The sequence below is a fragment of the Anolis carolinensis genome, chromosome 1, assembly GCF_035594765.1.
Source record: "Anolis carolinensis isolate JA03-04 chromosome 1, rAnoCar3.1.pri, whole genome shotgun sequence".
Taxonomy (NCBI): Eukaryota; Metazoa; Chordata; class Lepidosauria; order Squamata; family Dactyloidae; genus Anolis; species Anolis carolinensis.
The window spans coordinates 261,250,695-261,303,047 of record NC_085841.1 but is presented as its reverse complement, the minus strand read 5'-3'; the positions used below and the strand labels follow the sequence as shown (position 1 = coordinate 261,303,047).

Sequence of the window (52,353 nt, the reverse complement as noted above, 5' to 3'; positions counted from 1 at the left end):
AACATTAACAATCTTAGGTATGCAGATGATACCACTCTGATGGCTGAAAGTGAGGAGGAGCTGAGGAGCCTTATGACTAAGGGGAAAGAGGAAAATGCAAAAGCTGGGCTGCAGTTAAACATCAAGAAAACCAAGATGATGACAACCAGACTGATTGATAATCGGCAAATAGAGGGAGAAAATGTGGAGGCAGTGACAGGCTTTGTATTTCTGGGAGGGAAGATTACTGCAGACGCAGACTGAAACCAGGATATCAGAAGACGTTTACTTCTTGGGAGGAGATCAATGACCAACCTCAATAAAATAGTGAAGAGTAGAGACATCACACTGGCAACAAAGGTCCGCATAGTGAAAGCGAAGTGATAGGAAGATAGATGCATTTGAACTGTGGTGTTGGAGGAAGATTCTGAGAGTGCCTTGGACTGCAAGAGGATCAAACCAGCCCATACTCTAGGAAATAATGCCCGGCTGCTCACTGGAGGGAAGGATAGTAGAGGCAAAGATGAAGTACTTTGGCCACATAATGAGAAGACAGAAAAGCTTGGAGAAGATAATGATGCTGGGGAAAATGGAAAGGAAAAAGGAAGAGGGGCTAACCAAGGGCAAGATGGATGGATGGTATCCTTGAAGTGACTGATTTGACCTTGAAAGAGTTAGGGGTGGGGACGGCCAACAGGGAGTTCCGGCGTGGGCTGGTCCCTGAGACGGAAGCAACTGAATTAATAAACAACAACCTGCCACTTTGCTCGCTTGCATTGAGCATCGTCCCTCAAACAACAATATGAAGACAAAACCAGGTATGGACATGTTCCAGAAGCCTCAGGCAGACAAGAGCTCTTTCTCCCACCCTGGACATTCCACAGGTATATAAACCCTGTCACAGCGCGCGGTTTGGATAAACACACATGCAGGAAGATCAACGAAGAATCACTGGCACCAATAAATAGGCTGAAGCCTGGTTGGCTTTCTACAAAAGATTTACTGACAAACGGAAAACTCTCAAGACGACATATACACACAGAGTGCAAATAGGCAGAGAGCAGAGGGCAGAGGGAACAGAGGGTAGAGAGATAACACAAGGAGCTATTTATAACCACCCCTGCTATCTGATGCAATACACAGTTAACTCTTTACACACCAGCATAGTGGACAGCAGACAGTGCATGATGCAATCTCCAGCTCACATTGCATCACTATAACTCAATTACATTTAAACAACTCTATATACAATCATTCCCACTTCAACAAACCCCACTTGTCTAGTTTCCAACAGACATCACAACCTCTGAGGATGCCTGCTATAGATGTGGGCGAAACGTCAAGAGAGAATGCTTCTGGAACATGGCCACACAGCCCAGAAAACTCACAGCAACCCAGGAAACATTATCTTTTAGCATTATTACTATAAAGCACATAGCAAAAATTTCATATCTTTCCATTGACCTCCACCCAAAAGGAAAACAACTGGGTAAAATGCTTACATTCTGGAGTTTTCAGCTATAGAGGATCAAAAAGTAATGGAATGTGGATGTATTTTTCTTTAAGCTATCATATTTATTAGGTTCCATCCTTCTTTGCAACTAAATTGAAGATTAAAACAATGAATAAATAATAATTCCAGTGTTTTATAGGTCAAAAAGAATTTGTCTCTAACAAATTATTGTGATAATTTCACAAACCTATTTTTTAAAGGACAGCATTTAGATTTAACTCTATTTTTAGAGTGATAATATATTTAACGTATGATACTGAAAGCTTCTTTTCATTCACCCATTCAAAACGGTTGAAATAAAGAGTATACTGTACACAAAATAACAGCCTGGCTCTCATATAAATGCAAAGTTCCATTTAGTAATGGGACTTCATTGCAATTCTGAATCATGACCCGTCTCTAAAGTCTTTCTGTGCAGCTGAAGAAATTTCAATTTAATTATGATGATATAGCTTTTAAATACTGTACTTTTCAATCCTTGCAATATAGTATGATGGAAGGATATGGGAAAGAACAATGTGTAAGAGCCTGCAAGATGGACGGGAAACTGGAGCTTTCCAAATGTTTTTGGCAATGCAAAAAACGTCTCCCACTTTATTTTCAATTAACTTATACCGGGAGAAACACACTGCAAAAATCCCTTAAATATCTAGAGATGGAAAATAAATAACCGTGTTAGGAAATGGTTGGCCTAACTTTATTCCATCAATCTATGTTCTTGTTGTGAAGGACCATGCGGACCCAGAATAGGCTTTCACAGTCACTTACGGACCCACCACCAAGACTCTACTTGGCCTATGATGACAATGATAACTTTATGCAGTCAATCTGGATTTTCTCACAACATAGTGGTTTTTACGTTTGGAAGTACAGGCAGTTCCCGACAAATGACCCATAGTTTGGATCGGGGGTGAGACAACAGTAAGTGAGAGAAATCTACTCCTAGGAAGGGAAAATCACTCCCGAAAGATGTTCAATGTGTCATTGAAGGCTTTCATGACCAGAATCACTGGGGGACTGTGATTTTTTTCAGGCTATATGACTATGTTCCAGTAGCATTCTCTCCTGATGTTTTGCTTGCATCTGTAGCAGGCATTCTCAGAGGTTTATACACACCTCTGAGGATGCCTGCCACAGATGCAGACAAAGCATGCTACTGGAACATGGTCATACAGCCCGAAAAACTCACACCAGCCCAATCTTGAAAAAGTTATCATAGGGAAAAGGTGTCTCCACTGAAGCTTTATCACCAATTCTTGTTACCACAAAAAGCCAAAATTTTCAAAATCCAATTATCACAGGGACAGATCTTCTGAACAGGGACACAGACAGCAAAACAAACTCCACAAGGTGTTAACTCTAGGTGTTCCCTATTCTATCCAAAGCACACACACACACACACACACACACACACACACATATATATATATATATATATATTACTCTTATAAAATGAAAATGTACATTTGTATGTTCCGACTTACATACAAATTCAACTTAAGAACAAACCTACATAATGTATCTTGTTTTTAAGTTGGGGACTGCCTATATGCTAATTAGGAGCCCTGGTGATGAAGTGCATTAAAGCACTGAACTGCTGAACTTGCAGACCGAAAGGTCCCAGGTTCAAATCCTGGGAGTGGAGTGAGCGCCCACTGTTGCTCCAGCTTCTGCCAACCTAGCAGTTCGAAAACATGCCAATGTGAGTAGATCAATAGGTACTGCTCCACCGGGAAGGTAACGGCGCTCCATGCAGTCATGCCGGCCACATGACCTTGGAGGTGTCTACAGACAACGCCGGCTCTTTAGTTTAGAAATGGAGATGAGCACCAGCCCCCAGAGTCAGACATGACTGGACTTAACGTCAGGGGAAACCTTTACCTTTACCTATATGCTAATTAAGATGTTTATTGAAGTCATAATACTTAGGACGCAAAGTTGAGGGATTGCCTGCAAGATCACTAATAATAATAATAATAATAATAATAATAATAATAATAATAATAATAATAATAACTTTATTCTTATACCCTGCCCCATCTCCCCAAAGGGACCCGGGGCGGCTTACATGGGGCCATGCCCGGACATAACAGCACAAAATCAAAATCGCAGCAATCTAGCTTAAAGGAAGCGTATCCTCTGACCAAAGTAACCCTATGTCTCCATCTCAAATCAGGCTGTATGTACAGTTTGGTTGTATTAGATTTTGAGAAATGTATTCAAGTTTCCATTGCAAACAATCCACGTTATAAATTCACCTTCATTTTTGTCCTTTAAAGTAAATGCAATTTTGTTGCATTTACTTTCCAAAGCTTGTACTACTTTAAGGTCAAGTTCTTATTTATTAGTAAATTACAGGCATAAAACATACAATTTAGTAAAATACAGCAATCAAAGTATTGTCTGATGCAAAATAGATTTTCAGAGTACTTGGAAATTATTAAAAATAGTTATATAACCAGCAAGAGAAAATAGTCTTTGACTCAATAGGTATTTTAATATTTAGCTCAGTTTGACACTATGTTGCATATACAACATGGGCAGATGATTCATTGATCTGAGGCTGTCCACATTTTTCCAAGCTGTAACAGACAAGAATAAGAAGATTGGATAATGAGAAAACAATGACAAAAGCTACAGGAAGATGAAGAAAATGAGTCTTCCATTATTATCATCCATTTTCATGTTTTTCCATCAATTTTCTCTCTGCTTGGCTGATTAAAAATGACAATTTCCCCCACAAATGTGCCCAAATGAAAAAAAAGATGAAGGCAACTTCTATAGCTGTAGCAGTTGATATATGGAATAAACATCACACATAATAACACATTCCGGTTGTTAGAAGATTGCTGATGGTGGGTCCAAGAGGTACAACTGTGCTCTTTCCAAAATGGGTAATTCCTTGACTGAAATATCTAAATTGGTGGATGATAATAAGTTGAAGCAAAAGACCAGTGAAATCTTAGTAATGTGAATGAAAGGGGCTTCAAAGGAGTTCAAAGGAAAGCAAGAACTTGCCGTAGCTGTTACATCAAGAACATGATGTTACAGACATGACAAATTTTTGCTTTTCTTTGAAGTTCTTGTGTATCTGAGTGCTCGAGTCATTAAAATAACCTAGCCATCATTTGTGGTCTTTTGGTCATTTGTGGTCATCTGGTTGTGGGAGCCATGTGCAGGCCTTCTCTTAAAAATCATATACAGAATGCGTGCCTCCAGGATAAGGACATAGAATTTATACAAGTCAATTCTTTTTGCAAAGCACAAGAATGCAAGTGTTTTAAAAGATTACAGTACTGTAGAGAATTTAAAAGAAATTTGTTCAAAATAAGAAAAAAAGTAAAAGTTAAAAAAGAGAGAGTCCTCAACTTCAGCAACATGGAGTGGACGAAGGATTAGGGGAAATCCAACCCCAAATAGGGAAACAAGTCATCCAGGAATACCTGACCGCTCTAAATGAATTCAGGTCCCCAGGGCCAGATCAACTACATCCAAGAGTATTGAAGGAACTAGCAGAAGTTATTTTAGAATACTGGCAATCATCTTTGAGAGTTCATGGAGAACAGAAGTCCCAGCAGATTGGAGCAGGGCAAATGTGGTCCCTGTCTTCCAGAAGGGAAAAAAGGACGACCCAAACCATTACCGTCCGGTCAGCTTCACATCAATACCAGGCAAGATTCTGGAAAAGATCGTTAAGGAAGTGGTCTGCAAACACTTAGAAAGAAATGTGGTCATCGCTAATAGTCAACACGGATTAATCAAAAACAAGTCATGCCAGACTAATCTGATCTCTTTTTTCGATAGAGTTATAAGCTAGGTCGATACAGGGAACGCTATGAATGTAGCGTACCTGGATTTCAGTAAGGCCTTCGACAAAGCCCCCCATGACCTTCTGGCAAACAAACTAGTCAAATGTTGGCTAGACAAAACTAAAGTTAGGCGGATCTGTAATTGGATAAGTGAATGAACCCAAAGGGTGCTCACCAATGCGACTTCTTCATCCTAGAAAGAAGTGACGAGCGGAGTGCCGCAGGGTTCTGTCCTGGGCCCGGTTCTGTTCAACATATTTATTAATGACTTAGATGAAGGGTTAGAAGGCACGATCATCAAGCTTGCAGACAACACCAAACTGGGAGGGATAGCTAACACTCCAGAAGACAAGAGCAGCGTTCAAAATGATCTTAACAGACTAGAGAGATGGAACTAGAGGAACAAACAAAATGCAAGATACTCCACTTCGGCAGAAAAAAATTAAATGCAAAGATACAGAATGGGGGACGCCTGGCTCAACAGCAGTATGTGTGAAAAAGATCTTGGAGTCCTTGTGGACAACAAGTTAAACATGAGCCAACAATGTGATGCGGCAGCTAAAAAAAGCCAATGGGATTTTGGCCTGCATAAATAGTAGGAGTATAGCATCTAGATCCAGGGAAGTCATGCTACCTCTCTATTCTGCCTTGGTCAGACCACACCTGGAATACTGTGTCCAGTTCTAAGCATCGCAATTGAAGGGAGATGTTGACAAGCTGGAATGTGTCCAGAGGAGGGCGACTAAAATGATCAAGATTCTGTAGAACAAGCCCTATGAGGAACAGCTGAAAGAACTGGGCAGGTTTAGCCTGCAGAAGAGAAGGCTGAGAGGAGACATGATAGCCATGTATAAATATGTGAGAGGAAGTGATAGGGAAGAGGGAGAAAGCTTGTTTTCTGCTGCCCTGGAGACTAGGACACAGAACAATGGCTTTAAACTACAGGAAAGGAGATTCCACCTGAACATTAGGAAGAACTTCTTTGGAGGCTTTTAAGCAGAGGCTGAATGGGCCATCTGTCAGGTGTGCTTTGAATGCAATTTCCTGCTTCTTGGCAGGGGGTTAGACTGGATGGCCCATGAGGTGCCTTCCAACTCTATGATTCTATGAGTTACATCATGATTAACATTTAAAGACATAGTTGTATTAGGTTGGATTGGTATGCAAATGTTATTGTATCTTTTTTGAGAATAACAGAAAAGTAAGGGTGCATCTACACAATAGAATTAATGTGGTTTCACAACAGTTTAACTGCTTTGCCTCAATGCTGTGGGATCCTTTGATTTGTAATTGGGTGAAACACCAGCTCTCATTGGCAGAGAAGGCTAAAGACCTTGTAAAATGATACTTTCCAGGATTCCTTATCATTGCGCCAAGGCAGTTAAGGTGCTGTCAAACTGCATTAATAATTCTACAGTATAGATGCACCCCTAGTCTAGTTCATGCTATCAACGTTTTCACTCATGATTAACACAGATTATTGAGAGAACATAGCACTTCCTTTTACTTCATTTCGAATAAGTGAAATCTATTGGCAATTTGGGATGTACTATATATTCTCTGAAGCAAGAGGGAGCACTAAGTCTTGGACTATAGTTCTAGAAACCAAGGTTTGAGCCTCTGCCCAGCCATAGAAACTCATTGATGATCTTGAGCAAGTCACATTATCTCAGCCTCAGAGAAAGGCAAAATGAGACCCACTCTGAATAAATCTTACCAAGAACATCCCTTAATAATTTCATCTTAGAGTCACCATAAGTCTGAATTTTATTTATCATGTCAGAAGCGAATTGAGAATACAGTTATAATCTGTAAAAACCATAAACAAAGTTTTAAAACTTGACGTTATACTCAATTTCCTTTGATCAGAAGCTGTCACCATTGTTCATAGTGGCAGGGCACAGACTGCATTGTAGTAGATGGTTTGTGGTGTGTTCTTCTCCACACTCGCAGTCTGAAATGACTTGAAGGCACACAACAACAATATATTTTATTATAATAATCTGTATATGACCTGATTTCCATTTAACGAAGATAGATTTTGCTAAATATTACTGCACGTGCTCCTATTTAGTGCATAAAATGAAATTGCCCGTCCTGTGCCAAAGAAAATCAGGTATTTTAGTTCAGACAATTTAAGTCAACATCCCAATAGTTTGTGCCTTGGTTATTCCTCAAAGCTTGCTATATCAAGAATGCAAGCTACTTTGTCAGCTTTCATAATCTTGAACACTACGGACCCCTTTGATATGAATCTTACATTGAAATTATTCACCCATAATGGTGTGACGAGTATAGCTTGACCTAAATCTTGTGCCATTTCTACCAATATTTCATTAGATGATTGGTATATAAGACTATTATCAACTTTACAGTTTCTCCAACATTGCCTTTGATTGTGTTTCCTACCCTTTTCAAACATATCAGTATAATATCCCATCAGTGCATCAGTTTGCCAATAGGTTTTGAATTCTGTTCTATTTCACAGAGAACAGTGTGAATGATATAATCATCTCATACCGTTTGTTCTGCAGGCCAAATTTTACTGCATCAGTTTTGATTTGTGGATGAACAGCAGAAGTGGACCTAATGGTGGAATATATGGATGTCTACTTATTTTAGACTCATTTGACCATGATCCAGGTTAAGCAATCCAGAGGGCTTGATTACTTTTAAAAAATGATGGTGATGATTGCTTCTTTATTTATAGTGTTCCTTTGCTTTTAGTACAGCAACAGTGTTAAGGTTTGGATAGACACAGAGGGGGCAGTGGGAAACAAAGGAGGCATTTTATGAAGATAGAACTATTTTCTGTGGTTGCTTTGTGTGTTTGGAGTCCATATATGAGTGAATTGAGTTAGTGATTTTTGTGTGCCCAAGTGGTGTGTGTGAGAGAAAGTAACAATGGATGGCACTATGTATGGTTATGAACAGAGTGCTGTTGTTTAGAACTGCATAGGTATTGTAAGTTTCATTAAATCAGTGCATATTTAAAACCATTATTTTGGGGCATTTCCTCCTTTCTACTTTGGATCCATGATCTAGTATGGAACCTGTACGGAACAGGAACATGGGACTTCAAAGAGTTGTTTTTGTGTTGGGAAAAGGGAATAGGAGGGGGAGATTTTATGGACTGTTCTTTGATTGATTTAATTCTTCTTCTTCTTCTTCTTCTTCTTCTTCTTCTTCTTATTATTATTATTATTATTATTATTATTATTATTATGTCATATTGGTTGATTATTATTTTATGGATTGCTCTTGTGTTGCTCTGTGGACTGGCTGCTGTTGCTTCTTCATTTATAATGACCCCTTAGCTTTGACTGTGGTGATGTGCCTTATACTTACAATCCCCATCTTCAGTGGCACCAGTTGTAAGATTTTACTTCTAGATAAAACTGATCAGGATCTATAGGCAGAAAGATAGAGGGCTTTTATGAAAATAGACTATCTGACCAAATTCATCATCATCATAGGCTATCACTTGCATCTGAATATGATTGCCATCCAAGTGTAGGGTCTTGGTGGTGGGTCTGTAGGTGACTGTAAAGTCCTATTCTTGATCTGCGTGTACTTTCGCAGTGAAGGCATCAGTTTCCAAATGAAGGTGATCCTGACCAGGGTTGGCTTGACATGCCTTCCTCTTCTCATGCTTCTCTCTTTCACCCTCCATTTGTGCCTCTTTAAATTCCATAGCACTGTTGGTAACAGCTGACTTCCAGTTAGAACGCTCGAAGGCCAGGGATTTCCAGTTCTCAGTGTTTATTCCATCGTTTTTAAGCTTAGCTTTAAGGCCATCTTTAAATAACTTTTCCTGTCCACCAACATTCTGTTTTCCATTCTTGAGTTGAGTGTATAGTAACTGCTTTGGGAGATGGTGATTGGGCATTCAGACCATGTGGCCATTCCAGCAAAGTTGATGGTGAAGGATCATTGCTTCAGTGCTGGTGGTCTTTGCTTCTTCCAGCATGTTGACATTTATTCGCCTGTCTTCCCAAGAGATTTGCAGGATTTTTCAGAGGCAACGCTGATGACCTTGAGTGTGATGTCTGTAGACGGTCCACGTTTTGCAGGTGTATTACAGGGTTGGGAGGTCAACAGCTTTATAAACAAGCATCTTGGTATCCCTATGAATGTTTTGATCCTCAAACACTCTCTGCTTCATTCGAAAAAATGCTGCTCGCCAAATTATTCAATCTCTGGCCTAGACACATCTGTTGGGCCCATTTCAATGAGACAACTAAGATTTAGTTTCACGCACATTTCTACTTTTTTATCTACCAATACACTTGTCTGTTTCACCAAAAGATTGATATGGTTTCAAGCTATAACTGGGTTTTAAATTTTTCAAAAACTGAATTTCTGACTGAATTTCTGTTGGTTAGTTGATTGATTTGATGGTCTGTTTATTCCAGGATCCTTGGGGAAAGTTCTTGTGCAACTATTTCAGCACCTCAGAGAGCCTTCTTTGAATGACTGTAGCATCTTCCTCCTTCATTCTGTCCTTAGAAGAGAATGCAGACTGTATGGCCTGAACATTGGCTCACGGAATGCTTGTGAAAATTACCCAAAATGAGGCTGTGGCTGGCAGGTGTATATTTACTTTTTTAAGAACAAGAATAAATCTCATCTGCATCCAAAGAAGCTGCAAGATGGACCTTCTCATCTGACAAACAATCCGATATAATAACAGTCTTTCTACCATGCCTAGCTGTAGTCCCCTAATGCAACAGCGGCATATGTTCCACTGACATAATTTCAGCTAAGCTAGAGATCCCTAAGTCAACTTGTAATGGAAATGCATCCCAGAGAGCTGCTGTAGCGTCATGGCAACATGCTTCTATACAGAAATAGGTTCAGGCATAATTATTATTCTTTTTCATTGTGGATGCGGACACAATGTCCTTGTGATTTCAAAAATTGTGGCTTTTGCCATATGACACTCCTTTTTCCATATATGGTCACTTGAGAAGCCAAGAAACAAATTAAACCACTAGTGCCTTCCTCTGTTAACAGCTTAGCTAATGCTGCATATCTCGATATAATCAACAACTACCAGAATCAGGTTCTAATTGAGAACACTGCATGCTTCAGAACTCTGTACAGACCTATGGATGCCTAGAAAAGAGTTCTCTTTAGGCCTCCAGTGTTATTCTATGAGCAGCTTCCAGCAGAATGTCCAGCAGACATTGGTTATAGAATTGCACTGGAGGCCTAGAAAGAACCCTTCTGTGGTATTCAGAGCTTGTTATGTATAACTCAATCTATGTTCAGTGACCTCACAAAATACTGTAGTCACCCTTCTGAAAACTGAAGACAGGTCCTGGAGTGTAGTAGTTATGCAGAAGAAGGAATTTCAGCAGCCAGAGAAAAAGCAATAGATATTGAAATCCCCTCTCAATATAAACATCAAAGGTAAAAGGACTTTGGTAACTCTAATTAGCATAGAATTGTTCATCTGTTTATGTGAACATGATTGTAGGTGAAAAGGCTTCAACTTGAAATGCGCATTTTACAGTGATGTTTAATGATAAAAAATATACTGCCAGGGTTGAACAGATCGTTAGGATGGTGAAGTTCACCTATGCCGCCATGCTGAGGGTTTTGCCACCCTATCTTTCAAGAAGAAGAGAAGGGTTGGCTTGTGTTGATTTTTTAAAATCGTGTCAGAAGTGACTTGAGAACATACTGCATGTCGCTTCTGGTGTGAGAGATTCGGCTGTCTACAGAGACATGGCCCAGGAGATACCAAGATGTGTTGCCATCCTGCTGGAAGGCTTCTCCCATGTCCCCGCAGACTAGAGTTGATAGATGGGAGCTCACCCAGTCTCGCAGATTCGAACCAACAACCTTCAGGTCAGCAACCCAACCTTTAGGTCAGCAGTCCAGCCAGCACAAGGGTTTAACCCATTGCACCACTGCGGCTTGTGTTGATGAGGGTATTGGTAATCAGAAGCAGGGAAGGATTGTACACAATTAAGGAAATTAAGGAAGTGTCCAGAGAACTTGAGACAACAGTCTGAACAGAAAACAGAGCATGACACAGAATGAAGAAGTATGAACTCAATTAATAGGAATAGCAACGTGAAGCAAAAGGGACTTCTGAGTTTTTTCAGCATCTCAGGTCAAACTAAAAAGAACTGAAAGAAGGATATTTGCAGAAAAACAATTAGAAAAGTTTTTTTTGAGGGATAGGGATTCATCTGGAATAGATCAGCCACCCCCAACAAAAGCCAGCACTCCAGGAAGATGCAATTTCAACAGAAAATCTTGAAGTTATTTTTCATGGTGAAGAACTATAAGAAGTGAATCTATTTGGAAGTCTGCCGAATTACTAAACTTCAATTTTATCTGGAGAAATGGCTCATTTCAATGGTAATACTACAAATGCAAGTATTAGACTGCATTCTTCTCCCTGCACAACTAGGCAGATTATTGTATGTGATAAAAAGGACTAATGATGTTCTTGACAAGCAGCAACACCTAGTATAAAAGTAGATCTAACTGACAACATAGCTTGAGATTAAAATTAGGGGAATCCATAAAATGATGTCTAGAAATGCAGCACTGAGTGCCTCATAGTAGACAAGACTTTCATCACCTACTCACTCAACAAAGATGAAATTTTTGCACCAAAGATTTGATGAAGAATAATCAGGTTTCAAATTAAAGGATTAAGAACATAGTTCAGATTTTGGAAGAGATCTGGAAAGTGAAGACACAGCTAATAGCAACAGGTACATTCCTGAGCTGTTCATAGAGTTATGTATTTATTAGCTCCAGTGCTCTTTTTAAAAAAATAAAAATAAAAATGTAAACAGACTAGCAGATATTAAAAAAACCAGAATTCTATAGGAAAATAAATAGCTTTCATTATGAAATGTAACCAATATACAGTGATATGCTCCTATTTATGTGTCTTTATATTTGATAGCTAGTGGTATTTGGACAATTACAGTGCTGGACTGTTTAGATTTCATATTATTGCTATTTTTCTTATATGGCTCTTTAGAAAAATGTATGCATGAAAACTTTATTATCTCATTCTGTTTTCCTGAGCATTGCCCTCATTTGTTATGTAATGGTATACAGTAGTAGTAATGGAAACCTTAACTTGGACATTTAGTAGCTTTCATTAATCTCATTATCAGACTGTAAATTAGAGGCGTGCTTGAATTCCTAAATTAATATACAATTCTAGCCTTGCTGTTCAGAAAACAGAACCACCAGAAATGAAGGCAAAGATTAGTTTTTGACCAAGCAGTATCCATGTCTTGCATCCTAGTACAAAGTTCACATAGCCTTCAAATGTGGCATCTTGATAGACAACCTTTATTTTCAGATCATGAATATTGTATTTTTTTAAAAATTGCACATTTTGGCTTACTGCTCATTTTGGCACCAAGTATGTTAGACTTTCAGATCCACATATCTATATATATAAAAGGATTTTTAAAAAATTGCCCTAGGGCAAAACAACAAAACCACACCTCCCAGAAACACTAAACTTGGCAACACAACCCCTCATCCATGCCTCTACGTTCATACAACAAAAAGAAAAGAAAAGGTCCTAATTAGACGGAGAGGAATAATTGTTTTTATCCAATTGCTGCCAGTTAGAAGTCTAAGCTCTGCCAACTTGGTCTCCTAGCAACCTACTCAGCCCAGGGGACAGGCACAGTTAGGCCTCAGGCTTCTTCCACACTGCCTACAAGATACAGATTATCTGATTTTAACTGGATTATATGGTGTAGACTCAAGGCCCTTCCACACAGCTATATTACCCATTTATAATCTTATATTATCTGCTTTGAACTGGGTTATCTTGAGTCCACACTGCCAGATAATTCACTTCAGTGTGCATTTTATACAGCTGTGTAGAAGGGGCCTCATATAATCCAGTTCTAAGCAGATAATATAAAATTATAAATATACAGTAGAGTCTTACTTATCCAACAAACAGGCTGGCAGAACGTTGGATAAGTGAATATGTTGGATAATAAGAAGGGATTCAGGAAAAGCCGATTAAACATCAAATTAGGTAATGATTATACAAATTAAGCACCAAACATCATGTTATACAACAAATTTGACAGAAAAAGTAGTTCAATGCTCAGTAATGCTATGTTGTAATTACTGTATTTACAAATTTAGCACCAAAATATCACAATGAATTTAAAATATTGACTACAAAAACATTGACTACTAAAAGGCAGACTGCATTTGATAATCCAGAACACTGGATAAGCGAATGTTGGATAAGTGAGATTCTACTGTAATATGAAATAATTACTGTGGTAATCCAGTCCAACCCAATTCTGCCATGGAGGACACAATCCAAGCACGCCCAACAGATGGCCACCCAGCCTCTCAATAATAATAATAATAATAATAATAATAATAATAATAATAATAATAATAATAATAATAATATCATACAATCATAAGGTTAGGAGACACTCCTAAGGATCATCCAGTTCAACTTCCTTCTACCATGCAGGACGACACAAACCAAGCACTCCTGACAGATGGCCATCCAAGATCTGCACAGTAATAATACAAATCGAATAATAGAATCAGACAGTTAGAAGAGATCCCTAAAGGCCATCCAGTCCAACCCAACTCTGCCATTGCACGATACAATCCAAGCACTCCCAACAGATGGCCAGCCAGACTCTCAATAATAGTAATAATAAGAATAAGAATATCATACAATCCTAAGGTTAGCAGATACCCCTAAGGATCATCCAGTTCAACTTCCTTATATCATGCAGGAGGACACAATCCAACCACTCCTGACAGATGGCCATCTAATATCTGCACAATAATAATACACATCGAATCATAGCATCAGACTTAGGAGACACCCCTAAAGGCCATCCAGTCCAACCCAATTCTGCCATGCAGGACACAGTCCAAGCACTCCCAACAGATGGCCACCCAGCCTCTCAATACTACTACTACTACTAATAAAAATAATAACAACATCATCATACAATCCTAAGGTTTGGAGTGAACCCTAAGGATCATCTAGATCAACTTCCTTCTACCATGCAGGAGGACACAATCCAAGCACTCCTGACAGATGGCCATCCAGCCAATGATGATGAAGATGATGATGATGATGATGATAATAATAATAATAATAATAATAATAATAATAATAATAATAATAGAAACATAGAATCCAAGAGTTTGGAGAGACCCCTAAGGGTCATCCAGCCCAACCCTTTCTACTATGCAGCAGGACACAATCCAAGCATTCACAACACATGGACAACATATAAATACTATACAATACTACACAGGGACATAGACTCCCTCTACCAAAGATACAGAATGGGGGACGCCTGGCTTGACAGCAGTGTGTGAGAAAAAGACCTTGGAGTCCTCGTGGACAACAAGTTAAACATGAGCCAACAATGTGATGCGGCTGCTAAAAAAGCCAATGGGATTCTGGCCTGCATCAATAGGGGAATAGCGTCTAGATCCAGGGAAGTTATGCTCCCCCTCTATTCTGCCTTGGTCAGACCACACCTGGAATACTGTGTCCAATTTTGGGCACCACAGTTGAAGGGAGATGTTGACAAGCTGGAAAGCGTCCAGAGGAGGGCGACTAAAATGATTAAGGGTCTGGAGAACAAGCCCTATGAGGAGCGGCTTAAAGAGCTGGGCATGTTTAGCCTGCAGAAGAGAAGGCTGAGAGGAGACATGATAGCCATGTACAAATATGTGAAGGGAAGTCATAGGGAAGAGGGAGCAAGCTTGTTTTCTGCTGCCCTGCAGACTAGGACACGGAACAATGGCTTCAAACTACAGGAAAGGAGATTCCACCTGAACATCAGGAAGAACTTCCTCACTGTGAGAGCTGTTCGACAGTGGAACTCTCTCCCCGGGGCCGTGGTGGAGGCTCCTTCCTTGGAGGCTTTTAAGCAGAGGCTGGATGGCCATCTGTCGGGGGTGCTTTGAATGCGATTTCCTGCTTCTTAGCAGGGGGTTGGACTAGATGGCCCATGTGGTCTCTTCCAACTCTACTATTCTATGATTCTATGATTCTATGATTCTATGATACCCTCACCAATTTCACAGTACACAAACAACCAAATGCATACTAAACATAAAGAAAACCATACAGCAGACATTCAATACCACCACTACCTCAACAAGTTCTCACCAACACCACCAGACAATGCCACAGCAATGCGTGGCCGGGCACAGCTAGTGTTTTATAGAATGGGATGGTAGTTGAAGTTGATTTTGGGTTATGGGGTTAGGACTAGTTCTCCCTGCTTTCTCCTGTTGTTCATTTTTTGTTGAACTGAGAGAGTATCTACACCAGGGGTCCCCAAACTTTTTAAACAGGGTTCCAGTTCACAATCCTTCGGACCATTGGAGGGACGGACTATAGTTGGCCACCAAGCAATAATAATAATAATAATAATAATAATAATAATAATAATAATAATAATACTAATACTATCAGGACCTCAAGATCGAACTGCAAAGGCTCTGGCAGAAACCAGTGCAGGTGGTCCCGGTAGTGAATGGCACATTGGGTGCCATGCCAAGAGATCTCAGCCGGCATTTGGAAACAATAGACATTGACAAAATCACGATCTGCCAACTGCAAAAGGCCACCCTACTGGGATCTGCGCGCATCATCCAAAAATACATCACACAGTCCTAGACACTTGGGAAGTGTTCGACTTGTGATTCTGTGATACGAAATCCAGCATATATATCTTGTTTGCTGTGTCATACAATATAATAATAATAATAATAATAATAATAATAATAATAATAATAATAATAATAAAGAGGGTTGGAAGAGACCCTTTGGGCCATTGAGTCCAACCTCCTTCTGCCTTTGTGCACCAAAAGCACAAGCAAAGTACCCCTGACAGATGACCTTCCCGCTTCAATGTTAATAATAATAATAGTAATAATAACAACAACAGTAATAAAGAGGGTTGGAAGAGACCCCTTGGGCCATTTAGTCCAACCCTCTTCTGCCTTTGTGCATCAAAAGCACAAGCAAAGCACCCCTGACAGAGGGCCTCCCAGCCTCAATGTTGTTGTTAATAATAATAATAATAATAATAATAATAATAATAATAATAATAATAATAATAATAATAGAGAAGAGGAGAACCCTTGGGTCATTTAGCCCAACCCCCTTCTGCCTTTGTGCTGTGGGGGCCGGATAAATGGCTTCGATGGGCCACATGTGGCCCCCGGGCCTTAGTTTGGGGACCCCTGATCTACACTGTAGAATTAATGCAGTTAGATTCCACTTTAATTGCCATCACTCAATGCTATGAAATCATGGGAGTTGTAGTGACAGTGGGTGTTAGCCCTCCCCATTGGGAACTTGAGTTGTCTCAAGCCAAGAAATGTCACTTCTTCCCCTCTCTGCTTGAAAACATTATTCCTGGCCTTGAAAATAACAACCCAAGAGGATGATCTAAAAGAAAAAGTGTCCACTAATGAACAGAACAAAAGGCACAAAGGAAGTGTAAGATATTACCTACAGTATACGCATGATGTAATCTCACAATTTTCACTTTTAACCAATTTTGCTAGAAATTAACTTAGAAAGATCTAAAAACACTTTTATTTCACCTATAAAAGTATCTATATATATAAAAGAGTGATGGCATCACGGCGACTCACAAAACAACAAAAGTACAGGCCCCCCAACCTCAAAATTTGACAACACAACCCATCATCCATGCCTCAAGGTTGATACAACAAAAAGAAAAGAAAAATAAAGTCGTACTTAGAGGGAGAGCAATAATTGTTTTTTATCTAATTGCTGCCAGTTTAGAGGGCTAATATCTGCCCACTTGGGCGCCTAGCAACCAGCCTGTCAGCAAAGGGACAGCCAGGGTTCAGTTAGGGGACAGGCAGATTTAGGCCTAATTTAGGCTTCTTCTACAGATTATCTAATTTGCACTGGATTATATGGCAGTGTAGACTCAAGGCCCTTCCACACAGCTATATAACCCATTTATAATCTTATATTATCTGCTTTGCACTGGATTATCTTGACTCCACACTGCCATATAATCCACTTCAGTGTGCATTTTATACAGCTGTGAAGAAGGGGCCTCATATAATCCACTTCTAAGCAGATAATATAAGATTATCAATATACAGTAGACTCTCACTTATCCAACATAAACAGGCCGGCAGGATAAGTGAATATGTTGGATAAAAAGAAGGGATTCAGGAAAAGCCGATTAAACAAATTAAGCACCAAAACATCATATTATACAACAAATTTGACAGAAAAAGTAGTTCCATGCGCAGTAATGCTATGTAGTAATTACAGTAGAGTCTCACTTATCCAACACTCGCTTATCCAACTATCTGGATTATCCAACGCATTTTTGTAGTCAATGCTTTCATTGATATTTTGCTGCTAAATTCATAAATACAGTAATGACTACATAGCATTACTGTGTATTGAACTACTTTTTCTGCCAAATTTGTTGTCTAACATGTTTTGTGCTTAATTTGTAAAATCATAACTTAATTTGATGTTTAATAGGGTTATCCTTAATCCCTCCTTATTATCCAACATATTCGCTTATCCAACGTTTTGCCGGCCCGTTTATGTTGGATAAGTGAGACTCTACTGTACTGTATTTACAAATTTACCAGTAAAATATCACAATGAATTTAAAACACTGACTACAAAAACATTAATTATGAAAAGGCAGACTGCATTGGATAATCCAGAACATTGTATAAGCGAATCTTGGATAAGTGAGATTCTACTTTAATATGAAATAATTGCTGGGATAGAATAATACAGAACCATATAATCTCTAAAACCAGGACAGTAAATAAACAGGGGAATTCCACACAGGAAACAATCAGGGCCAGCTAACACCTCCTAACAAAGTATTCCCATCATCAAAGTCTGGCAAATCCTCTGTTTTCTCAGGGCCACAGACAGTAGAAGCACATAAAATATCGCAAACAACACCACTCTGAAAACAAGGGAATTCCAGACAGGAAACAATCAGGGCCAGCAAACACCTCCCAACAAAAAATTCACTCAGGGAGGAAACAGCCAGGCTTTAAAGCTGCAAGGCCATTACATCCTAATCATTTTTCCTAATTGCAGCATTGTATATTCACAACCTTTAGGAAATAATATCCCCTGATGGTGCAGCGTGTTAAAGCGCTGAGCTGCTGAACTTCTGGACCGAAAGGCCGCAGGTTTGAATTGGGGGAGCGGAGAGAGCCCCGACTGTTAGCCCCAGCTTCTGCCAACCCAGAAGTTCAAAAACATCCAAATGTGAGTGCATCAATAGGTACTGTTCTGGCGGGAAGGTAACGCCACTCCATGCAGTCATCCCACATGACGTTGGAGGAGTCTACGGACAACGCCGGCTCTTCGGCTTAGAAATGGAGATGAGCACCAACCCCCAGAGTCAGACATGACTGGACTTAACGTCAGGGGAAAACGGTTACCCTTTACCTTAACTACCACCAATTCCTCAATACTTTATCTCCCATACCACCAGACTTCGCCACAGCAACGCGTGGCCGGGCACAGCTAGTATACCTATAAAAGCTGTTTCAGCTTCTGTTGGCACTCTTGGGCCCATGTCCCTTTTCCCATTCTGTTCCCTCACCTTTTACTTAATTTTTCTAAAATAAATATTTTTCTCTTTACACCAAGAAGTGGCTAACTGTTGCCTGTTTGGGTTTAAAACTGCATCTTTGAAGGGTGAAGGTGACAGTAGTCTGTTGAAGCAGAGAAAGTTAAAGATCTAAAAGTAAAACTCTAGTGAAGATATCCAATACTCTTAGGGTGCATTTACACCATGGAATAAATGCAGTTTGACGCCATTGTAAAATTGCTGTGGTTCTATGCTATGTAATCCTGGGAGGTTTTTTTAGAGTCTTTAGTCTTCTCTGCCAAAGAATGTTTCACCAAATCCTACAACATTGAGCCAGATGAGTTAAAGTGCTGTGAAACTGCATTAATTCACTAGTGTAGATGCACCCCTTACTACTCTTGCCTTCAAAGAACATTCATTCTGGATAGATTGCATGTTTGTGATAAGGCTACTCAATATCCAAAGCAGGAAACAACACAAAATGATTTTCTGTCTTGAGTTGTTGAAGGCTTTTGTGGCCAGAATCACTGGGTTGATGTGAGTTTTCTGGGCTGTATGGCCATATTCCAGAAGTATTCTCTCCTAACGTTTCACCCACATCTATGGCAGGCATCCTCAGAGGTTGTGAGGTCTGTTGGAAACTATACAGGTGAGGTTTACATATTTGTGGAATGTCCAGGGTCGGAGAAAGAACTTTTGTCTGCTTGAGGCAAGTAGGAATGTTGCACTTAGCCATCTTGATTAGCATTTAATGGCCTTGCAGATTCAAAGCCTGACTGCTTCTTGCCTAAGGGAATCCTTTGTCAGGAGATGTTAACTGGCCCTGATTGTTCCTTGTCTGGAATTCCCCTGTTTTCTGAATGTTGTTCTTTATTTACTGTCCTGATTTTAGAGTTTTTTAAAATACTGGTAGCCAGGTTTTTTCATTTTCACGGTTTCCTCCTTTCTGTTGAAATTTTCCATATGCTTGTGGATTTCAATGTATTCTCTGTGCAGCCTGACATGGTAATTGTTAGCGTGGCCCAGCATTTCTGTGTTCTCAAATAATATGCTGTGTCCACGGTTGGCTCATCAAGTGCTCTACTATGGTTGACTTCTCTGGTTGAGTTAGCCTGCAGTGCCTTTCCTGTTCCATGATTCGTGTTTGGGCAATGCTGCTGTGTTTGGTGGTCCCTATGGAGACTTGTCCACAGCTGCATGGCATACGGTAGACTCCTGCAGAGGTGAACATGAAAGCCACTACAGACTAATTCAACCAGAAAAGTCAGCCATAGCAACAATATTTGGCTACCAGTATTTTAAAAAACTCTAAAATCAGGACAGTAAATAAAGAACAGCACTCAGAAGACAGAGGAATTATAGACAGGAAACAATCAGGGCCAGCTAACACCTCCCAACCAAAGAATTCCCTCAGGCAAGAAACAGCCAGGCTTTGAATCTGTAAGGCCATTCAATGCTAATCAAGGTGGCCAATTGCACCATTCAAACTTGCCTCAAGCAGACAAGAGTTATTTCCACAGATTGATAAACCCCACTTTTCCTAGTTTCCAACAGACCTCACACCTCTGAGGATGCCTGCCATAGATGTGTGCGAAACGTCAGGAGGGAATGCTTCTGGAACATGGCCACACAGCCCGGAAAACTCACAGCAACCCATTTTCTGTCTTAATAATCAAACTGGGTGTGTTAACTACTTGGCTGATTTGAAATAATGATTTCTAATAAGGAAGCCTGTGTAGCACCTGAGAAAAGCATGAAGCATCTTCTGAGAGAGGCGCCTGGAAATCCTCCCTGCGCCCTGAGGCAAGAAGAAAAGTAAATCGCCACTGACAAGTCGAAGGAGTACCATAAGAGCCATAATAACGGGAGGAAAACGCCTCGTCCGGGGAGGCCCAGGTGCCTCCCTCCTCCCCAAAACAACAACAACAAAGAAGAAGAAGAAGTTCTGAAGTTGCAACGAAGGGGAGGAAGGCGGGAGGCGCTCTCCCTCCCTCTCCGCGTAATGAAAGGTAATTGCTCCGCCTGTTCTCCATCTGCAGCCCACATCTTGCCCGCCGCTAATTGAATCGCGCTCATTTTCGTCTTTTTTTCCTTTCTGTGTGTGTGCCCTTCCTCATGCCCTGCCTGAGCCACTTTGAGGCCGTGGGCGGCTCTCGCCCCTTGCTTCTCCCGGGGGGAAGGAGAGGCCAGCCCGGGCTCCATAAATACGCGGGGAAAGGCGAGGCTGGGCTGCCACTTCCCCGCCTCGCCGCCCTGAAAGGCATGCAGTGAACAGAGACCGCGAGAGACCCGCCGAGGACCGCCGCCGCCGCCCCATCTACCGCGCTCTCTTTCCAGCCGAGTCCAGCGAGGAGCGCCTCTCAGGGCCCAGCCTTCGCTCTCCAAGGTACATCTTTCCCCCTCTGGGAATCACTGGGTTGCTGTGAGTTTCCCGCGCTGTACGGCCATGTCCCAGAAGCATTCTCTCCTGACGTTTCGCCCAGGCATCCTCAGCGGTTGTGAGGTTTGTTTGAAACTAGACAAGTGGGGTTTATATATCTGTGGAATGACCAAGGTGGGAGAAAGAACTTCTGTCTGCTTGAGGCACGTGTGAATGTTGCAATTGATCACCTTGATTAGCATTGAACAGCCTTGCAGCTTCAAAGCTTGGCTGCTTCCTACTTTGTTGGGAGGTGGTTAGCTGTCCCTGATGGTTTCTTGTCTGAAATTCCCCAGTTTTTGAGTGTTGTTCATTATTTACTGTCCTGATTTCAGAGTTTCCAACAGACCTCACATCCTCTGAGGATGCCTGCCATAGATGTGGGCGAAGAGTCAGGAGATAATGCTTCTGGAACATGGACACACAGCCCGGAAAACTCACAGCAACCCATTCCCCCCTCTCTTTGCGTTTACAGGCGGCACCTGCACTGTGTAATCAATGCAGTTTGGCACCGGTTTTTTTGCACCCAGAACTCCAGTAACTCCAGTTCATTTCTTAAGCTGTTTCCTCCCCTCCTTGTCCCCATGAGGAAAAAATATATACAGTAGAGTCTCACTTATCCAACACTCACTTATCCAACATTCTGGATTATCCAACGCATTTTTGTAGTCAATGTTTTCAATGCATTGTGATATTTTGGTGATAAATTCGTAAATACAGTCATTACTACATAGCATTAATGTGTAATGAACTACTTTTTCTGTCAAATTTGTTGTATAACATGATGTTTTGGTGCTTAATTTGTAAAAATATTAACCTATTTTGATGTTTAATAGGCTTTTTCTTAATCTCTCCTTATTATCCAACATATTCACTTATCCAACGTTCTGCTGGCCCGTTTATGTTGGATAAGTGAGACTCTACTGTATACCCCAATGCAGGCATGGGCCAACTTTGGCCTTCCAGGTGTTTTGGACTTCTACTTGCACAATTCCAAACAGCCGGTAGGCTGTTTGGAATTGTGCAAGTTGAAGTCCAAAACACCTGGAAGGCCAAAGTTTGCTCACGCCTTCCTTAATCTCTACCCTCTCCTAAAAATGGAGGAGGAAAATGGGGAGGGAAAGAACACAGAGAGGCAACTGGGCATTAAATGGGTTTTGATCTGCTTTCAGATGCAGAGGTGGAGTAGCCTCCTGTTCGTCTCCTTAATCTTTAGCTTTGCCCTTTCTGAGAGTTTCGGGCTGGTTTTATCTGTAAGTACTCATTTCCATATCTGGTGTTTGCTTATTTTTCTACCTGTGAGTACAAGAATCAACATATAGCATCTGATTTGACAGAATGGGTGTTTGGTTTCATGTTGTTGTTATTATTTTTCTTTGGTTCTAAGACACACTTTCTTCTTATATAAACATATCTAAAAATGGGATGCCTCTTAGAATTGCTGCTGGTGGTGATAGTACTGAAATTAGGGTGTGTCTTACAGCCGATGGCATTTTACAATTGAAGAAATACGGTATTACTTTTTTCTAATATCAAGATATAATATGTTTCTTACACTAGACAATAGCTGTGAAAAAGGACAAAAAAGTACAGAATATAACGTTCAGGATAACAGAAATAGTACAAAAGACATTAAACAAAGTTATTATCAAGTTCTTACAAAAATAAAATCATTTGATTGTATTGTCAAAGGCTTTCATGTTCGGAATCACTGGGTTGCTGTGAGTTTTCTGGGCTGCATGGCCATCTTCCAGAAGCATTCTCTCCTAATGTTTTGCCCACATCTATGGCAGGCATCCTCAGAGGACATGAGGTCTGTTGGAAACTAGGCAAGTGAGGTGGGAGAAACTCCCACCCTAGACATGATTCCACAGATATGTAAACCTCACTTGCCTAGTTTTCAACAGACCTCACAACCTCTGAGGGTACCTGGCATAGATGTGGGCAAAACGTTAGGAGAAAATGTTTCTGGATAATGTTTCCCATACAAGCCTGAAAAACTCACAGCAATCCAAAATAATTTCAAATTATGGATGAATTTCTGTCATAAAAATCAGATGAGTACTTAGAGGCTCCATGGTGGTTTGTGGCAATCTTATCTAGTTCTCTCTTTCTGATATTGTTAATATTATTAATAATAATATATTTGTGTGTACATGCTTTTTTCTCTGGATCAGGACCCAAACCCACTCACAACCTTTCAAACAATACAATGCAATATGTAAATAATCAAAATAGTATTAAACATACAATTATTAAAACAAGTCAGTTAAAATTACATTAACGCAAATAAATAAAAATTGTTAAAAACAATGGAAACACCATGCAACGACGATATTACCTAGGCAGGTGGTAAATAAGTAGTTTATTGTACAGGAGAAACATTTAACATTGTATATTTCACTTGATGCACAACCTGAGTCTACAAAAACGTACTAGTAAGCTACCAACTTCATCCTCAGTTTCAAAGATGCTACAAGATTCCATTCGGTATTGATCCAGATTAATATGGCGATGTCTTTGAACAAAAAATAGTGTAAATCTTTTGACAATTTGACAGCAAACAAAAATTAAAATGCTTCCTAATAAGAAGTTAACTTAATAGAGCTTGGGGAGTTACTCTTTTCTAACTAGAGCTTACCCTGCTGCCTTGAGGATCCTGGAAGCTGTTGTCCTCAAAGTAACTTTTCCACATTCAGTAATTGCAAGTTGAGGCCAGTTCTGACTTTTAAACACGCTTCAATTCTAGAAATACAGTAATGGGATTTCAATCCAATTGAAATCAAGAGAGTCACTTCTGAATAGCTTAAACAACAAAAATTATGCTTCAAAAATGTGTTGATTTACTTCAGCTATTATAATGTACACATTTTACTGAAAATTCAATTTTACAGTTCAGTGGTACTGGGAATATTGCAAACGATATGATTATTAGATGGATTATACTACTACTACTACTACTACTACTACTACTAGGTCAAGGAAGAATGGGAACTTTTGGAAAGGTTCATTTTTTTAATCTACTACTTCCAAAATAGCCAAACAACACAATAAATGCCTATGCTGATTGTGGGACTTTGAGCATAGGATTAGAAATAGGGAGAGTTTATAAATGACACATAAAACCACAACTTTATACATGTATATTATGACATTGTTTCACTTCCTTAGCTGCTGTTTATATCTTTTAAAATTATATAGCAAATGCAATAATAATTGTTCACAATGTTCCCTTTATAAGGCTAAAGAGAAAAGAGGATGGACTATGAATAGCGCTGGCTATCTACTTGGCCCACGTAAGTTTATGTGTTTTATATTATTGAATATAATCTGAAATAACAGAGTGTTTCCAGAGCTCTTTGATATGAGCTGGAGTGCTCTAGAAATGCATAATGTTATTTATAATATCTCATACTAACTCTCATTGGCAACTGTGGAAGATAGTAAATACTAAATCACTCAGTTACTGGCCTCTCATATTTATTTTAACCTACTTACAGTGGAGTACTCTGAAAGAACAATTATTCTATTACCACACTTGAATTCTGAGAGTAAACCAATTTCATCTGAAAGGTCATTTTTCAGTTCTAAAGCAACACCATACCCAGATACATTAAACATACGTACTGATATCTCTCTGGACACGTTTATCAACTTTCCTGGAATCATTCATTACATTTCATATACAGGAGAAATATAATTCTCAAAAACAAGGTTTTTTCTGCTTCGGAGTGAATCTGCTTCTGTTTTCATTTGCTTTGTTTTCTGCTATTTAATAGTATGAATCGTGTGTTTTAGAACATACCCATTTCAGGTGTTAATGGTGCTATCAAGACCAGATTTTGAGGTCATAGTCTCTTTTGGTTGGAAGGCAATCAAATCCAATGGGACCGTGTTTGTCACATTTTGCAGTTGGTGAAGAAAATATATGGCTATCTAAAGAGGGAGACATCCATAAGACCATTCTGTACAACACTATAGAATATTTGCTGTTGAGTTCCACTGAAAGTACTGATATGAGACTTTTGCAATATAGTCTCATGGATATTGTTTTATGTAGGCATGTGTGCTTAACTATAAGAAAAACAGTTACCATACATGATCCAGCCATTTAGAATTTGTCAAGATTAAAGGCAAACTGATCTGGAGAGGAGGCTGAATTTAGATGTGAAAACCCTACCTGGAAAAATACAAGATTCAAGGTGTTTTCATGATAGCATATTTCTCTGAGGTTGAAACTATTCACTCACTTATTATTTCCTGGGTATCTGGGGAATATTTCCGGACAACGTTGCTCCCCTGTTTTCCACCAGGTGACAGTTCATTCTGTTGAGTGCTGGTTTATCATAATTTTTATTAATCATTTCAGATATGAACAGCTAAAATTCTACTGTCTCTGGTTTAGAAGCATAACTTGTGACACTATATAACAATGCTCCTGTGAATTACTTAGTGTATTCTTTTGCAATCCCCAGTTGGAAAAAACAATATCTCTGCAAAGGGCTTCTTGTGGTTTAAATTCCAACAAGTTCTGCAAGGAGTTGACCAAATTCATAAAGCATTACACACACATACACTTTTAAATTACAGCTCAACTTCCAACAGAGGTGAAAGAAGAATTTACAAATATTTAAGAATTGTTCTGTATAGTATCACTTCAGTTCAACAGAGCACATGACTGCTTTTATATCAGGAACACAGTATAGACATGAACTTGACAAAGCTTTCCTCTAGTCATTTCTGCAGGAAATCACCTCTAGTTTCAATAATCAAATGAGATGAGTTTAGTGGGGAGATGCTCTTTCACTTTCTCATTCTTTCATGGGGTTAATCAGAAATGACATAATCAATTTTGCAAGAAACTTTTCCAGACAGATTCTCCCAGTAGTACTGGCTGCTGTGAACTCTGCTTAAGAAAAGAGTGGCTACTCCCCTGGAGCAATACAAACTATGTCAGAAGTAATGGCCATTTCCTGGGAAAGCGATGTTCCCATAGCCCAGCTGGAAAAAGGACCTATTACATATCATTCAGCAGTGAATCAAACTAGCATTTGGATAATTATAACAAATGACACCCATACCCATACACTAGGAATGGAAAAAATATTTACAATTATTAAGTTGGGTCAAAAAAAGGTTTTCTGAATGTCAAGAATTCTTATGGAAAATAATAACAGACCAATGAAAGTGTTGCACTATTTTCTCCTCATGTCTGAACATCCTAAAGTATTACAGAGGAATTATTCTGCAGAGAAAAAACTTGTTTTTGGAGTACAAAAGCCTGGTTTCTAGACTGGAAATGGGTTTTCTGTGCAACCCCCCCCCCCCTCGCGTTTCCTGCATGGGAAACCTTTTTTCAACTCAGAAAACAGGATTTCTGTACAGAAATGCCATTTGTTTTTCTGTCAGAATATTTCCTTTGCATTATGCTAGTTTGCTCACCGTTTTGTCATTGCATATGAGGATAAAATGCATCTGTGCCACATTCCTACTTTTTGAACCCCTTAACTGGCACTGGGGGATTCTTTCTGGGGTACTTCTGAGATATTGACTGTGGTCTAAAAAACTGGTGGTGGAGGAAAACAGCTCTCTGTCCTCCATAGCTGCCCTATCAATGAATTCGGATGCATTTAGCTATTCTCACATATGTAACATCTCATGAATAGACCAATGTATTACCATCGGTTCTGAAGTGGAACATATTTGAAGAAGCAATCTTTAATGGTTTCTTAAAAATAATCTTTGTTTAAAGTTCAGGTTACCAATAAGAAAATGTCATAATAGACTTCCCTATGTATATATCCTTTAATAAATTGCACCTATTCAAATGCTTAACTAAACTGTACTTATTTAAATAAAATTCAGAGAATTAAACCTCACATATGCTAAAGACGTATTCGGAACGGCTGTTCAGTAAGTATTTTAGTTATGGTAATCATATAGCATAGAAATAATTTTAGGGGCTTAAAATGGGAGAAGTCCTTGCTTATAAAAATCAAAGTAACATGTATTAAGAACAAAACATCCAAATACATCTATTTTGAATGTTTTCAGTGTTCTGTATGTATAACTTCAAGTGGATTGTGACCGAAGAGACTGTGTGTACAGTCAAATATCCAAACCATGCGAAGGAGACCTACTTATCAAATTCCGTTTTCTCTAAGGTTGGATAATAGCCATCATCTGTTTCAGGTCGTATTGAACAGCTCCTCAAGGAAATGCCCAGTACAAGGGGGAAAGAAGAGCCACCTGGGGAATGTAAGATGGCTTTCGTAGGTTATTCGTGTAAACTAACTTAGTTTGCTGTCAATGCAAACTATCCGACAGCGTGCTCCTTAAATTCAACACTACACCATTTTCTGAATTGGACACAATGGGCCCAGGACTGCACATTTGTGCATCCTAGTAAAATACGTTCCCCTTAAAACCCATGACCTTTTAGGAATGGACAAACAAGACATTGTACAGGCAATGCCTTTATTTAATTCAGTGCAAATGACTCAGTTCTCTCACTGGATTGAGCCAGTGGTCAGAGCCATTAAAACAACAGGTGTTAAAGTACAATATCATGCAATGTGACTATGTGCTAGTGCTGGTGTAATTGTATATCAGTCAGGTGTGTTGGTTTAAAGGTGGTGTGAGAGTTTCAGTGAAATGCTTTTCTTGTTGTCGTTGGTGCGTTCACTGTGCATCATTTCATCACAAGTGTCCATGATGTCCTTGTTAAAAACAAAAACCCTTTTTACTTGGTGTGGTGACATGTATTAGTCTCTATGTATTCTAGGGTAAGAAATCTTCTCTCATTTTATCAATAGATGCAATAGACAGAGTTTTTAATGACAAGCATGGTTTAGCTGGCAAACGTGACATACAGCCCGAAGAAAATATAAAAGCAGGTAAGGAAATTGTCTCCTTTTAGTGTGTGATACAGTAGAGTCTCACTTATCCAAGCCAAACAGGCCGGCAGAACCTTGTATAAGCGAATATCTTGGATAATAAGGAGGGATTAAGGAAAAGCGTGTTAAACATCAAATTAGGTTATGATTTTACAAATTAAGCACCAAAACATCATGTTATACAACAAATTTGACAGAAAAAGTAGTTCAATACGCAGCAATGTTAAGTTGTAATTACTGTATTTATGAATTTAGCTCCAAAATATCATGATATATTGAAAACATTGACTACAAAAATTCCTTGGATAATCCAGAACCTTGGATAAGCGAGTCTTGGATAAGTGAGACTTTACTGTATTTGAAAAGCTGCTCATAAAACACCTTTATGGTTTCTAAAGAGAGCCTCTCCTCCAAATTCTCCAAGGAACAAGTTATTTGGTAGTCTAAATATTCCAGCATCAATAAACAATCAACTCATGTAGGGTTTGTGTCGCCCCATTTTAAGATATAGTATCTGGAATGTCCCTTCCGCTACTATTAGCTCCCATAAGCAAGCCAAATAAAGACTAGAAAACTTTATTTGGCATAAGCTTTTGTAAATGTTTGTCATCCAAGAGAAGAAGACACTGAACACTGGCACTTTCCCCTTCTGATAATGAGCCTGGAATAAGTACCACCTTATGTTCTAAATTCCCAATCTTACTAATCATTTGTAAATCAAAGATAAATAGAAGACAGTGCCTACTGTTTTGCCTTCTGATGGTGCTTGGAGATTTTCCCTCCAAACTCCATATGCTTTCCTCAAACTTATCATACCAGCTTAATTCAAGCATTAAATTTTGTTCATATAAAACCTTATCAGCATCCCACAATGAAGCTGACTGAGTGGAGAGTTTATTCAGATAGTCACATCTGGTGTGTATATCGAGGCATTTGTGAAAGCTCTCCTGGATTTTCTTCTTAAAGTCGTCTTTTCTTTCTCAAAGCTCATGTGCACAGTTCCCTGGCCTAGAGCAAGACTAAAAGACATGGCTCCATGGATAAGGTGTTATACCAAATCTTTACATAAAGAAATCTGTAGTGTGTTGGAGCAAGCCTCTCCTTTTTTCCTTCCAAAGGCATTGGGAGAGGAGGCTGAGCATAATGTTTTATCTTCTATGTTGTAGGCCCTTGGTCTTTGCTGAGGTTTGGCTCCAGGACCCCCATGGATACCCAAATTCATGGATCTTAAAGTCATGTTATATATAATGCTGTTGCAAAATAGTGTCCTTTAGATAAAATGTCAAAATCAAGATTTGTTTTTTTGAATTTTAAAAAACTACTTTCAAGTGATGAATGGTTGAATCTGCATATGCAGAATTCATTAATACAAAGGGCCGACTATATAAATAAGTGCAGCAAGGCAAAGAGAAATCTTAACCATGTCTATTTGAGATATTTCACATCTTTCTGTGCCTATTTAAGCTCTGCATTACTACATATTTGGTGGATGGATGATGTGCTCACTATTGCCAGTCTCATTTTGAAACTCTTCAAGTTTGTTTCAGGTAGCCAAGATTAGGAGTCACGAAATTCAATACAATGAGGCCAGAATTCTAGTACTTACTGATTATACCTGGAGTGTTTTAGGCTTCTGTAATGTTTAGGGGTAAAGTTCCTCCTCCCTTACTATCTCAGGGTTTCTTTCTACCAGCATAGTTCTCATAACCTTTGATGTGTCTTTGTCGCTAAGAATTTAATGGAATTTATGATAATCAGAAAACAATCACATGTAGGTGTTTTAATACAATTTCTGAGACATTGATATCTGAAGAGTCTAAATATTTTTAAACCATGATTTTAAAATTGATTGTTTTATATTTGTTACAAATATATTTTTGTACAAATATATACAAATACAAATTATATATAAAAATATATATTTGTTCCAGTAATTTTTTTTTTCACTTGTAGAATCATAGAATCATAGAGCTGGAAGAGACCTCATGGGCCATCCAGGCACACGACTCTTTTTAAAAAGTGATGCCACTGCTACTGTTTTTCCTCCCCATCGGAATATTTACATATGCTATCATTGTAGGATCTTCCTCCCCTCTCCTAATATTCTCATTGTAACCAAAATCCAGTAATTCCGTATGACTATTTTCCAGGTTTTTTTGGAAGACCATTAACTGATGCCAATATTATGCATACAATTATTGAATTTTTGACCTACTTACATCTTAAAGGTAAGCAGACTTCTCTTTTTCACTTGAATTATCTAGTTTTCTTTGTTACCTGCACTGTCTGTGTCATAGAAATCCAAAGGTCTCACCGATAGTCAGCAGAAGGGATAATCCGGAATCGAAGTCAGTCAGTCCAGCGTCAATCCAGTGCGAGTAGATATTGCCCGTCAAAAAGACGACGGAAGTCCAAGCTATCTGACCATTCATACCTTCTTTAAATCACTCCACATCTGCATACATGGGTTTGTAGAAACACATAAACATATTTTGGAGGGGGGACAAATCAAGAAAACACCCCAATGAGGATTGATTTAATATAGATGACTAATGGAAGAGAAGCACAGATCCTGTAAGAGGGCATAGCAGTCTGTCCGGCATATTGAACAGGCATACTTCTTACTACAACTTTTAGTTAAAGGTCTCTTTTGGAGGGATGGAGGGAAGAAATAGTATAATGGGGAACAATTGTTGTAGGCACTCTTCAAAAGTGAATGTGTTTATGTATACATATATGTGTAGATTTTGGGAGAGAGGGAGGGAGGGGAAGCAATCATACCAATGCATTGTCTCTGATCTTGATTAAAAATGTAATTTCTGTAATATGATTGTAAAAATAAAAACTTCTGATATTGAAGGTTCCATTAGTTCTCAAATATATATCTATATACTGTGTAGTGTAGTTTATACAGGAGAATAACTGCAATTAATTATTATGACTTGGCGTGGACTCTGAGGTCCACCAGGGAGGCCCTCCTCTCAGTCCCACCACCTTCACAAGTACGGTTGGTGGGGACAAAGAAGAAGGCCTTCTTGGTGGTGGCCCCCTGGCTCTGGAACGCCCTCCCGAGGGAAATTAGGCTAGCCCCCACCTTCCGATGTTTTTGGTCCAGCCTAAAAACTTGGCTCTTTAACCAAGCTTTCCAATAGGTATAGAGCCATTGGTTCTCAACAAAAGCACTTTATATGACTGGTTGGTTGTTATTCATTTTATGTCTATATTTACCATAACGTTTTATCGATGTCTATTTTAGGGTTGATTGATGTTATTGTGGTATTGTTTTATGTATTGATGGTGTAAAGTATGTTTTCCTTTGATATCGATGTATCTGTATTTAATGCACCATATGTATTGTTCATTATGAGTGCATGTAAGCCGCTCCAAGTTCCTTTTGGGAGATGGTGGCGGGGTAGAAACAAAGTTGTTTATTATTATTATTATCATTATTATTATTATTATTAATTTCAGTGGGAGACCTTTGCTATGTCTGCATATTACACTGCAGTATGATTGATTAATGGTTTGAATGTGGCTATGAACAGGGCTCCCACCTAAGCCCAGGGCCACTATGTTACAGAGGTGAATGTGTACCCAGATGAAGCCTATTGAGAACAAGAAGAAACAACTGTATGTGGGATGTTGTAGTGTGAAACATGAACTCTTTTAAGTTCTTATCATTTAAGTCTTGAGCAATGTCTATAACCATGTGTATTTGCAAGTCAACCACAAAAATGTGTTTTTTCTTTATTTTCTAGGGAAAATATGAGAGAGAAAAAATATTTGACCTTGTATATGAATTAGTATCAAAAATATTGTTATTGTTATTGTATTCATTATTTTGAAATGACTGGGCGATTCTTGATTTTATTGCTCAGCTCCTGTGTTTTCCTCTCCACCCCCCACCCCATGTGTTTGTGGATGTATACACATACATTTTTGTTTGTTTTTGCAGAAGCTGGAGCTCTTGATAACATACCTACAACAGTTTCTTCAGAAGAGACAGATCAATCTTGAAAGAGAATGTATATATCCTGTGTTATAAATTGCCTAATCAGAGCTTTGAACAAGACAAGATGATATTCACGATTTACATTTACCTTACATTTACGCTTCTTGTGATCACTTTCCTTTTGTCTGTTTTCCCCTGGTAATGTTATATTGTAAGGGTTTTTTTTGCTTGATAAAAAATACTGTAGATAAATGACACAATAAAAAATAGCAGCTGCATCTTGTTTCGTCTTTATTAGAACACTTTGACATTTATGTATAAAGCTATAACAAGGATGTCACTACTCTTTTACAGAATGAGTGGGACAATAGGGAAATTCATGTCATACAACACAAAAGAAATCTCTTTGGGTTTAAAACAAAAGCACATGTGTAACTAATGCCCCAAAACTATGTCTATCCTTCAGAATCTCTACCCCAAAACTTTCAACAAAATCCATCTTGAAGAGCAGCTGTCTCCTAGAAATTATTTTCAGCCATACACTTATCTTTTATAGTAACAGGTATCTGCCTGGCATCCTATGTATGTGCAATTCAGCACCTTCACCTGCTACAATGTCCTACTTGAGCTGTCTACAGGAAGGGCACTCCTTCTCATAGACATTCATTGGCCAGTGGTGGTTGCGGGTCAATGGGCTCTATTTTTGCAGCCAGCTCTAGAAAATAATAGGCATCCTCTTGAGCAGAGTTTCTCAGACTCTGCTCCTCCAGATGTTTTGGATTTTGGACTTCAGCTCCCATAATTACTAACAGCTGGTAACACTGCTCTTGAGCTTCCCATGAATCCCCCAGAGATCCAGGAAGATGATGTTTTATTACTGATGCTGGTTGCAGGAATGGGGCCCATTGGCTGCCTGGCTCCTCCCTGGCTTCTTCATTGCTCTGAAGAGCGGCAGTCAGCCCAGGACACAGTGTCTGGGAAGGGGAGGATGTGTATGTGCTTTTTTGTCATGGCAAATGGAGGAATTCAGCACCTCCACCTGCTACAACATCCCACTTGAGCTACCTGCCTTCAACTACTTCACCTACTGGTGAAGTGTACTTGGCACACTTCACCAGGAGGATGCAGGAGCATATGGCCTGCAGGATGTGGCCTGCACGCAAGTCCCTGAAAAACCTGATATCTGGTAGCTTAACCCTTTTGAGTAGAAGACTTAATTGTGGCACAGAAGCTGCAGGCCCAGTTGGTGCTGACTTGGAGGGCAGGAAGCAATAGTTACCTCCACTCCAGTAACTCAAAAGTAATTGGGACCAGAGTCACAGTGTAGAAGAAGAAGCTAAATCTCCTTCTTTTCCCTTTTCAGTGACTTAGAAATAGCTGAGCTGGTAGCTGTTTTTGTTTTGTTAATGGTGTCATGGAAGCAGCCTTTTGGTGTATGAGGAAAGGAGTCTACAGATTCACACCCTCTGTCATCAATATAGTGGCATTTTCTATAAGGCACTGAGATTCCTCTGTCCCTGCCTCCCCACACCCCATATGAGCATGTATACAAGTTGTGCTTATGTTTACCCTCCCTCCAACAATTAGGGCTGCCCTTGCGCTGTGCCCTTTAATAAGCTGTTCAGCCTATGTTGCTACCGATTCCTTTTTGTGTGTGTAGGTGATGCAAGATATTGTACTCCATTATTACACAGGTCTACGCAATTGAGAGTCATAACTACAAGGGTTCTTCAAAACGTTTTCATATTTTAACTCTATTAAGAATTTCAAAAACAAATTACTCCCTTGCGATGCATTTTCCCCAGTGTCATAGCAACTTTTTTAATGCCATTGGCCCAAAATGCTGCTTTCATGTCATCATGACATGAAAATCTCTCCCTTAAAGCTTCCTTGAGCTGCCCAAAAAGGTGGGAATCAGATGGCACTAAATCCCAACTTATCATAAGAGAGATAGAACTTTATCCCCATAGTGAGCGCACGTGCAGAGATAAATTTGTGCTCCTGGCACACCTGCTCACAAAAAGTGTTTGACAGAATGCTGTTCCTTATTGATGCAATTTATAGTGTTTGCAGCTTTACCACAGAGTGACAACTCTAACTGCAAGGTCAGTCGGCTTGCCAGGCAGACTACTCACATGAACTCTGAGACACAACCAGTTACTACCTGTCCTGCCCCCACTGTTTCCAACAAAAATATAAAAATGTGGAAATGTTGTAAAGACCCCTTGTAAAATGTATGCTGGTTTTGCAGGTATTTGGCATTCTAAATCCAAAAATGACTTTTCATTATATAAAGCTTTTTCACAACTTCCTTTGACACTTTTATGCAGTAATATGTTACTAAATAAAATTAGTTTTGAAACAATAATGACATTTGTTAAAGAATTGTGTATGATATTACATTTTTGTTGTACTTTTTGGATCTAGCATCAAAATGCACTAAAATAGGAGGTTTTTTCATCACGACCTTGTGCTATTGTTCACTTCCATCCAGTAGTTTTAGCTCTAATCATTCCCTTTCCTTTTACCCAGACGGTTGGCAACTTGACTAAAATGTCATTTAAAAAACAACTTCAGAGATTACTTGTACTAATATATTGTAGCAAAAAAAAAAACAACCCAGGAACAACCTCTTTGGAGACTAAAATAATAATTAATTGAATTATGTGCACACACACAAGCAATATCAGGTGGAGAGAAATTAGGCTTGTAGATCGTGATGCCAGAATGGGGAAGGGATGGCTCTGCAGAACCACAGAAGGGAATTAATAGATTTGTGACATATCTATTCACGCACATCTGAAACTAATATGAGCTGAACCACCCACACATAATAGTAGGCACAGGTGATAATAGTATTTCTGCTGGGGATATATGTAGAGAAAGTGGTGATAAGGGATTTGCAATTGGAATGTAATTGAACAGTCCTATCCATTCCTTCACTACTTTAATATATTTAACATGCTTTTCCATCCAAACAAGCTCTTAATGACGTTCCCATCCCCCAATGCGAAAGAGGCTATTGGCAGGGCTAACCCTTCTGTTAGGCAAGATGTAATGCCTTCCCCGGGTGACAGAGAGCAAGAGGGTCCTAGGATGTGTGTTGGCTATGGCAAATATTGTAGGTGGGAAGCATCTATTCCTCCCCCAGCACTAGATATCTCTGTGGGTCACTGTGAAAGGAACAGTCCACATGTGGTTCCACAGAGCCATCTAGGGACCAAATGCCTGTTTCTTTTCCTTTCATGCTAGATCTACACTGCCATATAGTCCAGATTATCTGCTTTGAACTCAATTATATGAGTCTATACTGTTATATTAAAGCAAATTGTATTGTTTTAATTTATTTCTGTAAACCGCTCAGAGCCAAATTGGGAGTAGCAGTGTACAAGTCCAATAAATAAATAAATAAATATAATCCAGTTCAAAGCGGATAATTTGGGTTTTATATGGCAGTGTAGATGGGGACTCAAAGCCAACTATTTGGGCCATCTAAATGTGTGGAGCACATTTGTTGTGCCTGGTGCTGCTCTCAACACTTAGGTGGCAAGAGAACTCAAGATACCAGAGACTGAGCACTAATTTGATATGTATTTTGCAAAACAGAAGCCCTTGAACCCTGAATATTAAGGAAATTGGGGTGTCTACTAAGAGTCATATGTTGGATGTCTGTGTAACAATAAGTGTAATAAGAAGAGTGTCCTGTGTTAGAAGCCTGTGTTAGCTGCCTGCTCATTTTACTGTATTAAGAATTCTGAGATTATGACACTTAAGGATGTGTAAGTGGAGCGTTGGTGATAAATCCACCTATTTGGACTCTACCTTTGTTCAGGAGTTGGGATCCCAGTAACCAGACGGTGATGAAAGGGACCTCCAAGGGCATGTACGTTAGCTGACCAATAGCAGAGAATACTCAATTCCTCAGTCTAAGGCAGTGGTTCCCAACCTTTGGGCCTCCAGGTGTCTTGGACTTCAGATCCCACAGTTCCTAACTACTGGTAAGATGGCTTGGATTTCTGGGAGTTGAAATCCAAAACACTTGGAGGCCCAAAGGTTGGGAACCACTGGTCTAAGGGATGGAGCGGGGAACCTTGTTTATTTCACCTAGGTACCATTACACATATTGGCATATAATATGCCACAAAATAGCAACATGTAGGTATGAAAATATGCATGAGAGTATAAACTGATTTTGTGGCCTGAAAAAAAACAGATGATAGCTATGGGTACTTTCTTGTTACTGGCCAGCTGATTTAGGCTGCTTGACATTTCTTGGATGATTTTAAGAAATTTAATTTCAACAAATCTCGTTTCTTTGTCAATTGTTGGGTGATCATCTTTCAGATGATACAAATATTGCCTAGGGAGTGGAGGCACTGTTATGGCAACATAGGGAAAGTGAGTGCAAGTGCTGCAGCAGTGCAGGAAAGCAGCAAAATCGGTCTCTGTCAAGAGATAAAGTGCCCAGCCACTTCCCAAGTTACTCAGGAGGAGTTGACAGTACAGCTTTATGTCTTGTTGGAGACAGATTTTGCTTCTGCCACAACCTGCAGCCATTACATCCATTCCAAATGAAGAACTTCAGGTCCAAGTAAGTCACCAAAAGGATCCTGGGCACATGATCATTATTCCAGTGCCACTTCAAGAAATGCAGAACCATAATAATGACTAAGAAAAGTGCATTCAAACAGTCAATTGAAAGAAAGGCTTCCATTTGCTATTTCCCATTGTAGTCATATATGCCCTCTTAAAAACCTTTTCATAGTTCTGGGAATTCTTGCTGGGCAATGTGGACTGAGATGGAGGGATTGGAAAGAGAAGGGGATGATGGATCATAACTGGCCCTGTATCCTAAGACCAGTAAATGTAAAACTCATAGATAGAAGGTAATCTCTCATCCTACTGTTTTCTCATCCTGCACAGTTTTGGAAGATGCCCAGACCATCTGCAGATGTTTTTCAGAGGTCATGGTGGCTATAGAAAAATACTGAGCACTGGTATATCAGATCCACTGTTGTCCACATGCACTAGCAATGGTTTTTAAGAATTTCAGAAAATTATGTTTGCCTTATCTGGAGAAGACAAAGACTGTCACCCTATTAGTAGTATAGACATAGGCATAAATCATCCTTGCACCTACCTGTGTCTCTTTTTGGTCAGTGTGGATGTTGGTATCCACATCCCCATTCTGCAACAAACAAAAACCTTCTCCCACCCCCAAGACCTAGTATATAATCACTTGCAGTTGTCCTCAGCCATTCTGTGCCTGACTGAGAGCATGAAATCTCCATAGACACATGCAAAATAATTAACTCCCCTCTACTGAGACTTCCAGAGAACTTCAGCAGACTTTTGTGAAGGATGTTGTTAAAGCCTCAATGCCCAAATATCAACAGAGCATACATTAACAGTCCAAGGTAAGTCCAGGGTTCAGGAAACATGAGATATCAAGAGTCCAGGATCATAGTTCCTAGCACTGATGTTACAGCTAGCAAGCAAGTAGCAATTGTCCTTGAATCCTAAGTTCACAGATTCTGGTTGCTGGTTCTTTTCTCAGCTAACCTCAATGATCTGTGCAGTGAGACCTTTCTTTTTGTTAAGTCCATGAAAGCTGGATCAGTTAACTCTTCCTCAGCCTGCTCAGGATAACTCTCTTGCTTTGGTCAGCAGGCTGAGTAGTAGCTTCTTCCGTGGATGTTGCTTCAGAGCTTGGCTGTGCGCTTTGTGTCTGGTACAATTACAAAGCAGGATGTGTCTCTGAATCTCCTGCCCCGGGCACAGAATAGCTGGCCATGGGATGCAATGACTTGCAGGGTAAGTGACTGGCCATCTGTAGTATAGCTATGGATGTTAAACTGTTATGTTACTAAACCATACTAGATTGCAGCTAGACATTGATTCTAAGATTTTCTGCACACAAAAAGTGCTCTACCACTGAACTATAGCCCTTTCCATGAGGGTGATAGGGAAGAGGAAAGGAAACATCCCTTCTATTAACTCTCATAAGTCAACTCATTTTATTTTCCAAGTCAGTGTGAGGAGGCAAGAGCATATGAACTACAATAGGTCAAAAATTAAAATATTTCATTACGTTCTAATCGAGGTCCTGTAGAAAAGGCATCTGTTCAAGTTGGTTGCTGCACAGCAGATGTACTCAATGAACTACAGCACTGGTGCTTTCACAATCCCTTGCTTTGTAAAATTGGAATAATGAAATCTGCACCTCCTCTTCTCAAAGGATGACTAATTTTAGCTGGCTTGAATATCCAATAGTGACATACATCAAGAAACGTAAATACACTAATTAGGAAATTTGAAAGCTGAGATGCAGTAAAAAAAAAAAGGCAGATCTATGAAAGTGGTGAAAAGAAATGATGATGAAGAATCAATACCTACTACCTATTTGTTATTGGGATTTGTTGTTACTGGGCTTAGAAAAAGCAACACTTGGAAAAGATCAAAGACAAATTTCATTTTTGCATATGATTTGTTGGACAATGGGATTCTTTCTCTTATGCTTTTTCAGTCTGTGACACCAGAGGGTACTGTTGTGCTAAAGAAACAGCCAAACTTGCATATTTGTGGGAAGCTATGGAAAGAAAGGTGGAAACAAAAGAGTGGTATGTTAAAAAGGTGGACATAGCCACATAATATATACATTTATTTATTTACCCCATTTGTACCCCACCTTTCTCCACCCTGGAGGGGACTCAAGGCGGCTTACACAGGCACTTGTTCAATGCCTACAGATACACACATCAGACATACATTTAAAATATAACAAAATTAAAATAATACATAATGGGATATCTTGGAGATGGGGCCCAACTAAACATAAAATTCATATATGCCTCAGTCACATAGCCTAAAGATTATTTTATACAATTTTATACACAAAACAAAGTTGGCATACACTAATGCATCAGAAAGCAAAGGTGTCACTATCTTAGACAATCATATTGAAAAGTTTTGATTTTGGAGCATTTTGGATTTCCACATTCCAGATAAGGGATGTTCAATCTGTATTCTATAGCCTTGATGTTTCCTAGAAGAATGCCTAAGAAAGGATTAAGGACTAATCAGACCTTTTACTTACATTTGCTGACAACTTTGTGGTTTGTGAAGAGTAAGTTTTACAGAACTTCCAAATATTCCTTTGATAGCTGTGGCACTATTCTAATACAGTTGCTCAAAGTCAGTTTCAAGTCAACTAATTCAAAGTCCTGTAGAGAAAATACTACAATCGCTGTTAAACTCATTAGCATTCTTTACCCAATTGAGGCTGATGTGGCAACTGCCAGGGGATGGCCCACCAATGGCCCTAAGCTTCCAAGGGCTGTCACTGACCATTTTGCTGCCATTTTACTGCATTTCCAAGGCCTACTCAACTTTTATAGACCTCTCCAAGCATTTTTTTTCCAAAACAGGAATGGGCAAATTGAAAGGGACTGTAACGTCATCTCCATCTTTCTCTGTCTAACTCAAAGTTCTCACCCTGCTGGCAATATAGGCTTTAAGCAAATTCTCTGCTGCAAATCAAAATCATTTATTTAGGCTAGGTCATATATTTCCTTTTAGAATTAAACTGTGTGTGTGTGTGTGTGTGTGTGTGCTTTTAATTTGTGCTTAAGTTGAATGGCTTATTTACTACTTGAGATAAATAAAAAGTCCATTCTCTCCAAGGTGCACTACATCTTTGGAAAAATATATCATATTGATAGGTTCTTCATGAATTTTGTGTAGTACTTGTACAGTATGTTGTCATGCATGCATGACTAGAGATGGGGAATGTATCTATGAGGAATGGGGAGGACAAAAAAATTCTTCTCACCTGATATTTTTTTCCTACAGTTTGTAGCATTGCAATAAAGCAACATGTCACTTAAGCATTTTGAAATACAGTTTAGGCAACAAAAGGAAAGGGATAGACAAAGTTACCAAGAGAATGCAAATACAAATAGAAAAGTGTAGTGATTTATTTTCAGTTCTCTGCAATACTAGAAATTTGTGGAATAATAATAATAATTCTTATTATTTTATTTCTTACCCACCTCTCCTTGTGGCAAGTTACAACAGAGCCAAAAACACACAATCATCGTAAACATTATATAAAATACATATATTAAAACATATTTCTACAAACTACATATTAAAATACACAGAACAAAGATTAAAACACAAGAAGCGAGTTTAAAATTAGTGACTAAAACTGACTGGGTAGGCCTGCTGGAAAAGAATTAATAAATAAGGAAAATTTTGTAGGAGGAAGGGACAGAAAGAAAGAGAGAGGGAAGAAGTTTGGAGGCTTTTGTTCTGTCCCTGCCCAGTTTGACTCCTGGCTCATCTATCACCAGCATGCCCTCGTTGTGGCTGGCATCTGAAGAAAAATTGCCAAGAATAGGGGAAAAAAGTTTATGCTACGTTTATTGAGGCTTGCAATGAGTTTTTACTGTGTTAATCTTCTAAGTGAGTCATGTTCAATGTCTTTAATGAAATATTTTAATATTTTAAAGACGTGGTTGTAACCATGATTGTTGTGGGGTATTAGCTAAAATATTATTTTCTCTAGAGCCCCCAGTGGTGAAATGGGTTAAACCCTTGTGCTGGCAGGACTGTTGACTGACAGGTCAGCAGTTTGAATCTGGGGAGAGCATGTGAGCTTCCTCTGTCAGCTTCAGCTCCCCATATGGGGACATGAGAGAAGTCTTCCACAAGGATGGTAAAACATCAACCATCTGGGCATCCCTTGGGCAACGTCCTTGCAGACGGCCAATTCTCTCACACCAGAAGTGACTTGCAGTTTCTCAAGTCGCTCCCATAACAAAAAAATAAATAAAATAAAATCATTTTCTCTGTGGAAGCATTCAAAGCACACTGGGCCTTAATAACGAGATTCCCACACTACTTTGAAAAAAATCTTTCTCTTCGTTTATCCATTCACCAGAATGTGCACCTGTAAGCTTTGTGATCACATTGCCACGCTTGGAGCCATACACGTGCTTGGACCACATTAGTGGTTGATAGCACAATGCTCCATTTTTTAAAAATCCTCATGCCAGTTTGCACACTAACCAGTTAAGTAAGAAAAAACTTTTCCTTGACTCTGGTGCACAACAAAAGCAATGCACTCCATCTCTGATGGGATGCAATTAAACAGGTGGCTGACATATTATCCCATATGCCTATTAAGATAAAGGTCAAATAACAATTGTCAGCAGCAGAAAATAGGGCGGAGGTTTGGAGCATCTGGAAAACTTGGCCTTTTATCTGTAGAAGCCAGGAATAATTTGATATGCATGTCATTTCAATTGTCAGTTTAATTGTGTTGTAGAAAAAGAGAAATTTCCCCTTCTCTCTCTCTTCTAGATCAGGAGGTTTCGGTTACTCAGATGATAAAGCACTTCACCACAAATGTACTCAGAAGATGTATTCTGAGCTACTAAAATCTAGGTTTAATGAATATAAAATAAATTAGAGTAATATTGACAGAGAAAGTCATCCTTATTTATCCCATTTCATATTGAAAGAGCATGAAGAAATGAAATTAAAACGGAACACAGTGAACACAGAAGAAAATACTATATGGACATGTGGCAATATTCAGTGCTTGGGAAGTGGGAGACACAGAATGGAAACACTTAAGATTCAATCATGGTCTGGGATGTTCTGCTCGAAATTTTTACAGATTACTGAAAATGGCCATACAGAATTGGACAGAGATGGTCTTTCCTGGCAAGGGCACAGCTGAGAGAGCTGGCTTTTAAGCAGAGGCTGGATGGCCATCTGTCGGGGGTGCTTTGAATGCGATTTCCTGCTTCTTAGCAGGGGGTTGGACTAGATGGCCCATGTGGTCTCTTCCAACTCTACTATTCTATGATTCTATGATTCTATGATTCTAGAGCACCATGTGTTGTAATCATGACAGGAATCTAAATAACCTATTTCCTCTCCCTTCTGCTCTCTTGATGTGACTGCACACATCATATTGGAGTATTTCTGGAACTATAAAGTCACAGTGGGCCTCCAACCAACCAACTTTCCCTTGCTGTGTGATGTATATTATTCGTGCTTCAGTTGAGTGATGGGCAACTCAGATAAGCGAATACTGGGTAATGGGCAACTCAGATAAGCAAACACTTTTCTGTTTCCTGATTGCATGCCCACTAAGTGCACAAAAGGATAAAACAGGGTTCTGTTGATCCATATAGGGATCACTCAATGAACAACTGCAATGCCCATACTAAGGATTGATAAAGGGAAGTACAAAGGAGGATCTAAGCAGGGCTGGATGTGTATGAGGAAATGTGTTAATATTGCTAGCTTTTAATGTTAGAGTGCATGCACTGGTTAGTGATCTTGAGGAGCAAACACTCCAATGGCTTGGAGAAAGTAGCTAAACTTTATTGTAGGACAGTGTTTCTCAACCTGTGGATCCCCAGGCGTTTTGGCCTACAACTCCCAGAAACCCCAGACAGTTTGCCAGCTTTTAGGATTTCTGGGAGTTGAAGGCCAAAACATCTGGGGACCCACAAGTTTAGAACCACTGTTGTAGGAACACCATTCTAAGATAGCTACATCCGAAAAGGTCGCGAAAGCATTCATGAGAAGAAGAAGAGGTGAAGAAACACACCAAAGACGACCAGTTCATAGTACAGAGGTGTCAGGATAGATAAATGTAGTGCAGTGCAGTGGTTCTCATCATGTAGGTCTCCAGATGTTTTTGGCCTTCAACTCCCAGAAATCCTAACAGCTGGTAAACTGGCTCAGATTCCTGGGAGTTGTAGGCAAGAAACATCTGGGGACCCCAGGCTGAGAACCACTGATGTAGAGGGAAGACTCTATAGGTCATTCAAAGGATCTAACCCTATTACTACTGCCCCCTATTACTACTGCCCACTTCACTCTTCAGTGTTAAGCGCTATTGCATTTCTAACATTTAAAAGCCATAGTATTAATAGATAAAAGATTTATATTTGTTTCCAGAATATTGAAAAGTTACTTGTTTTTAACTATAACTCCAAACAACATGGTGGGAGCTAGCCCACAAAGCGGAAGTTAGTACATTTGCTGAAAAAAAGTTCTCATCCCATTGAATTAAAAAAATCTGCATCATATCCTGTTGTGCCCTTTCTACCTGAAATACCTGAGGCTTAGCTTGGACCAGAACATGGTCTACCTGTTAGATGAAGATGGTATGTCATAAAAAGAAAAGTCAAGTCTGTTGAGGAAAATAGCCTGCATTTATGTAAATTTACCACAATGTTCCCACTTACCATATCAGAATAATTTGACAGTTCCCAAAGCTTAAAGTGCTACACAGATGGGATGTGACTATACTTAAAATGTTGGTAACATTTGACAATAGCCTGTAAGGAGAATCAAGCTGTCCTGGGAGACAGTATTTGAGAGCAAAGTATTCTGGGTCAACTCAATCTGTGTGGACATGTACCACTTTACTTGTGAATATAAAGCACACATTTTAGCAGGAGACGTGGTTTGCAAAATGCCTTTATGGATTGGTATGATCAAGTGAAAATTAAAGTCTGGGAGACTGGTGAAATGCACTTCAGATTTTGAAACAATTGCAAAGTTTGGATCACAAAGGCTCATTCTTACTTTCTACTGTCTGGAGAACCAGATTCACAGGGTGAAGCATACTGTGCCCCCAAAAGCAGGTTCTGGAGAATTTACTGAATAATACAGAATGAATAAGGAAGAAGAAGAATGAAGTGTGGGAAATTACAACATTCTTCAAGCCTTCTCTAGTAATTTGTTTATCTATAATCCTGTTGTTTACTTACTATATATTTGTTCTGGTATGCAGCTTTCTTTTCTTGCTCTATTTTTCCTGAGAAGTTGTGGGAGGGGCTGCAGACCACATGATCCGCTCTAGGACGAGCACAAAGCACAGACTTCTTTAGACTTTGGGACTGCTCAGATCACATACTTGCAAACCCATGCCTGATGTTTATTGTGAGAGAGATGTTCTGACTAGATGGCACAGATCTCAAACATATCTGTAACTGACTGATATATTGTGTACCTGTCAGTGGTGGCCCTAGGTTTTTTCACTATGTACGCAAACCTAGGGCCGCCCCCACCCCCGAAATTACGCCCCCCCCAACTTAGCGGCGGTGGCGGCGGCAACCATTGGGTTGCTCGCCGCGGAACAAGGAAGTACTTGCTATTCTCGCGAGATCTTGCGAGAATAGCAAGTACTTCCTTGTTCCGCGGCGAGCCACCCAATGGTCGCCACCGCCGCTGCCACTGCCACCGCAAATGCACCCAGCAAGGGCTGCGCCTGAAGCGGCAGCTTCAAGGGCCTCCATTATGAACTGGCCCTGGTACCTGTGTATGTTGAACACATGACGGTTTTGAGTAAAACAAATACCATCTCCATTTCTAAGCCGAAGAGCCGGCATTGTCTGTAGACACCTCCAAAGTCATGTGGCCAGCATGACTGCATGAAGAACCATTACATTCCCGCTGGAGCGGTACCTATTGATCTACTCACATTTGCATGTTTTTGAACTGCTAGGTTGGCAGAAGCTGGGGCTAACAGCTCCCTGGATTTGAACCGCTGATATTTCGGTCTGCAAGTTCAGCAACTCAGCGGTTTAATCCACTGCACCACCAGGGGCTCCTTAAATCAAAATATACAAGGTTATAAAACAATATTAAACTGAAATTCAAAAAGCTTTAGAAAGTTAGAAAGTTTTTAATTGAGATGTTAAAACAATGAGGGAAGGACAGTCTACAAATGTGCAAGGAGACAATTCCAGGAATATGAAGCAGTGAATAAGAAAGGCTGAAGCCAAGCTAAGGAAGAGGAAACCTTTGGTCGGTTGAGAAGCCTAGAATGTAAATCTCAAACAGACTGTTATATTGTTTTATAATCTTTGTGTAAGTCTCTGAATACTAAAACAAAAAGTTTGTGCTCCATAGCTATTCATTTCAACTCATCTTACACAGTGAGATGGGGTTATTTGGGTGCCAGTTCAGAAAATTGCATTGGATAGACTACATCAGCTCTAGATTATTAAATATGGTTGTCTGTGGGTGAGCAGATGGCGACTACTGGATGGCATACATTCTTACCAGAAACTAGAGCTGATATGGTCTATCCAATGCAATTTTCTAAATCAGCACCCCAAATAACCAAACTGAATAGAAAGTTGACCAAAAAATGATTTTTAACCCTTTTGGTGCCTGGTCAAAGTGATTTCCGTTCAAGTGGTCCCTGGTTTAAAAAAGAAAAGAAAAGGCTGGGAACCACTGCTTGTGATGAATCAGATTTATGCTAAGGGAGAGGAGGGGAAAAACTTCAGTTAACTGTAGAGTATGAGAACACAAGTGAACCACTCCTTATATAATTCTCCTGATGATTCCAGGAATATTTTTGGAAATTAGGATGTTTGCTAGGATGGTCTATATGAGTAGTTTATAGAGAGAAGTGTACAGGATAGCTTTAATTAGTCTGTAATTTCTCTTTCCAAGGTAGACAATATTGCATAGATAATGATGGAAATAACAAGGAAATCATTCTGAAAAATACATGGTTTAAATGTGTCTGTGTTTCCTAAGGTCAATGCAATTATTTTCCCATGGGATGCACATTAGTCATGCTGTAAATGTGCTCCAATCTTTTTTGAATGTCATTTGAAGGAAATCCTTTGTACTTTGGACAAAAAAACCCCGTTTGCATTAGTTCAGTGGGACTTCTGGAGTAGAATTGTATCAATGTTACTGGATTGCTCATAAGCTACAAGTAAATATCCCCCATTTTTTTTTAAAAAAAACAACCCATTAGTCCATATTTCAAAAGAAACAGAACAAGCAGCCTTCAAGAAAGACTTGAAAACATGACTCTTTCACTGTGCTTTTGGAGAGTAACCATTTTATATTTCTTTTCAGTTGCTCCCTCTAATATCTATCCTCCAGAATACCCCACTTCCTTATGACCTTGTTTGCTGTGGTTTTTATTTTTATGTCTTTCTCACCCTGAGTTTTAACTTAATGTTCATGTGGTCTGCCCTTGTTTTCATTGTCTCCTTGTTTTATTTTGTAATGGATATTATTTATTGTATTGCTTATTGTATTGTGATGTGCTGTTCTTTTATATGCTGTTTACATTGTATTGTTTTGGGCATGGCCCCATGTTAGCCGCCCCGAGTCCCCGTTGGGGAGATGGTGGTGGGGTATAAATAAAGTTTTATTATTATTATTATTATTATTATTATTATTATTATTATTATTATTGTACCATGAACAACATTTTCTGGTTTCTTTGGTTAAATGATCATTTTATAAGCATGTGATTTACACCTTTCTGTTATCCATTCTCAGTTGTATTTTTAAAGTAACCCCATCCAAAATGAATTCAAATAGTACGTTTTTAAACCCTGTGGTGAATAATGATGATGAATAACTGTCTGAAACCTATAATGAGTTGCAAGAGCAATATACTTTGAGAAAGTAACTTTCCAGGCTTTGGGATTTCATGATTATCTTGGCCTCTGAGAAACATAAAATATTATAAAACACATAACATTCATTCTCTTCTAGGAGCATTGTTGTTTGGTAGCTGCATGACAGTACCAATGAGACAGTGCCAATGAGCCTTTAGATGGCACTGCAACCTAACATGCATCTATAGGAGTGGATTTTAAAATTCAGTTTCTTGGAAAGGAAAAATAGGACGGGGCGGGTAGTATAATTTCACAGATGGAAATGTTACAACAGTATTAAGCGGGAATGAAACAATGATTGCACCAATATATAATTATTCCCTTTCAAATTCTGCTAATTTTTGCTTGCTGGGAACATTGTGTGTACACAGGACAGCCATCCCATTATGTAACTTCTCACTATATGCCCAAAAACAGAAGTACAAAAGTTTCCCTTGTATAGCTCAGTATTGGATTGCCAGGGTGTGGTCACCAGTGGACCTTTGTGATGTCACTGGATTGTCTTTTCCTAGGTGAAGTATTGGCTGTTGTTTGGTGAAGTGGTGCTCTCTGATGTCACTGGGAAAGAAAGATGACATGTGTATGAGAGGAAATGAAGAAGGAAGGAAGGAGGCACAAAGAGAGTCATGTTGTCCTGGAGACATTGAGTGGAGTTGGAGAGAGGAAGGAAGGAAGGAGGGAGGGAGGGAGGGAGGGAGGGAGGGAGGGAAGGAAGAAATAATAATAATAATAATAATAATAATAATAATAATAATAATAATAATAATTTTATTTTTATATCCTGCCACCATCTCCCTGTAGAGACTCGGGGCGACTTACATGGGGCCAAGCCCAAATAATCACAATAAAATAAATAAAGCAAATAATATGCAGTCAAAACAAATAACATCATCAGCAATAAAAATGTAAACAGTTTAAAAGTACTAAAACAACAGTAAACCGCCATACGGAACAAAACAGATTAAGATAATAAAAGACTGGGCAAAGTGCATGGTGTGCATGGTGGTAGTCTGAGGAGATCGATAATAAAGTGCTGCATTATAGCTTCAAAAAGGAGAATTTGGGGTGGGCAAGGAAGAAGAATTATTGCCTACTATAGACAGGAAGCAGTACATTAGCACAGTAAATTGTCAATATTGTGAAAATTGTGGTTATAATCAATTATTTAAGGCACACTGGAAGAGCCAGGTTTTTAAATCTTTCTTAAAAGCTGTCAGGATGGGTGCTTGTCTGATCTCCCTGGGAAAGGAGTTCCAGAGCTGAGAGACCACCACGGAAAAGGCCCTTTCCCTCGTCCCCACCAGTCGTGCTTACGATAGAGGCGGGAGAGAGAGGAGGGCCTCCCCCGAGGATCGAAGAGATTGTGCAGATTCATAAGGGGAAATGCGATCCCGAAGGCAGGCGGGTCCTAAACCGTTCAGGATTTTGTAGGTGATAACCTGCACCTTGACTTGGGACCAGAAAGTGATTGGCAGCCAATGGAGTTCCTTGAACAGGAGGGTTGACCGCTCTCTGTAATTTGCTTCACTTATTAGTCTGGCAGCCGATGGTTGGACCAGTTGTAGTTTCCAGGCCATCTTCAAGGGCAGCCCCACATAGAGTGCATTGCAATAGTCCAGTCTAGAGGTAACTAAGGCATGGACCACCGTGGCCAAGTTCGACTTCATGAGGTACTGTCGCAGCCGGCGCACAAGTTTTAATTGTGCAAAGCCCCTCCCAGCCTCCGCCGAAACCTGAGTGCTGAATCCAGGAGGACTCCCAAGCTGTGGACCTGTGCCTTCAGGGAGTGCGAACCCATCAAGCACAGGTTGTCACCCTATGCACCGATCCGCCATATGACTGACCTGGAGGACCTCTGTCTTGTCAGGATTGAGCTTCAGCTTGTTCGCCCTCATCCAGCCCATCACAGTGACCAGACACTGGTCCAGTATCTGAGGGGCTTCCTTGGTATTCCGTGGAAAGGAGTAGTAAAGTGTCATCTGCATAGAAAACTCCGAATGACCTCGCCCAGCGCTTTCATGTTGATATTTGAACAGCATGGGGGGGGGGGCAGAATAGAACCTTGTCTAGCTCTCTGCGGAGGTCATCCACCAAGGTGACCAAAGTCATCTCAGTACTGTGTCCAGGCCTGAACCCAGACTGTGATTGGTCCAGAGAATGGGTGTCATCCAGGAATCTCTGGATCTGGGAGACAACCACTCGCTCCAGGACCTTACCCAAAAAGGGGAGGTTGGAGATTGGTCTGAAGAAAGAAAGAAAGAAAGAAAGAAAGAAAGAAAGAAAGAAAGAAAGAAAGAAAGAAAGGAAGGGAGGTAGGTAGGTAGGTAGGTAGTGGGGGAGGGGGGGAGAGAGCGAGAAAGAGAGAAAGGAAGGAGATAGAAGGGAGAAAGAAGGGAGAAAGAAGGGAGGGAGGAAGGGAGGGAGGGGGAAGAAGAAAAAGGATAGAAGGAAGAGAAAAGGAAAGGAAAAAGGAATGATGGTAAATATACTAGTAGTGGCGAAGTGTGTTAAAGCACTGGGCTGCTGAACTTGCAGACCAACAGGTCCCAGGTTCAAATCCCGGGAGCAGAGTGAGCGCCCGCTGTTGCTCCAGCTTCTGCCAACCTAGCAGTTCGAAAACATGCCAATGTGAGTAGATCAATAGGTCCAGCGGGAAGGTAACGGTGCTCCATGCAGTCATGCCAGCCACATGACCTTGGAGGTGTCTACGGACAACGCCGGCTCTTCGGCTTAGAAATGGAGATGAGCACCAACCCCCTGAGTCAGTTATGACTGGACTTAACATCAGGAGAAACCTTTACCTTTTATGGCCACCTTAGAATCACCATAGGTTAAAAATGACTTGGTGACACACATTGACAACAGAAAATGGTGGATAATGAACTACAAACAGAATTATATTGGTATCTTACACAGGATCAAAATATAATGCCCTCTGTGTGTAGCAGCAGTGGATGAACATCAGCACAAGCCCCTTTCACCGATGCTGCCCTTCCAGCTCCCAAGCATCGGAGGGATTTGGGAGGGTACCTTTCTGCCAGAAATACCTTTCTCTGGCACTGCTGCTCTGACATCACAGTCCCTTCAGCTATTGAACCACTGCCAGCAAGCCGCCACCACTGCCACCATAATGCAAGCCCTCAGGATCACAGCCTATAAATGATTTGATTGGATCACAGTGATAAAAATTCACAATGACATACAATATAGTCAGGAACAACATTTTAAAATCAGCAAATCACTTCCAAACAAGTAATCTTACAACTACTAAAATAGGAACTGAGGAAATAAACCATAAATCACATAACTAAAATGACAGCATGACAGCAATTTAGAAAGACTTAGAAAATACAAGTCTGCCACTGAAAAGAGATTCAAGTACAGTAGACACCAGATGAGCCTCGCCGCATTTTAAGAGCAAGGGTCACTGTTGAAAAAGTCCTGTCTTTTGTAGTGAAATGTGTAGCGCATTTGACCATGATAGTCAAATGAAATCCTTCACATCACTAATCAGTATATGCATGTGCTAGGACTTTATCACATTGGGATATAATCCATTTATATCAGTATGCATCCCATATTTCTTTAGGACTGGATGCATACTATATTGAGATGGGATGCATGCTCTCCTCATCACATGACTATTATGATTCTTATAATTCGACAATATTGTTTTTTGACTCACCACACCACGGAAGGCTGGCTCCTCTCAATCCATTCAAAACACACCCTACAACACTTCTATGACCTTTGAAAAGGTATTGTTGCTGATGGGATGCATACAGATTTTCCTGTCACACACAAAAACAGCACCTCAGCAATGGAAGAATCCATACTATTTCAAAAAAACAGGATTAGAATTCAGTCTACAAACAATGTTTCTGTGATGCTTTGCAGACGGATACCATGGCTTCTTTTCTCCAAGTTAAATGTAACCAACTCCCTCATACCTCATGGGGTTTATTTCTAAACCCTTTAATATTTTCTTAGCATTTGGACCACCCTGAAATATAACAAGCTTCATTTAGACATCAGAAAAGTTACTTTTTAGGAGACTGATGAATCTTCCAACATGTATGATTCAGGAAATAATCCAGATTAAAACAAATTTACTTGAAAAGGCTGGAAACTCGCTCCACCTGCTGGTTGGAGCTAAACAAACACATGAAAGCTACCAGCAGTAACCCACAGTGACCAACGGCCACACAATGCCCCAAAATGTTGCTAAAGCAAAACCACGTTGTAAAGGAGAAGTCACAGCTGCCACGACCGGTCCGCATTGTTAGGGAGAAGTCACAGGTGTCGAGTTCCAGTCCAAGTCATCAGGGAGAAGTCACAGTCACCGAATTCCAGTCCAGGTCATCAGGAAGAAGTCACAGTCACTGAATTCTAGTCCAAGGTAAACACAAAGAGCCAAAGCGACGGAGGCAAGGCGGCAGCTAATGCATAAAACCAACACAAGACAATCCAGCGCAAACCCACACAATGCCAGCCCCCATTGCCACTAAAAACCCGGGTTAACACTTACATCCCAAAGCAATCTTCCAAATACATCTTCTGAAACAGAGATCCCGAAAAGCGCCCAACAAAACACCTTGCCGATTGCAAAGTTACATTAGCAACAAACTTACTTTTATCTACAAGTCCTCCTCTGAACTTGAGCCAGCCAACACCCCATCCACAGCTGGTTGCTGCAAATCCTCATCAGAGCTGGAGTTACCCAACGCCCCACCTCCAGCTGCAGCCCTTCTACGATTTCTCCAGCCAGACCACCTTCTATCCAAACCCATAACTCCCCAGGATCCATTTGTATCTTCTCCGTGCCATCCCTCAAATGTACCACTGCTTGTGGGCTCCTCAAGTATCTCCCGGATCTCCTGAACCTTAGTCCAATCCATCACCTCACTCCCAGAGTCTGACATCCCATCCTCCTCACTCCCAGTCCCACAATCCCCTTCAAAACCCTCAAAGGTATCATCATCAGAGGGCTCCATAAGTATTTCCCGGATTCTCTTGCTTTGTTGTTCCTCATCAGAGTCTTGCTCACGAGCAGTTTTCCTGCCCCTTCTAATACAACTAGTAGGATCTCTACTTGAAGACTCCATCACAACATGTGTAATTCAATTTTTCTCTCACATACATTCAACATTCATACTCACCATCCCTTCTCTGTTGAGGCCTGCTGCTGGGAAAAGAGAGGCGGGTGATCAGCTGCTGCATCCCTGTAGATCTAAGACACAGTCAAAAAGGAAAAGGGTCTCTTATGTAGAGTTTTTTGTTATCAATTATTTGATTGTTTAGCTTACCTTTGCCATGCAGGCGCTGGAGCCTCATCAATTCCAGAATAGATAGGTTGTTTAACTTCTTTAGCTTAAAGCTACTGTTGTCGACTATGTAAACATGTGTTCTTGTCACCCAAAGTTCTCAGTTCAGTTCAACAGTTTTCTCATCACCTTTTTTGCATGAACTTTGTAATTCTTCACCTCTTTTGTTTCCAGGTTCCATTTTTAGAATGGTGTCTTCAGCCTTGCCAGACCCCAGACATACAATTCATTCAAACCACTCATCACACTGTTAACAGGGGAAAATATATTCAAATAATAATTGAGTTTCTTTATGTCATCACACTGGAAGACTAAAAACTTTATCTGGAACATATTTTCACATATATTGAATAGGA

The 52,353-nt window shown here is 39.8% G+C and overlaps 1 protein-coding gene across 2 annotated transcripts; it reads left to right on the top strand.

The window, feature by feature from the left end:
• The first annotated feature begins 21,054 nt into the window (after nt 1-21,054).
• Nucleotides 21,055-32,483, top strand: gal (galanin and GMAP prepropeptide). 2 transcript variants are annotated; one of them, XM_008108724.3, is made up of 7 exons: nt 21,055-21,324; nt 22,530-22,610; nt 24,599-24,653; nt 27,550-27,615; nt 28,173-28,253; nt 30,404-30,481; nt 32,209-32,483. In XM_008108724.3, the coding sequence occupies exons 2-7, from the start codon at nt 22,530-22,532 to the stop codon at nt 32,268-32,270; spliced, it is 423 nt and encodes a 140-aa protein (XP_008106931.2). In that variant the 5' UTR covers nt 21,055-21,324; the 3' UTR covers nt 32,271-32,483. The 2 variants fall into 2 exon arrangements, with proteins under 2 accessions (XP_008106931.2, XP_008106933.2); XM_008108726.3 differs by lacking the exon at nt 27,550-27,615 and having other exon boundaries at nt 21,067-21,324.
• Nucleotides 32,484-52,353: the final 19,870 nt, after the last annotated feature.

What these genes read in the sequence shown, in the direction of transcription:
- gal (XM_008108724.3), top strand. Translation starts at nt 22,530, where the DNA reads ATGCAGAGGTGGAGTAGCCTCCTGTTCGTCTCCTTAATCTTTAGCTTT. An exon ending in TGGCTATCTACTTGGCCCAC is followed by an intron (nt 24,654 to 27,549) that starts GTAAGTTTATGT and finishes CATCTGTTTCAG; the next exon opens with GTCGTATTGAACAGCTCCTC. An exon ending in GACCTACTTACATCTTAAAG is followed by an intron (nt 30,482 to 32,208) that starts GTAAGCAGACTT and finishes TTGTTTTTGCAG; the next exon opens with AAGCTGGAGCTCTTGATAAC.